This window comes from Rhinopithecus roxellana, chromosome 15 (assembly GCF_007565055.1).
Source record: "Rhinopithecus roxellana isolate Shanxi Qingling chromosome 15, ASM756505v1, whole genome shotgun sequence".
In the NCBI taxonomy this organism is placed as follows: Eukaryota; Metazoa; Chordata; class Mammalia; order Primates; family Cercopithecidae; genus Rhinopithecus; species Rhinopithecus roxellana.
The window spans coordinates 76,332,420-76,404,508 of record NC_044563.1 but is presented as its reverse complement, the minus strand read 5'-3'; the positions used below and the strand labels follow the sequence as shown (position 1 = coordinate 76,404,508).

General features: G+C 37.5%; 1 protein-coding gene across 1 annotated transcript; it reads left to right on the top strand.

Moving 5' to 3' along the window:
- The first annotated feature begins 23,844 nt into the window (after window positions 1-23,844).
- Window positions 23,845-50,470, top strand: NXPE2 (neurexophilin and PC-esterase domain family member 2). Its single transcript, XM_010372355.2, has 6 exons — window positions 23,845-23,920; window positions 25,014-25,119; window positions 41,283-42,016; window positions 47,403-47,464; window positions 49,194-49,409; window positions 49,796-50,470. Exons 1-6 carry the CDS (start codon window positions 23,895-23,897, stop codon window positions 50,329-50,331), a joined length of 1,680 nt encoding a protein of 559 aa, XP_010370657.2. The 5' UTR covers window positions 23,845-23,894; the 3' UTR covers window positions 50,332-50,470.
- Window positions 50,471-72,089: the final 21,619 nt, after the last annotated feature.

Sequence of the window (72,089 nt, the reverse complement as noted above, 5' to 3'; positions counted from 1 at the left end):
AGAATGGTGGCACCTATGGGGCACTGAAATGCCTGTGTCTAGTTTATAAAAGGCAACGCATTCAGCTAGAGCATTTTCCATTTGGTACTACAAGCCTAGTGGTGCCAGTCACTTTTTCAAGCCAAGCCAGAAATCCAGATAATTATGTAAAATCTGAAGTTTTAGTACTCTTAAAAATCTGGAGCAAACAAAAGATGACCCCACCTTTTGATGGGGTTGTTTTTTTCTTGTAAATTTGTTTAAGGTCTTTGTAGAGTCTGGATATTAAACCTTTGTCAGATGGGTAGATTGCAAAAATTGTCTCCCATTCCGTAGGTTGCCTGTTCACTCTGATGATAGTTTCTTTTGCTGTGCAGAAGCTCTTTAGTTTAATTAGATCCCATTTGTCAATTTTGGCTTTTTTTGGCATTGCTTTTGGTGTTTTAGTCATGAAGTCTTTGACCATGCGTATGTCTTGAAGGGTATTGCCCAGATTTTCTTCTAGGATATTTATGGTTTGAGGTTTTACATTTAAGTCTTTAATCCATCTTGAGTCAATTTTTGTACAAGGTGTAAGGAAAGGGTCCAGTTTTAGTTTTCTGCATATGGCTAGCCAGTTTTCCCAGCACCACTTACTGAATAGGAGATCCTTTCCCCATTGCTTGTTTTTGTTAGGTTTGAGGAAGATCAGATGGTTGTAGATGTGTGGTAGTATTTCTGAGGCTTCTGTTCTGCTCCATTGGTCTATATATCTGTTTTGGTGGCAGTACCATGCTGTTTTGGTTACTGTAGCTTTGTAAAATTCAACATCCCTTCATGTTAAGAAAAACCTCTTAACAAACTAGGTATTGATGGAACACATCTCAAAATAATAAGAGCAATTTATGACAAATCCACAACCAATATTGAATGGGCAAAAGCTGTAAGCATTCCCTTTGAAAACTAGTATAAGATAAGGATGCCCTCTCTCACCACTTCTATTCTACATAGTTTTGGAAATTCTGGCCAGGGCAATCAGGCAAGACAAAGAAATAAAGGGTATTCAAATAGGAAGAGAGGAAGTCAAATTGTCTCTCTTTGCAGACGACATGGTTTTATATTTAGGAAATCCCATCATCTCAACCCAAAAACTCCTTGAACTGATAAACTTCAGCAAAGTCTCAGTATACAAAATCAATGTGCAAAAATCATAAGTATTCCTTTTCGCCAACAAAAGGCAAGCAGAGAGCCAAATCATGAATGAACTCCCATTCACAATTACGACAAAGAGAATAAAATACCTAGGAATACAGTTAACAAAGGATGCAAAGGACCTCTTCAAGGAGAACTACAAACCACTACTCAAGGAAATAAGAGAGGATACAAACAAATGGAAAAGCATTCCATTCTCATGGATAGGAAGAATCAATATCAAGAAAATGGCCATACTGCCCAATGTAATTTATAGATCCAATGCCATTCCCATAAAATTACCATTGAAATTCTTCGCAGAATTAGGAAAAACTATTTTAAATTTCATATGGAATCAAAGAAGACCCTGTATAACCAAGACAATTCTAAGCAAAAAGAACAAAGCTGGAGGCTTCATACTCCCTAGATCCCAAGTTTTTCATCTCTAAAATGGGGATCAAATATGTTGCCTCAAAGGGATGTTGTGATGAGTTAATTGCATGAGAAATATTTATAATATACTTAATACAGTACTAATAATCAACTTCAGCAAAGTCTCAAGACCCAAAATCAATGTGTAAAAATCACAAGCACTCCTTTACAACAAAAATAGGCAAGCAGAGAGCCAAATCATGAAATTAATTGTATGAAAAATATTTATAATATACTTTATACAGTACTTGATATTATTATAATATACCCTTAAAATGGTAACTAGTAGTAGTACTGTTTAAAAATACCAAATTATTGCCTGTAATCCCAGCACTTTGGGAGGCCGAGACGGGCGGATCACGAGGTCAGGAGATCGAGACCATCCTGGCTAACACAGTGAAACCCCATCTCTACTAAAAATACAAAAAATTAGCCGGGCATGGTGGCAGGCGCCTGTAGTCCCAGCTACTCGGGAGGCTGAGGCAGGAGAATGGCGTGAACCCAGGAAGCAGGGCTTGCAGTGAGCTGAGATCATGCCACTGCACTCCAGCCTGAGTGACAGAGCAAGACAATGTCTCAAAAAAAAATTATTTTCAGTTCTCGGATTGTATTATACTCATCCTCAGTTGTATAATTTTTCAGATGCTGGGACATCCATGTGGAATTTCCCTGATGCCTTCTCTGTTTTTCCTACTTCTATCTCTGATTGCTGTTGATGGTTCTCTGTTTTTAGCACAGAGGTTCTTAGTCAGGGGTCCCCTTGGGAGATCTCAATATAGAATTTAGAGAAGTCTGTGAACTTAGATGGGAAAAAGATTACATCTTTATTTTTCACTAACATCTAATTGAAGTTCAGCATTTTCTCTAATTTGAATGTAGGCAGTAAAGCTCAGCAGTGTTAGTGATATCCAAGATTTTTATCAATGGAAATTATAATATTTCGTATCATGCTACAATTGTTGCAGGTATCACAAAGTGCCATTTACTCTTAGCACTACTTTGAAATTATAGCAATTAGGCCCACACTAGATATTGCTATTTAATGTTGCATAATAGGAAGGAGGTATATTTATATATCATAATAAAACACTTAGAAAACTGTAATTTAATATGATTGGTTTTCTTTATAATCTTTTATATTTAAATTCATGCATTTAATAACACTGTTTTGAGAAAAAGTACATAGATCATAAAAGGCTTCCATGAACAAAGAAAAAAAGATATACGAACCCCTGTTTTAGCACTTACCATTATATTTTTCATTAATTTATTTAAGTATACTCTTTTCACTTACAAATCAGCTTCCATCCCCAATTTTACAGACTGAGCAAAATCTCTCATAGATTCATTTAACACCATCATCTTCTCAATCAAAAGAGGAATAGAATACAGTTATTTACCATTAGTCATAGACTATTAATGCCCAGTTAGCTTACTGAACAAACTAACTTATTGCTTTCTTTAAGTTATATTTCCTGGTCTAAGGACCTTGTCTTCCTGACATAATTTTGTTTCCTTTAAAATAAACCTTGGAGGACTTAGCTGCAAGAGGCATCATCACTCCCGTCATAAAAAAGAAAAATCCGGATAATCTACAAAATAACTTTCACTTAATTCAGAAATTAAGGTCACAGGCCAACTATCTAACTTAAAATCTAATGAAAGGCAGAGCAGAAAGAACACAAATACTGACTCACTTTTGAAAAGAGAGCAGGGGAAGAGGATGAACTGCCATATAAATGAGTAAGAAGAATTCAGCTAAATTTTAAAAATGAATTTCTAAAGGCTGAATGTGGGCTAGTATGAGAGTATTGAACTTTTGGGAGCACAGATATAAAGGGACTTTGCACATAAAGAGAATTTGTTCCGCCGGGCACGGTGGCTCAAGCCTGTAATTCCAGCACTTTGGGAGGCCGAGACGGGCGGATCACGAGGTCAGGAGATCAAGACCATCCTGGCTAACCCGGTGAAACCCCGTCTCTACTAAAAATACAAAAAAAAAAAACTAGCCAGGCGAGGTGGCGGGCGCCTGTAGTCCCAGCTACTCCGGAGGCTGAGGCAGGAGAATGGCGTGAACCCGGGAGGCGGAGCTTGCAGTGAGCTGAGATCCGGCCACTGCACTCCAGCCCGGGCGACAGAGCAAGACTCCATCTCAAAAAAAAAAAAAAAAAAAAAAAGAGAGACTTTGTTCCTACCTCGTACCTCTGTGTTTTGGACCTCCACTGGGCACTCATGAGAAAGATGGGTCAGGGCAGGAGACCGGACCTCACTAATGCAGGCCTGGAGGGGGAGGGTAACTGCCTCAAAGGAAAAGACATACAGCTCCCTCATGCCCTTCCCCTAAGAACACTAAAATGTTATGCTGCTGGCAGAAGGGCAGCAAACTCTGTGATTTCAAGACACATATGAAGACCCCTGTGGCTGGGAAAATGGAAAAATAATAAACTGTGAACTTTTTGAGGAAGGGCAGAAAACCATCCTGGGGAGAGACAGGAAACTGTCCTCGGCCCAGACCATTAGAGATTTTTCTAATACTGTGAAGAAGAGGACAGGATCACTGAGATGGCCTTTCCCTAACCCTACAAAATAACATGAACACAAGACCCTACCTAGGATTGAGCTGATCCCCAACAAAAGAGAATCTCACTTGTTCCCCCAGTAGGCTAGGCAGCACCAGGTAGAAAGCAACAGCAATCTACCATGGAAGAAGGGACAAGAGCATGAAGAGAAGCTCTTTCTGGGACATTGACACACAAGGAAGGACTAAGCTAAGGGTGAAATAGGAACACTGAGAAAAGCTCTTTGTCAAAACAATAATGACCTTAAGCACCAAGTAACCAGAAAAATTTGCAACAAAAACCTCAAACACAGCTGGACTGACTAGATTGAGTCAATGCTCCTCTCTACCTCATGGCTCAGGAGAAGATGTGTATCCATTTCTTTGCACGGATACTGTTTATGTTAATCTACATTGTTTTAAACATTATGCCTTTCAATAATAAACAAAGTATGAGATGTACAGAAAAAGAAGAAAAATAATCCACAGTAAAGAGCTAGGCAATCAATAGACTCAGAGATGACCAAATTGTTGGTATTATCAGCAGAAGCAGTCATCAAGATGAAGTATGCTTTTGATGGCCTTATCAGTAGAGTTGACAAGCATGAGGAAAGAATCAGTGAATATGAAGATAGGTCAATGAAAATTATTCTACTGAAAAAAAAAGAGTGAAGAAAAAAACCAGTATAGATTACCCTAGAGATGAGAAATAATATCAAATGGTCTAACAAAAAATGTTTGGAAAACCCCAAAATATTTTGAAAGAAACAATATACTTCTACATAACTCAAGGGACAAATAAGAAGTCATAAGAATACTAGAAAAATATTTTTAATGAAATGAATATGAAAACAATATGTCAAAATATGGGGATGCAGGTAAAGCAGTGTTTGAAGGATAAGTTGTAACATTAAATACATGTATTAGAAAAGAACAAAGGTCTAAAATCAATAAACTAATCTTTTGTCTTAAGAAACTGGAAAAAGAAAAACAAATTAAACCCAAAGTAAGCAGAGGAAGATAATAATGTAGATAAGAGCAAATAATCAATGAAATTAAAAAATCGAAACAAAGTAAATGAGTGAAACAAAGCTAATTCTTTGTAAAGATCAATGTTACTGCTCAGGATGACTAAAAAGAGAGAAGGCACAAAGTTTCAATGTTAGAAATGACAGAGGGAATATTATTACAGATATAACAGATATTAAAAGACTGATAAGGGAATACTAAATAATCTTATATCTATAAATTCTGCAACTCTAAGGAAATGAGAAAATTCCTTGAGAGACACAAACTACCAACATTCACTTAAGAAAAATAGATAACCTGAAAATTCTATAGCTTTGGGAGAAACTACATTCCTAATGAAAAATCTGCATCAGGATTTTTCATAATTCCTAATGAAAAATCAGGCCTAAATGGTTTTATTTGCAAATCTGACCAAATATAAGAAATAAATAATAACAATTCTACTGATTTTTTTTTCAGAAAATAGAAGCACTGATGACACTTTGCAATTCATTTTATGAGAAAAAGAGATTCCAAAACCCTAATTTCAAAACTAGAATTAACACAGAGGCAAACATCCTCAACAAAGTATTAGCAAATTGAATTTAGCAATTTATAAGATGGATAATATATCCTGACAAAGTGAGGCTTATCTTGGTAATAAAAGCCTTGTTCAACATTTGAAGATCAATCAATCAAAGTAATCACCATATCATTAGGCTAGAGAAGAAAAACTCTATGATAATCTCAGTATAAACAGGAAAATTATGTAACATAATTCAGCATTCTTCACAACGAAAAGTTATGGTAAACTAAAAATGGAAAGGCGTTTTCTTAACTCAAAGGCATTTACGAAAACCTATATTGATATCACACTCAATGGTGAAAGACTTCTTTGCCCCAAGATAAGGAAAAAAAGTCAATAATGTTCACGCCTGCTGTTCTTATTCAGCATTATACTGAAGGTGTTAGAAAGACATAAAATAAAAGGCATACAATTTGGATAAAGGAAAATACAACTATGTATCTTCACAGCCAATATGATTATCTAAATAGAAAATTCCAAAGAATCTACATAAAATCTACCAGAACTATTTAGTGTCAGCAAGACTATAAGGTTCAAGGCTAATATAAAGTTTTTTTCTTCAGGCCAGCTCCTTAATATAAAGTTTTATTGTTATTCTATCAATCATCAGTTTAAAATTGAAATTAAAAACACAGCATGATTAAGAATAGTACAGAAAACAGGAAATAGGTATAAATCTAATGAAACACACAAGATCTGTATACTGCAAACCATAAACCATGATGAAAGAAATCAAAGAAGACATAAATAAATGGGCCATGTTTGTGGATGGGCAAGTTCCATATGATTAGGATATTAGTTCTCCCAAAATTGATCTATAGATTCAATAAAATTCAAATACAAATCCAGTGGGGTACTTTTTGTATAAATCAACAATTTGATTTTAAAATTTATGTTGAAAGGTAAGGGAAATAGAATAATCAATTGGTTTTGAAAAAGAAGAGCACTATTGGAGGTAAACAGAAGCCCAGGATCCATGGTGAGCAAGCTCAGGAACACCTGTTTTGTCTGCACTGTCATCATACTGCAACTTCAAAAGTACTCTCCTCCAAGTTTTACCTTCTGCGTACCACTTGGGTTGCTGCGTACAAGCATTGTAGAACATCCCATTCTGGGTGGAACAAGGACAAAACCTTGATTGTTACAGACATTTCCTCTTTATCTCATGATTTTGCATTATCGATACATTCTTCCCAAGAAATGCAAGCAAGAGGGAGAAGAACTGCGTTGGCCAAGGCCACTGGTGACTTGTCCTCTTACAAACACATAGTAGTTCAATTCAAGACTTGCTAGGAAGCTGTAGTAATTAAGACAGTATGGTGTCAGTGAAAAGACAGACACATAGGTTGACAGAAAAAAAATAAAGATTCTCTGTGTATACCCACATGTATATGGTCAATGGGTTTTTGATGAAGGTGCAAAGGCAATTCAATGAAGAAATTTTGTCTTTTCAAGAAATTATGCTGGTAAAAGGACCTGTGGGAGGTGGAGCAAGATGGCAGAATAGAAGGTTCCACCAATCACCACCCTCTCCACCCACCCCCTGCAAGGACACCAATTTAACAACTATCAACACAAAAAAAGCACCTTTATAAGAACCAAAAATCAGTACCTCGTTTTAAGTCCATATCACTGAAAAGAGGCACTGAAGAGGTACGAAAAACCCCACCCTCAAATCTCGGCAGTGGTGACGTTGTGTGGAGAGTGTTTCTGTGCACTAGGCGGAGACAGAGAGAGTGCACAGCAACTGTGAGGCATTGAACTCAGTGCTGCCCTGTTATAGCAGAAAGCAAAACTGGGCCAAACTCAGCTGATGCCCCCCTACAGAGAGAGTATTTAAACCAGCCCTAGCCAGAGCAGAATTTCCCATCCGGGTTATTGGAACTTGAGTTCCCACAAGCCTCGCCGCTGCAGGCTAAAGTGCTCTGGGGCTCTAAGTAAACTCGAAAGACAGTCTAGGCCACAAGGACTGCAACTTTTAGATGAGCTGCTACTAGTGCTGAACTTGGCCCAGAGTCAGTGGACTGGGGAGCACACAACTTTCTGAGACACCAGCTGGGATGGCTAAGGGAGTGCTGGCATCACCCCTCCCCTAATTCCAGGCTGCACAGCTCACAGCTCCAAAAGAAACCCCTTCCTTTGCTTGAGGGGAGGAGAGGGAAGAGTGGTGAGGACTTTGTCTTGCATTTAGGATAGCAGCTCAGCCACAGCAGGATAGGGTATGGGTCAGAGCTGTGAGGCTGCTGCTCCAGGCCCTAGCTCCCGAATGACATTTCTAGACATATCTTGGGTCAGAAGGGAACCTGCTACCTGAAGGACAGAACCCAGTCCTGGCAGCAGTTATCACCTGCTAACTGCAGAGCACTTGGGCCTTGAATAACCAGCAGCAATATCCGGGAACTATATTGAGGGCCTTGGGTGAGCCTGAGACTTGCTGTCTATAAGTACCAGCTCGGCCACAATGGAGGAGAGCAACAAGCAGCCTCTTGAGGTCCCTGATTCCAGCACTTGTCTCTTATATGGCATTTCTGGACCTGCTCTGCACCAGACGGGAGCCCATTGCCCCGAAGCATCAGTACCAGGCCAGGCATCATTCACCAAAGGCTGACTGAAGAACCCTTGGGCCATAAGGGAACATTGGTGGTAGTCTGGCAGTGCTCCCTGTGGGCCTGTGATGGTAGCCACAGGTGGAAGTGCCTCTTACTTTGGAAAGGGGAAGGGAAAAGAGGGGAGGACTGTCTCTTGTGGTTTCAGTGCCAACTTAGCTGCAGTACAATAGAACCATTAATATCCATTGTAGCCTCAATGCTCTGCCTAGGCTGCTCTTGTAGCCTGCCAATCTCTGGATTGGCGGTCCTTCTTCCTGTTCATGAGTTAGGACTCAATGGTTGCAGGTAACAAAAAACGGATGTGGGTTTATGTAAAATGAAATGGCGGTTGCCTTAGATGGACAGTTGGTGTCTTATGGAAGCCAAGAGCATGAGTGTCCCAACCCTCAGTAGGGCTGTAAACTGGGAGCTGTAAGGTCACCAGGCCCCTTCACCATCTCCTGTCTATCTCTATCTATCATCTCTATCATCTATCTATCTATCTATCTATCTATCTATCTATCTATCTATCTATCTAATCTACCTACCTACCTATTGCCAAATTCAATAATAATAAGCAACCAAAGTAAAAAATGGCCAAAATTTAAACATTTCATCCAAAAAAGATATAGAGATGGTAAATGAGCATATAAAAAGATGCTCAACATCATCTGTCATTAGGGAAATAAAAATAAAATCACAGTGAGATTGTACTACACACCTATTAGAAGGTCAACTTTGGCACATTGCTGATGGAGCGCAAAAATGGTGCAGACACTTCAAAACAGTTTGACAGTTTCTTATAATGTTAAAACAGACTTACCACACAGCAACGCCACACCAGAGAAATGAAAACTTATGTTCACACACAAGTTTATATGTGATTATTTATAGAGAGATTTTATTCACAATTGCCAAAAACTGGAAAATACGTCAAATGTCCTTCGACTAATTAAACAAGCTGGGATACATCCATACTGCTGAATGCTATAATTCAGTGGCAACGAGATACACAAGTACTATAATATGCATCTCAAATTCAGTATGCGAAGTAAAAAGAACACAGACTAAAAAGGCTTATATAACATTCTGGAAAAGGCAAAACCATAATGGCAGAAAATAAATTAAGGGCGGGTTTGTAAAGGTCTGGGATTAGGGACAAAGGCTGAACACAAAGGTGTATGAGTAAAAGTTTTGGGTAGTGGGGAATTATTCTCTATCTTGATTGTGGTGGTAGTTACATTATCATCGAAGCTTACACCTGTAAACAAAAAAATAGTGAATTTTACTGAACGTAAATTGTACCGCAATAAATTGACTTTACAAAAACCTGGACAGAGTGTCATTTCCCACATTTGCTCGCTGTCAGACTGTTCTGCACACACAGAAGAAAAGGAGCTCCTTGAAAGTACAAATTCCTTAAAGTGACATATATATATAATTTTGTGTGCACTTAATGACACAGTCCCCAACTTGTGAGGGTTTGACTTATGAGTTTTTGACTCATAAAATGGTGCAAAAGTGAAAAACATTCAATAGAAACCGTACTTCCAATTTTGAATTTTGATCTTTTTCCCTAGCAATATGCTGTAGGATACTCTCTTGGGAGGCAGCGCAGCAGCAGGGAGCCTCAGCTCCCAGTCCACCACACAATCACAAGGGTAAACAACCAATATTCTACAGTGTACTACTGGGTTGCCAGATGATTTTGCCCAATTGTAGGCTAATGTAAGTGTTCAGAGCACATTTAAAGTGGGCTAGGCTAAACTATGATATTTAGTAGGTTAGATGTATTAAATGCATCTTCAACTTATGATATTTTCAACTTATGATGGGTTTAATGGAACATAACCCCATGTAAGCTGGGGCGCATCTGTACACAGCATCACTATTATCTTATATTCCCATTTATCAAACAAAACGTAGATTAGGGTTTCATTATAGATATATAAAGTAGCCTTGCCACATCTTTCCCATTTTCTTTATGATGATGCCATTATCTTAGCAAAATACAGAAAGTAATATCTATTTAAGATAAATTCAAAAAATGCTTTCTAGTCTCTAAAATATTCTCTCATCCAGCTTTAAGTCATTTGAAATGCTAATTTCTCCCCCACAATCTCTCTAATTAGAATGTCGTGGTTATAAGCCCATCACATCTTGATGATCTATTAACAATGATGTTCTGAACTTGTCCAAAGTTTTAAAATTCTATGAACATAGCAAACCTGATTTCAATCCCATTTTCAGTCATACTTCGTGAAAACCATCCATATGCCAGTCCTTAATATATCATTTCTAAAAAGGAAGGAGTTTGAAAAGCCTGAGGTTCTCAAAGCATGCAAAGAGATATGTACCTTTTAAAGTATTTCAACAACTTCTTTGAAGCCCACGTAGTTAACATCAAATATTAGTAGGACAGGACAGCAAGAACTAGAACAGACTGCTAAGAGTCAATGTAGGTGGAAGATAGTTCAGCAGGTTAAATAATTTGTAATCTGGAGTCAGAAAGACAGTGCATAGGTGGCAAACATCCACAGATAAAGTCAAAGTCAGATTCCAGGGACTTGGAGAAGGGCTAAGACTGTTCAAGTTAAAAGTTTCTCCTTGGAACTGTCCCTTCCTATCACATTACTGTCACTACTTCAAACTAATTAAAGGTGCCATTTATTGACCACCTACAATGCACTAGGACCTTTGCTTGCACTGAAACAGTTGTCTCCATGACGAATCTGTGTGCAATTATCTTGTTTTACAAGTGAGGAGACTGAGGTAGGGGACAGGGTTAGGAGTTGAATCTACAGGTTTCTGATTCCAGTGCCCTTACTTCCAACTATCCTGCATCTTATGAGAATCCTTCCAGTATTCAGGTTCATTTGGCCCTAACCCACATTTTCCCAGACTTCTGATGACTCTCCACATCTTTAGACAGCCATGTCATCCTTTCCACTGACCCTCTCCTCTCTCTAAGGCTCTCACATTTTTCTCCGTTTTGCTTTTTTGAAAGCTATATACCTTTGCTACCCTATAGCAGATTCATTCCTCTTTAAACCATCATCTTCCTGGACACACAGCAGCATCTCCATTTTTACAACATTTCTTGCTAGCCTGAGGCCACTTCCAGAGCCTCCTTTAAAGTAAAGTAAAAAGCCCCACACATCCAGAATTACCCCAATTCAGGGGTGAAAGTTTTTTTCCCCTAAAGGTAATTCAATTTGATTATTACTATCAAAGTATAAAATGTGTATCCTCACATCAGTATTGATTTGTCTTAAAATATTATATATGAACTTTCAAACAAAAGGTAATTCTCTTTTTTTCAGAAATGGTAAAATGGCATAACAAATTAACTGGATTGATAGTCAAGAGACAAGTTCTATCTTAAATCTGTTGTTTAATAGGATATATGGCCTTAAATCATATAAGCACTTAGTACTTTGGTTTTTTGATCTGAAATATTATTCATGGCTTCACAAAATAATTTTTAAAGAGGTATTAGGGTGTCAAATTGCTAGCGTATGCATGTGAGAAGCTTTTATAAGCTAGAATATCAGGTTGTCTTGGAATGCTGTCTTAGAGTATTAGTCTTTTCCTTGTATTTGCAACATTTGAACTGAATTCTTATTTCAGTCATAATGGACAGAACTACCAAAGGTAAACAAATATTACCCTTCAGTCACAATATACACACTTCTCTATAGCATATATACAAAAAAAAAAGAAAACCCCTGCACACACCCACACACATATATCCACACCCATAGCCCTCAGAAACACAAACACAGGTTTGAACATTAATGAACATCTAACCTTCTCACTTTTAAAGTATGTTTCTATTTTTCTTTCATTCATGCAACAAAATTTTACATGTGCCAGGTGTTGTTTGACCTGTGCTATGATGGTCATGTGGTCCAGTGAGTTATCTGTATACGTGAAGATATTTACATGAAGATCCAGGTCCTGATTGACAGAGAGTGATAAAACTGGTTTTGTTCTTTTAGAACATATCTTTCTGAACTTTTTAAATTTATTCTTTTCACATTGCAAATAGGAAGTTGAGAAAGAGTAGCAGAGTGAATTTAAAAAGGTGTTTTTAATAAACGTAATTGTATTTAATAACTAGACAAATTTCTCTTAAAATGTCCATTTGAAGCTTAATTCTGAAGTAAAAGACTTCTAAATGTTAATTCAGTTGGAGGTTACCATTAATTAAACATGCAACACCAAAGAGGTCCATAAATTCTTGGGTACTCTACCCTCTAAGAAGTGGAACCCAGTTGCCCTCCTCTGAGTAATAATGGATTTGTCTTGCTTCTAACAAATATAATTTGGTAGAAGTTATGACATGTGACAGTAGGTCATAGATGGCATTGTGATTTCCTCCTTGCTTTCTCTCTTGGATTACTTGCTTTGGGGAAAATCAGCTGCCACATCATGAGTACACTCAACAGTCCATGGGAAGTGGCGAAGAACTGAGACCTTGCTCACAGACAGCAAAGAACGGAGGCCTCCTGACAACAGCCCTCTGAGTCAGCCATCTTGGAAGTAAATCTTCCAGCCTACGCCAGGCCTTCAGATGATGAGTGTATCTCCAGCTGCCATATGGACAGAGACCTCATTAGAGGTCTTGAGCCAGAACCACCCAAATAAGCCACTCCTAAGTTCTCAACTACACAAACCATGAGATAATAAATGTTTGTCGTTTTAAATTACTAAGTTACATAGCAGTAGATAACTAATACACAGAGGATACAGAAACAAGCAAACAAAAAATTGTGATAAGCACTATTTATTTGTGACAGTGAGGTTGAGGTTCTACAGGCACACACAGAAGGAACCTCAGCATTTCTTAGGGAGAAGGATGTTCAGGAAGTGTTCTTGGAAAAGACTGAGTACCTCTAGATAGATGGATAGTGTGCCTACTCTTAAGCTATTGGCCCTCAACTCCAAACTACTTTTCTGTTCTCTGTTTTGTGATTCTGTGGCTGGGACTCTGCAAACTTTAGCTGCTTTCCTATTAGGGTCTATGTTAATTAAGGGACACTAGAGGGAGACTTCTGGAGGAAGATAAGGGACAGGCTCCTGCTTGTCTGTTTCCTATTTCTGCTAGTGAATAGGCTAATGTACCAGTTAGAGTTCTCCAGCTAAACACAGCCATAAGGTATATAAGGGCACATGGTATTCTAGGATCTGCCCAGAGCAAGTGGGGAAAAGGAACAAACTAGAAAGATAAATGGGAGTGGGCAGAGACCATGACTTATCTTTATATTTTCTTTATAAAATATTAATAAGTTGCTTGTTAATCTTTAGTGAATATTGTAAATATAGAAGCCGAGTATTAGGACAGCATTTTTGGACTGGTGAAATAAGAAGCTTGGCAAATCCTCTCCCTGAAATAACTGGACAAAATCATCAAAAACACTCATTGCAAAACTCTGAAAAGTAACCAAAGGTATCCAATAAATCAGACAACACTTATTTAAGAATGACTGAACTTTGATGAGAAGAATGGAATCTCTGTGATTTTATCTTGGGGCTGCTCCCATTCCACTCCAAGCTCTATAGAGTGGTTTCCGTGAGGAATGGTAGCCTGCTGCACGTGGAGGAGACTGATCAGATTTAGAGCTCCACAGAAAATTCCCATGCTCTGGAATGGTTTCAAAAACAACAGAAATCAAGAGATGACTTCCAGCCAAAATGTGAGAAGCTCTGTGGACCCTCTCCCCAGTGGAACAATCAAAATTGATACACATTATAAAACAAACAATGATTTAAAGTCTTTGGAAATTATCCCAAGGGCATACAGCAAATTAATAAACATTTTTTAAAGAAAATTTTCTATATCTCAGTAAGAATAGAAAAAGACTGGAAACTGAGCCACAAAAACCTTCCATTCTCTCCCTCCAAGCCCACAAGTTAGCATGACAAAGCTCTACTCTGGCGGATGCAATCAAGAAGACTTCATCTTCCCTGACCTGTCAGTCAAGAATATCTTACCTGAAGGGATAGTCCACTAGCATTTCTCATTCCTTCCAATTCTGTGTTGCAGAGGTTCTATTCTACCCAAGAATGACTGAGAAGTCCTGGACCCTCTTTCTCTACCCAGCCCCTACTTATAGAACAGAAGCACTTTTCTAGGTTTGAGAGACTGAGAACACGAAGCTCCAGTCATTCTCACTTCAGCTCACTGACTGGAAGAGAAAGGCCAAGAAGACTTATGTGTAAAGCTAGAGTGTCACTCTGAGAAATGGGCCACTGTCACTGACTTCAGTTCTGGAGCAATGGCAGAAGTTTTGCCCAGGAAGAGAGGCAAGTCATAGCAACAGAATGCTCCACAGATTTTTCCAAGGGTACTGACTTTATTTGGAGCAGACTGAAGGGAATTTCAGTCCTAAAGAAACTCTTCCAAAGATAATGGAGATACTGGTTGTAGGCAATTAATTATGCCTAGTGTTCCATTATTGGAACGCTAAGCATGTGGGAGTTATTTATATCCTACTGCTTGAGGTCATCCTCAAGGTCTGATTGCAAAAATTGAAAACATTGCAACTTCAGGCATAAATGGGTTAAGAGCAAGCTGACAGCTCCTTGAGAGCAACAAGCAAAACCATAAACCAACTAATTTACCAGAGGAAACTGCACAAAGACATAGCCAGGTAGAGCCCTATAAAATTAGAACAAACCTCAAAGACTGGTCTCAAAAACTGCCCCTCAAAGGAGCCTATATTTAATTTATTTAGATTATAGAGCAGTTTATGCCCCAGGACCTTGTGGGAAACAATGGAGCAATCAGCCAGGAATTAGTAGAGGCTAACAGCTAGGTATGATACCAACAGATGGAGAGAGCTTAGAGAAATCAAAATAAGACATGGTCAAAGAGAGCCTTGATAAAATCACTGTTATTCCAAGATGATTGTGTGCATGCCCAAGCCTTTACTTTCTGAGGAGCAACATCACAGACTATGCACTTCTGGGGAAATAGACTTTACTAAAATAGTCCAGCCTAATTACTAAAATAGTCCAGCCTAATTACTAAGCGCAGTGGCTCACATTCTGTAATCCTAGCATTAAAGTGGCCCTTGTGGTAGGATTCCTTGAAGCTAGGAGTTTGAAATCAGCCTGGGAAACATAGCAAGACCTCATCTCTACAAAAAATTAAAAAATTAGCCAGGCATGGTGGTGCACACCTAGTCCTAGCTACTTAGGAGGCTGAGGCAGGAGTATCACTTGAACCTAGTAGTTTAAAGTTGCAGTGAGGTATGACTGTACCACTACACTCTAGCCTGGGAAACAGAGTGAGACTCTGTCTCTATAAATGAATAAATAAATAAATGTAAAACAAGCAAACAACACAATATCAAGTTCCATAGAGTGGAGATCAATATATAAATTTGCTATAATATTTTATCTGAAATATTCAGTTTTCAACAAAAATTATAAGACATGCAAAGAAACAGGAGAGAATGACCCACAAACAGGAGAAAAAGCAGGCAACAGAAACTGCCTCTGAGAGGGTCAAGCTGTCAAACCAAGTCAGACAAAGACTGCAAAATAGTCAATGTAAATATGTTCAAGGAATTAAAGGAAGGCCTGCTTAAAAAAAGAAAGGAAATTATTATGACAATATCTCATCAAGGAGAGATTGTCAGTAAGGACAAATATATATATATATAGACACATATATAATATAATATAATTATATATAATTTATATCTATTTATATATAATTTATATATGATATAATTATATATAAATTATATATGTGTAAACATAATCATCAAATTGAAATTCTGGAGTTGAAAAGTACAATAACTGATATGAAAAGTTAACTAGTGATACTTAGCAGTAGATTTGAACTGTCAGAAGAAGAAATCAGCAAACTTGAAGGTAGATCAGTAGAGATTATGCAGTCTAGAGAGAAAAATAATTTTAAAAAAATAGATCCTTAGAGAAACATGGTAGAAATTTAAGTACAGCAGTAGAAACGTAATGGAGGAATCAGAAGGAGAGGATAGGGAGAAAGGAGCAGAAAAACTGAAGAAATAATGGCTGAAAATTCCTCCAATTTAATGAAGAACGTTAATCTATATATCCAAGATACTTAATAAAGTACAAGTATGATAGTGTAAAGAAACCCACACCCAGACACATCATAGTAAAAATGAAAGCCAAAGTCAAAGTGGAAATTTGGAAAGCAGCAAGAGGAAAATAATTTATCACATACCAGGTAACCACAGTAAGATTAACAACTGACTTTTCTTTAGAAACAGTGGAACCAGAAGGCAGTAGGATGGCATATTCAAAGTGCTGAGAGAAAAAAATAAAATGAACCTGTCAACAGAATATTTTATCTAGCAAAACTGTCTTTAAAAGTGAAGGGGAAAAAGAGAAATTCTCAGATAAACAAAATTGAGAGCATCCATAACCAACAGATCTGTTTTACAGGAAATAGCAAGGAGAATTCCTCAGTTTGAAAGCAAGTGACCACAGACAGTAATTTGAATACACAAACAGACACACCCACTGTATTAGTCTGTTCTCACACTGCTATAAAGACATACCTGAGACTGGATAATTTATAAATAAAATAGGTTTAATCAGCTTATGTTTCTGCAGGCTGTATGGGCTTCTACTTCTGAGGAGGTCTCAGAAAACTTACAATCATGGTGAAGGCAAAGGCGAAGCAAGCACATCTTCACATGGCTGGTGGGAAAGACATAGAGAGAAGGAGGAGGTGCTACATACTTTGAAACAACCAGATCTCATGAGAACTCTATTATGAGAACAGCAAGGGGGACGTCCACCCCCATGATTCAATCACTTCCCACCAGATTCTTCCCCCAACACTGGGAATTACAATTCAACATGAGATTCGGGTGGGGACACAGAACCAAACCATATCATACACAAAAAGCAACTATAGACCATAAAAACCATGAATAATAAGAATCTACTGTACAAGTTCATTGCTAGAACAATCCCTAAATTTTTTCAAAAAATACAGCAATAATTAAAGGAAATAAGATGTTAACACTAGAAAATATTCACTTAATGCAAAAGAAATCAGTAAAGGAAGAACAGAGAAAAAAGATACTAGATGCATATTAAAAACAAAAGGTAAAATAACTATTTTAATGATAATACTTAATGTGAATAAATGGATTAAACAATCCAATCAAAAGGCAGAAATTGCCAGACTGGTTAATGTGACAAGATCCAACTAGCATATGCTGCCTACAAGACACATACTTTACATTTAATGATACAAGCAGTTTGAAACTAAAAGGATGGAAAAAAGATACCATTCAAACAGTAATAATAAGAAAGATGAAGTGGACAAAATAGACTTTAAAACCCATAATGTCACCACAGATAATGAGGAACATTTTCTAATGATAAAAGTGTCAATACAGCAGGAAGATATAACACCTAGAAAAATATAAGCATTTAACAATATAGACCTAACATATATAAACCAAAACCTACAGAAATGAAAAAAGGAATAGACAATTCAACAATAATAGTTAGAGACTTCAGTATCATACTTTCAATAATGGTTAGAACGACTAGACAGAATAATAATAAGAAAACAGAAGACTCCAAAAGTATAAGCTAACTAGACCACACAGGTATCTATATAACATTCTACCCAACAACAACAGAAAACATATTCTTCTCAAGTATACATGGAATATTCTCTAGGATAGACCATATACTATGCCATAAAACAGCCTCTCTCTCTCTCTCTCTCTCTCTCTCTCTCTCTCTCTCTCTCTCTCTCTCTCTCTCTATATATATATATATATAAAATATATAAAATAATTGAAATCATGCAAAATATGCTCTGTGACTATATGAAATGAAATTAGAAATCGGTAATGAAAATAAATTTGGAAAATTCACAAATATATAAAATTAAACAACACACTACTAAATAATCAAGGTGTCAAAGAAGAAATCACAAGGGAAATCAGAATACACTTTCAGATGAATGAAAATGAAGGTATAAACAAACCAAAACTTATGGGATAAAGATAAACTAGTGATTAGATGGAAATTTGTGGCTGTTCACACCCATATTAAACAAGAAGAAAGATCTCAAATCAATAGCCTGACATTTCACCTAAGAACACTGGAAAATGTAGAGCAAACTAAGCATAAAGCAAGCAAAATAAACAAAATATAAAAATCAGAGCAGAAATTAATAAAATAGAGAATAGAAAAACAGGACAGAAAAATCGTTGAAACCAAAGGAAGCCCTTTCAAAAGACCGATAAAATTGATAAACCTTTAGCTAGAATAACTCAGAATAAAAGAGAAGACTCAAATTACTAAGATCAGGAATAAAAGAGAAAAAATTCCTATTGTGAAAGAAAATAGAATCTTGGGACCCCTAACTCTCTATGCCAAAGAGAAAGTTAAGCTTGGGAACTGAGTCATGCAATACTGCCTTCCTTTTGTTCCCAAAGAACTATAATTTCATAACTCTATGTGAGAGCCTCATCCATAAACCAGGTTCCCACAATGATAGGAAGCCACATATCTCCCTAGATAGCCTCCCTCAAATTGCTCATGAGGAAATTCTTTGTGAATTCCTAAATCCTTCAGGATATATATCCCTCCTATAAACTAGCCCAAAACCAGAATTCTGTTAAATCTCACCCTGACAATGTCATTTATCAGCTTATCTTCACAAGTGCAGGATAAAGACAAGACTAGAAATCATCCCCAAAACGATGATGGGATTAGATGATATTAAAAATTTCAAAGGGAGAGAAGGGGCCTCCAGGGGCTGGTGGACATTGCTTAAAAACAAACAAACAAACAAACAAACAAGCAAGTGAACAAAACCTGCTAAGGGATTAAAATACCTTGGTAGTCTTTTATTTTAAAAATTCATGCATATATTGCATTTCCTAGAATGGTATGCTGAAGTTTAGACTAACAAAAATGTTTAAAATTATTTGCCAACCAAATAACCTTAATTTTCCCTCGAAAAATCATTAAATAAAAATAACACAATGGGAAAAATGTGCTTCAGTAATTATGATGTGGCTCAGACACACATTTATCATCAAGTGTTTATGGAGTTGAATAATTTCACTTAGCTACCTAAAGACTAGATTCCACATTAGGAGAGAATCCTATTGTATGTGGCCAAAGTTGTTATCACTTTAAAATGGATTTTAGAGCCATAGAATGTTTTATGCAAACCTTGTGGCAACCACAAAGAAAAAACTTGTAGTAGATAACATGAAAGATAAAGAGGAATCAAAACATACCACCCCCCCAAAAAAAAATCAAATCACAAAGGAAGACAACAAGAGAGAAAGAATGGCACAAAGTAACTATAAAGCAGTTAGAAAACAATGAACAAAACTGTTCAACAAAGAAAAGCCAGCACCTGATGGCTTCTCTCGTGAATTCTAGCAAACATTAAAGAAGAAATATTGCCAACTCTTCCAAACAATTGAAGTAAAGGGAATACTTTCAAATTCATTTTAGATGACCAGCATTGCTCCAATATCAAAGCCAGATAAGGACACTAGGAGAAAAGATAATTATAGACTATCGTCCCTAATGAACATAGATGCAAAAATCCACAAGAAAATACTAGCAAACTGAATTCAATAGCACATTGAAAGAATGAATCACCATAATCAAGTGAGATTTATCCCTAGGATGCAAGGATTGTTCAACATACACAAATCTATACATGTAATCCATCACATTAACAGAATGCAGGACAAAAATCATATCATCTCAAGAGATAAAGAAAAAGCATTTGATAATCTTCAATGTCTTTTCATGAAGAAAAAAATCTCTAAAAAATTGAGTATAGAAGGATTATTAGAAGGATTATACTCCAACACAATAAAGACTATATATGACAAACCCACAACTAACATCATACTCAATGGTGAAAATCTAAAGGCTTTTCCTTTAAGATGAGGAATAAGAGGATACCCACTCTTGCTATTGCATTCAACATAGTACTGGAAGTCCTAGTCAGAATGGTTGGGCAAGAGAAGGAAATAAAAGGCATCCAAATCAAAAATGAAGACGTAAAATGGTTTCTGTTTGCCAGCAACAGGAGCTTATATGTAGAAAACTCTAAAGACTCCACCAAAAAACTGTTAGAACTGTTGAACAAATTCAGTAAAGTTGCAGGATACAAAATTAACCACAGAAATACATAGATTTTCCAAATGCTAACAATAAACTATCTGAAAAAGAAATCAAGAAAACAATCCAATTTACTATAACATAAAAAACACTTAGGAATTAATTTCATGAAGTAGGGAAAAGATCTGTTTGTAGAATAATATCCTGTGTTCATGGATTAGAAAAATTAATATTGTTAAAATGTCCATACTGCCCAAAACATTCTACAGATTTAATGTCATCTTTATCAAAATTCCAATGGACTTTCTAACAGAAATAAAAGTAATAATTCTGAAACTTACATGGAATCACAAAAGCCAAATAGCCAAACCAATCTTGACCAATAATATCGAAGCTGGAAATATTAAACTACCTGATTTCAAAATCTACTACAAGCTCTAGTAATCAAAACAGCATGGTAAGGACATAAAAACAGACACATAGAAGAATGGAACCAAATAGAGACCCCAGAAATAAATCCACTTATTTACAGTCAACTGATTTTTCAACAAAGGTGCCAAGAACACACAATGGAGAAAAGACAGGCTTTTCAATAAATGGTGCTGAAAGAACTGCATATCCACATGTGGAAGAATGAAACTAGACTCTTACCTCACAACATATTTAAAAAATCCAACTGAAAATGGGTTAAAGACTTAAACATAGGACCTGAAATTGTAAAACTGCTAGAAGAAAACATAGGGAAAGATCTCTTTGATATTGGTATGATCACTGAGGTTTTTCTTGATATGACCCCAAAAGCACAGGCAACAAAACAAAAAATAGACAAAATGGGATTACACCAAACTTAAAAACTTCTGTACTGAAAGGGAGACAACAGAATAAAGAGACAATCTATGAAATGGGAAAAAAATTTGCGAACCATACATCTGATAAGGAATTCATATTTAAATTAAATTTAAAAGAACTCAAATAAGTTAATAGTAAGAAAACGAATAATCCAATTAGAAAATGGGAAAAGGGGCCCGGGCGTGGTGGCTCACACCTGTAATCCCAGCACTTTGGGAGGCTGAGGTAGGCAGATCACGAGGTCAGGAGATCGAGACCATCCTGGCTAACACTGTGAAACCCCGTCTCTACTGAAAATACAAAAAATTAGCCGGGCGTGGTGGTGGGCGCGTGTAGACCCAGCTACTCAGGAACCTGAGGCAGGAGAATGGGGTGAACCCGAGAGGCAGAGCTTGCAGCGAGCCGAGTTCCCACCACTGCACTCCAGCCTGGGTGACAGAGTGAGACTCCATCTCAAAAAAAAAGAAAATGGGAAAAGTAGCTGAATAAATATTTCTCAAAGAAGACATTCTAATGGCCAAGAGATATACAAAAAAAATGTCCAGCCTCACTAATCATCACGAAAATGCAAATTAAAACTATAATGAGAGCTTACCTCATACCTGTTAGTATGATTATCATCAAAAAGACGAAAGATAAGTGATGGTGAGGAGGGGGAGAACGGGAATACTTGTACACTGTTAATGGGAATGTAAATTAGTACAGCCATTTTGGATAACAGTATGGAGATTCCTCAAAAAATTTAAAATGGAAATACTGTATGATCCAGCAATCCCACTAATGGGTATATATCCAAAGGAAAGGAAGTCAGTATTGAAGAAGATATCTGCACTCCCATGTTAATTGCAGCAATATTCACAGTAGCCAAGACATGGAAACAATGTTAAATATGCATCAACAGATGAATTGATAGAGAAATTGTGTCATATATACACATAAACAATTGGGTGTTGTTCAGCCTTAGAAAGTAAGGAAATCTTGTCATTTGCAACAACATGGGTGAACCTGGAGGACATTACGCTGGGTGAAATGGGCCAATCACAGAACACGGAAAGAAAAATACTGCATTATCTCATTCACATGTGAAATCAAAAATGTCAAATTCATACAAATAGAGTAGAATCATGGTTGCTGAGGGGCTGGTCAGGGAGAGGGGCAAATAGGGGATGTTGGTCAGAAGACTCAAAGTTCCACTTTACACGGGATGAATAAGTTCTAGAGATTTATTGTACAGCATTGTGTCTATAGTTAATACTTTTTTGTTGCATACTTGAAAATTGCAAACAGAGTAGATCTCAAGCGTTCTCACCACACAAATAAAAATAAGTATGTGAGGTGATGGATATGTTAATTAGCTTGATTGTAGTAATCACTTCACAATGTCTGCATGTATCAAAACGTCACATTATACACTGTAAACATATACATTTTTTCTTTGTAACTGTACCTCAATAAAGTTGAAAAAAATTGTGGATGCACTATTATAACTGTCGTAGCACAGCGGCACAAGGCAGAGGAGAAGAACATGCCTTATAAGGAGTGGGGAATAATTGGCAGGATCTATATCTTTTTTCTTTCAATAAATTTCTTTAAAAATTATCTACTGAATCTCTGAGCCAATCTCCAATATGCTGTGATTACAGTTCTGATATCCATGCTGTTATATAGACATGGAGGGATATGTGGTGGCTAGAGGTACTGGCTTAGATGCAAACAAACAAATGCTATGTGTATATAAATATATACATATCTATGAAATATATGCATGTATATATCCATATTTATATCTAGATAGCTATCATCTCTCTATATCTGTATATAGAGATCTATATCTAGACACTCTCATGCAGAACAATGCATACTGAGTATGGCTCGTGTGATATGGTGGTACCAGGGCCACCTGGCCGGTAGTTGCACTGTGACCACTGAAGATCAGTGTCATACCCACATCCGCAGAATTTGCTCTTTTGGATTCTCTTACCTTGTTACATATTCAAGTTGCAGTGAGATTTAGACCTGTGGCTGTTCCTCTTATGGCCTGAGATTTAATTTAAATCGTCACTGTTGGACTGCTTGATGTATGCAATGGTTTAGAGCAAGAGAAAGTTTACAAAGAAAGCACTCCAAAAATTGAGAGGACCCAGCTGAATCAATTCTCAGGCCTTCAAGAACTGTGGACTCGGGGCTTCTGTTTTTCTTCTTTCTGATTTTTCAGTTACATTTCCTGCTACCATGGAGGTGACTAATCCCACGTGAAAACCAGGCAAAGGCATGAGCAAGGGAAGTGCACTCTGTCTATAAATAAGTAAAACCTCAACCGAAGGTGACACAGTGCTGCAATTAGACGTCCAGTCTCTAAAAACAAACTTCAGAGCTTCCTCGTGGCGTTTTTCTTCTGGCTCTGTGGTGTGGGTTGGGCAGGAACAGATCATGAAAAGGGAGGTTTATGATTCCAGCTGGCACGCTGTGGCCACAAATAGCATTTCAGCTTTTGATCAATGAAGCTCATAGGGAAACTCCAACCCTAAAATAAATGCAAAGACTGCTTTAATCAAGGAGAGTCTCTGGACAACTGTAATTCCTGTGAGAACATGAGAAGATGATGGAGAAAATATTCATCCATAGGTGTGGTACTTTCCAACTCTTACTGGCAAGCTAACGTCAGGGAAGGGAGGGGAGAACTATAGACCATTTGGTGTTTTTCAGATGGTGTGATGCAACCCTTTAGAGGATAGTAAAATCATTTTACTTGGACATAAAAATACTTTTAAAATGGAATACAATTAAATGGAATAAAACAGTAACTAGAAAAAAAATCATAGTGTGTTGTGTGCAGTGTAGATAAGTATTGTTTTATGAGTTTTTTGCAGTGTGTGTGTGTGTGTGTGTGTGTGTGTGTGTGTTTGTGTGTATGCATTCATGTGTCCTAAATTGGGATTTGGTATGATGTGTTTTTTTTTTTTTTTTTTTTGGCGAGGGAGTTGTTTGTTTTTGTTTTTTTACTGTGGGTCCTGGTCAAAAACGTTTAGTAAAGATTGCCATAATTTAGCTCTTTGCCACGTACTTTTGGGATTCTGGGTTTTAAAAACTAACACTAAAATTCTAACCACTCAACACTGAGCTTTTTTAAAGACTGTAACTTTTACTCTTTTTGGCAGTGTTAATCAACTGCATTGGCTTGAGGAGATAACTGAGGTGGCAACAAGCTGCCTAAAAAAGTAAATGGGAGGTTTATAATGAAGCTCTTGGAAGCAGATAAGACCAGGGAGAGAGGGCACCAGACAACACGTGTGTGCTTTTGTGTGTGTGCGTGTGTGTGTGTGTGAGTATCAGAGAGAGAGATTTAGAGACCAGGATTCACTGGAGGACACGGCGGGGGTAGGGTGGGGGTGGGGGTACTGTTTTTCTGGTAAATAATCTAAAATCTTGTTGTCCATGCTGAGACCTGGACAAGAAAACAGGTTCCAGTATGTGATGTGACTCCAAACCCAAAGAATTAGCCTGAGCATCAGAAACCAGGAGTCCTTCTGGGAGTTTTGTTCCCTGCCTCAGGGAAGCACTTTGTTTCTGATTGACAATAGAAGATATAAAGGAACTTTTGGAAAATCCAGGATAACATCACCTTGTTCTGGAAATTACTGAAGAGGAACCAAAGTATATGGAGCCATGTCGTGCTTATTTGATTTAATGTGATTATTTCTCCTGTCCTCTCTTATAGGATACTTACTTTGTTTCCAAATGCCATAGCTCGAAAATTACTGCTGATGTTGATATTTATCTTAATTTTCTGGGTCATTTACTTGGCTTCAAAAGACCACACAAAGGTAGGAAGTTTCCTTTTTAAAAATTTCACAGAAGGTCACAGTGACTTCATTTGAATGACCCCCTTTATCATGGCAAGAAATAAAAGTTAAAGGCATATCATCTTAGCAGGAGAACGTGGATCGGGGGTTCACTGTTCAGCATAAATCTCTTTGGCAATGCATACTTTATGATGGCAAGAAATAAAAGTTAAAGGCATATCATCTTAGCAGGAGAACGTGGATCGGGGGTTCACTGTTCAGCATAAATCCCTTCAGCAATGCATACTTTATCATGGCAAGAAATAAAAGTTAAAGGCATGTCATCTTAGCAGGAGAATGTGGATCGGGGTTCACTGTTCTGCATAAATCCCTTTGGCAGTGCATATATTATTATTACTATTTTAAATGGCAATGTATACATTATTATTGTTTTTCTTTAGAAAATGGCAGATGGATTTGTGCCATCTCTGTACTACTTGACACTGTAAGCATCCAGCCTCAAAATTCTCTCCTCCTCCCTTGGCCTCTGAGATTTCAAACTAATTAAGTTTCTGTTTCAGTTCTCTGCCTTTTTCACAGGGGTTTTCTTATTCTTTAAGTAGTTTAGTGTCTTTTGACTCTTCCCTTTGTAAGTTTTTCTTAACTCACCTTGCTTCCAGTTTCTTTTCTTCCCGACCATTTAGTACAAACATAATCTTTCAGAAATTCTGCTTTCATCATCTTCTGGTCCTGATCAAACGCTTTCACCAATGACAATATAAAGAACAAACTCCTTTGTTTAGCCATTTGAGGCCCGTTTACATTTGACCCCAACTACCTTTAAAAGTGTCTCTCTAACCTTTGTCTAATGCAGATTTACCTCCAAGCTTCAAACAAGAAGCACCACAGTCTAGAGCATTCAGCCAGTAATATGAACTGGTAAAAAAAAAAAAAGCCTTCAGAGCACAGCACAGGAGGTTTCTTTTCCTGGGCCCTCTCTATAAATGTATGTTCTCTAGATTTCTTCCTCTGATCCTCTTCTCTTCTATGCTTGTACCTTTAATTCATTTGCCCAGGTCCTATCCACTACCAATATTATAGTGTTTCACAAAGTGAGGTCTGGAAGCCTTCTGCCCAGAATACCTGTGTTTATTCCTGTGTGTAAAATGCAGATTCCTGAGCCATACTCCAGAACTGCTGTAATCTCAGTTTGAGCCTAAGATTACAAAGTATTAGCAAGCTCCTCAGCTTATTCTTAAGCATGCTAACATTTGAGAATCTCTGCTATGTCCTTCCAAGACTGAAACCTCTTCCCAGCCCCACTCTTGAATATGTACTATTCATTGGATATCTCCACCTAAGTCTTCCACTAGCACTGCCAACACAAAAAACACACACACCAAATTTATAATCTGTCTCACCATCATCCCCTAATAAAAACAAAACAAAACAAGCATACAAAATCAAATAGAAACAAATTCTCTACTTTTATCTCTCCAGTCTTAATAATTGTTGTCATAGCTTGTGTAGTCAATCAAACTAAAACTCCTTCCACAAGCTATCAGCCACTAAGTCTTATCAATCCTACCTCCAAAATGTCTCTAAAGTCTGTCCTTTTTTTCTCCATCCACATTGTCTTTCTTTAGACCAATACTTTGTCATTGCTCATCTAGATTGTTGAAATAGTTTTCCAATTAATTTCCCTGCCTCCAGTCTCAGCCTACTCTAAGCATTCATTCAACAAACATTTGTTAAGTGTATATTGTGTGTCAGGCACTGGTCTAGGAATTAAAGATACAGAAATATAGGACATCATCTTTGTGTTCAAGAATCTGAAATTTTATTTCTAAAATGAAAATTTGAATATGGTACTCTACCTTCAGCGGCTCTTCATGCAGCATGTGTATGGCCCAAACTCCTTGGCACAGTGTTTTACTGGACTCATTTAAATAAAGGGCACAGAAACTCACTAGGCCTGGTCCAAGACATTCTTGCACTGGCTGTTTTCTTTTCTTCCCTTTCTCCAGGTTTCCATGTAACTTCCACGTAGTTCTTACTTCCTTCAAGTTTTTTTCATCGTCTTGATTTAACACCAGACACATCTCCACTCCCACCTCTTAGCATTCCCCTTACTCTGAATGTTTTTTAACATAGCAATTATAATTATTACTGATAACATACATTAAGTGATATCAGAATTATAGGAGTTTCCCATAATTTTGGAATACATACTAATAACATATTTACACAAATACAGTGCAAAGAAAACTAAATACCATTTTATATTTGACAATGCTTCCTGTATAATTTTTATACCAAGTAAGACAAGCATGTCATTTTTGAACTTTAGGGGACCTATTAGTAATATCTTAAAGGATAAATAAGGTCAGAAAAAGACATAATTTATAATTTGAATTTGGAAAGTTTATCAAATATCAAACGTTTAAAACACTTGATATTACAAAGTAGGATCACAGGTCATTGTAAAATAAATCATTCATTTACCAAAGTGATAACTCAAGGATTTTTTTAAAAAGGCAAAACCTTCATTCTTTGAGAGAGGAGACTTAATTTTCCAAACAATACGCCCTAATAAAAACAGCAGGAAGCCAATTAAATTTATTTTCCAAAATTTTATAAACAATCTATAAAATTGTCATCCTGATCATAAGATATAACTTCCATAAGTCTTTATAACCTTTATTAAGGAGTAGGTTAATGCTTCAAGAAGACCTTGTTAATCTGACATAGGGGCCCACATGCTGGTCTTGCATCAGTGTGCCTTTGACATTAATGATTATAGAGAAACTGAACTTATTTTATCTTTTAAAATTGGCTGTTACAATCTCATATGCCCACCTCTTCCAAGATAGTCCTTGAGCCTTGAGGAGTTGAATAGCTTTAATTTCTAGCCCTGTGTCTCAGGAATGCAGTTAATTTTGATTGGCATCTTCTACCAGGCCTGAACATGAGGTTTTAATTGCTGTCAGAGCTTAAATTTAGTGTTCTTTTTAGACCTAGAAGTCAAAGCCCTGTAACTCAATGTCACAAGGACTTTAAAAGCACATACAGGAAGATACAAGGATGTAATAACATTAATTAAAATTTTTCTAATCTCAATTTTTTCCTGAGCAAACCAAACTTAATAGTGGCATAGGAATTATTTTGATAAAACTTAAAATCTGTTAGTCCAGTTACCAAAGGCAAAAGAAAAGACCTTTTGTAGTGCATAGAATGTTATGTTGGAAGAAGACATTTCCTTTAAACTTTAAGAAAACATTGCTAGCATCAGGCCGCAAGAAACAGAGCCTGAGGAGGAAAAAATAAAAAATAAAAAAATAAAACCTTATATGAACCGAAAATGAGTTGAAGGGTAGTGTTACTATTTCATGTCTTTTAAAAGGGGGGAGAAAACCAAAACCTGTGAGATGCAATAAAAGTTGAACTTTGGGTTAAAATTTAAAAATTAAAATATCTTATAATTTATTAAGAGTGAATAAACCCTTAAGAAAGTTTCATTGTTCTAACCAATTCTATTCTTTAGTGTATAAGTGGGTTATTTTTTTACATCAAACCTGATCTATAGAAAGACCGTTATATCTTCCCTTTAATCATAGAGAACTAGACCATTTAAAAGTTTTTGAGTTTTTAAAAATAAATCCTCTTATTGTCACTTACACAGGCTGTTCATGACATGCTTGGACTTTCTGGTTTGTCCTGAACATCCCTTTTCCTTTAACAACCAGTCATTTTACTCTAGGACTAAATTTACCATACAATTCTTTCTTGTTTGAATTATTTTTTGTAATAGTACATTTCACTTTCTAAAATAATATATGATTTACTCATTTATTATGTTCATTGATTGTTATCTATCTTTACCTAGTATATAGTAACATTTGTAGAGTCAGTTTTTTTTTTTTTTTTTTTTTTGAGATGCAGTCTTACTCTGTCACCAGGCTGGAGTGCAGTGATGTGACCTCGGCTCACTGCAACCTCCACCTCCCGGGTTCAAGTGATTCTCCTGCTTCAGCCTCCTGAGTAGCTGGGATTACAGGCACATGCCACCATGCCCAGCTAATTTTTGCATTTTTAGTACAGATGGGGTTTCACCATGTTGGCCAGGATGGTCTCAATCTCTTGACCTCGTGATCCACCCACCCTGGCCTCCCAAGAGTTAAAGATTTTTGTAAGTGTTCATTGGTATTACAAGTGCCTAGAACAGTCTCTGGTACATAGTAGATACTTAATAAATAACTAGTAAATAACAAAATAAAGAAAGACTGTTCAGTTATCTGGGTGAGAGGTAATGGTGGCCTGAAATAAGCTATTAACAATAAGGATGGAGAAAAGTCAATGAATTTGGTCTATAATTGACAGTAATAGTGATTGACTATGGGAGGCAAAGAGGCAGGTTTAACCAGGAGTTACATTCCAAGCTTGTACAACTGCATGGCTGGTGATACCATTCACTGAAGTATTGACCAGAGTAGGAGAAATAGTTGGAAGACAAAAGATGGGTTTAGATATGAACAGTCTAGGTTTGGGTCATTTTAGGTCAATCAAGTGGAGATGTTGAATATATAGATCTGAAGCTGGGGAAGACCTGGCTTAGAAAAATAGATTTAGGAAACATCAGAATACAAATGGCAGCTGAAGTCATTGTAGTCTGTGACATTTCCTTGGATGAGCTATAAAGTGAGAAGAAAAAGTTGCTAGTGATATAATCCTGAGAAACAAAATAAGCACTGGGCTGAGGAGTTAGTGGTGGTGGAGAAGGTACACATGGGATGGAAGAGGACCCTTGAGAAACTTAATTGGTAGAGGTGAGGAACTGATGAAGGTTAGAATAGCAATTAAAGGGGGAATCAGAGGCTCAAAAAATTTCCTTTTTGTAATGTGGAAGATACTTGAATACATTTTAATTCATATGGAAAAAGGCTAATAGAAGAAAGTAGGAAGTAGAAAAGACAAAGTGTGATTAGGCCGGGTGTGGTGGCTCAAGCCTGTAATCCCAGCACTTTGGGAGGCCAAGAGGGGCGAATCACAAGGTCAGGAGATCAAGACCATTCTGGCTAACACGGTGAAACCCTGTCTCTACTAAAAAATACAAAAAATTAGCCGGGCGTGGTGGCGGGCACCTGTGGTCCCAGCTACTCAGGAGGCTGAGGCAGGAGAATGGCGTAAACCCGGGAGGTGGAGCTTGCAGTGAGCTGAGATCTGGCCACTGCACTCCAGCCTGGCGACAGAGCAAGACTCCACCTCAAAGAAAAAGAAAAAGAAAAAAGAAAAAGTGTGATTACACATGTTTGGCAGTGTGACAGGAAGTTGAGTTGCTAAGTGATTACTCTTACAGTTCTCTAAAGCCAAGAAGCTTCAAGAGCAAAGAAATTTAGGTATTAGAGGAACTGCCTCCATGGATATTGAAGTCTACCTGGAGGATGTCAAGACTTCTAGTGATTAAGACTAGGAGTCAAGTTCTTCATGATCTTCTGTAAATGAGTAAAAGAATCCAGTTGGTCAAAAAATGACAGAGAAGAGGAGGATTATGTAGTAATTGGTGACAGTTGGTCAGATATATCATGGAGAACAAGATATCTTAGGGTCTTCTGAAAAAATGTATATCCCTTAATGTATATAAATCTTTGAAATATCTATATATTTGAAATGTGTGTGCATATGTGTGTGAAACCCTGGTTTTAGTCCATTCAAGCTGTTCTAAAAGAATACCACTGACGGAATGGCTTACAAGCAATATAAATTTACTGCTCACAGTTCTGGAAGCTGCAAAGTCCAAGATCAAGGCACTAACATATTTGGTGTCTGATAAGGGCCTGCTTCCTTGTTCATAGATAGGTATCTTTTCATGTGTACTCAAATGGTGGAATGGGCAAAGGAATTCTCTGGGGTCCTTTTTGTAAAGTCACTAACTTTATTAATGAGGGCTCCATCCTCATGATCTAATCACCTCTCCAGAAGTCCCATCTCTTAATACCATCACATTGAAAGTTCAGTTGTAACATACAAATTTGGGGGAACCACAAATATTCTATCTATAGCAACATTGGAGATTAGGTTACAACATGAATTTTGGGGAGATGCAAGCATTTTGTCTTTGGCAATTCTAGTGTGTGCATATGTGTGTGTGTGTTTAACAGGTTATTAAATAATGAAACAACTGGGCCTCACGTGAAATTGAGCATTAAATGCTGATCCTGGCCCTGCTACTACTATTTTAAAGAGACTTTCCTCCTTTTGTGCCTAATTTTAAGGGTCTAGCACAAAACTTTTTGTTTTTCCTTGCTCATATTTGTGGCTCATATGTTGCATAATTCTACTATATAATATTTATGACATGATAAAAATCATAGAAATAAATAACAGATATGTGGTTGCCAGAAATTAATTAAGGAATGGGAGAGGGTGAGGGAAAAGTAATCATGGTAAAAAAAACAGCAACATGAAGGAAAGGAAATGTTCTGTATCTTGACTATATCAGTTTCAATATGCTGGTAGCAATATTTTACTAGTTTTGCAAGATGTTACCATTGAAAAAACCTCAGTAAAGGGCACATGAGATTTCTCTATAATTTATTTTTTTCTAAATACTTTTATAATTTTTAAAATTTTAGATTCAGGGAGTACATGTGCAGGTTTCTTATATGGGTATATTGCATGATGATGTGGTTTGGGCTTCTAATGCTCCCATTGCCCAGTAGCAAACATAGTACTCAATAGGTGATTTTTCAATCCTCACCATCCTTCCTCCCTGCTTTTGGAATCCCCAGTGTTTATTGTTCTCATCTTGGGTCCATATATACCCAACGTTTAGCTCTCACTCATAAGTGAGAACATGTGGTATTTGGTTTTCTGTTTCTGTGTTAATTCATTTAGGATAATGGCCCCCAACTGCATCCATATTGCTACAAAGGACGTGATTTTGTGCTTTGTTTTGGCTTTGTAGTATTCCATGGTGTATATGTACCACATTTTAAAATTCAGTCCACCATTGATGGGCACCTGGGTTGATTCTATGTCTTTGCTATTGTGAATAGCACTACAATAAACATACAAGTACAAATGTCTTTTTGGTAGAACAATTTATTTTCCATTGGGTACATACCCAGTAATGGGATTGCTGGGTTGAATGGCAATTATATTTCTAGTTATTTGAGAAATCTTCAAACTGCTTTTCACAATGCCTGAACTAATTTACAGTCCCACCAACATTGTGTAAGCAATTATTTTTCTCCACAACACTGCCAACATCTGTTATTTTTTGACTGTTTAATAGTAGCCATTCTGACTGGTGTAAGATGGTATCTCTCTGGAGTTTTGATTTGCATATCTTTGATGATTAGTGATACTGAGCATTTTTTATATTTGTTGGCCACCTGTATGTCTTCTTTTGAGAAATATCTGTTTGTGTCCTTTTTACTGGGACTATTTGTGTTTTTCCTGTTGATTTAAGCTCCTTATAGATTCTTGACAGTAGTCCTTTGTTGAATACATTGTTTGTAAATATCTTCTACCATTCTGTAGCTTGTCTGCTCTGTTGATAGTTTGTTTTGCTGTGGAGAAGTTCTTTAGTTTAATTCTGTCCCAATTATCAATTTTTGTTTTTGTTACATTTGCTTTTGAGGGCTTAGCTATAAATTCTTTGCCTAGGCCAGTGTCTAGAAGAGCATTTCCCAAGTTTTCTTCTAGGATTTTTATAGTTTGAGGTCTTATATTTAAGTCTTTAACCCATTTTGAGTTAATTTTTCTATGTGGTAAGAGGTGGAGGTCCAGTTTTATTCTTCTGCACATGATTAACCAGTTTTCCCACACCGTTTATTGAATTCCCCAGTGTTTATTTTTGTTGACTATATTGAATATTAGTTGCTTATAGGTGTGTGGCTTTATTCCAGGGGTATCAATTCTGTTCCATTAGTCTATGTGCCTGTTTTTGTACCAGTACCATGGTGTTTTGTTTACTGTAGCCTTGTAGTGAAGTATAAAGTTGAACAATGTGATGCCACTAGCTGCATTCTTTTTCGTTTAGGATTGCCTTGACTATTTGGGCTCTCTTTTGGTTCCATATGAATTTTAGAATAGTTTTTTCTAATTTGGTGAATACTGATGTTGGAATAGCATTGAACCTGTACATTGCTTTGGGCAGTATGGACATTTAAATGATATAGATTCTTCTAATCCATGAGCATGGGATGTTTTTCCATTTGTGTTGTCTACGATTTTTCTCATCAATGTTTTGTAGTTCTCCTTGTAGAGATCTTTCACCTCCTTGGTTAGATGTATTCCTAGGTATTTTTTGTAGCTATTGTACATAGGATTGGATTCTTGATATTTTCTTATCTTGAACATTATTGGTTTATAAAAATGCTACTAATTTTTGTACATAAGTTTTGTATTCTGAGACTTTGTTAAAGACCTGTTTATCAAGTCTAGGAGTCTTTTGGCATAATCTTAAGGTTTTCTAGGTGTAGAATAATATCATCAATGAAGAGAGATAATCTGACTTCCTGTTTTCCTATTTTGATGCTTTTTATTTTTTTCTCGTGCCTGATTACTCTGGTTAGGACTTCCAGTGTGTTGAATAGGAGTGGTGAGAATGGACATCCTTGTTCCAGCTCTTAAGGACAATGCTTTCATTTTTTGCCTGTTCATTATGATATTGGCTATGAGTTTGTCACAGATAGTCATGATTATTCTGAAGTGTGTTCCTTTGATGCCTAGTTTATTGAAGGTTTTTATCATAAAGGGATGTTGGATTTTTATTGAATGCCTTTTCTACATCTATTGAAATGATGATATAGTTTTTGTTTTTAATTCTGTTTACATGGTGAATCACATTTATTGATTTGCATATGTTAAACCATCCTTGCATCACTGGAATAAAGCCCACTTAATTGTGGTAAATCAACTTTTGATGTGCTGCTGAATTCAGTTTGCTAGTGTTTTATCAAGGAGTTTTGCATCTATATTCACCAGAAATATTGGCCTGTAAGTTTGTTGTTGGTGTTGTATCTTTGCCAGATTTTGGTATCAGAATGATACTGGCTTTGTAGAATGAGTTAGAGAAGAGTTCTTTCTCCTCGATTTTTTGGAATAGTTTCAGTAGGATTGGTACCACTCTTCTTTGTACATCTGGTAGAATTCAGCTGTGAATCCATGTAGTCCAGGCCTTTTTCTGTTTTTAAACAGTTATTATTATGATTCAACTTCTTTAGTCATTTTTGGTCTGTTCAGGATTTCTGTTCTTCCTGGTTTAATCTTGAGAGATTGTGTGTTTCTAGGAATGTATCCATTTTTTGTAGATTTTCTAGTTTATTTGCATAGAAATGTTCATAGCAGTCTCTGAAGGTCTTTGTATTTCTGTGGGATTGATTGTGATGTCAACTTTGTCATTTCTGATTGTGCTTATTTGGACATTCTTTTCTCCATTGTTAATCTAGCTGGTGGTCTATTGATCTTGTTTATATTTTCAAATAACCAACTTTTTGTTTTGTGGATTCTTTGTATGTTTTATGGGGTCTGAATTTCATTTAGCTCTGCTTTGATTTTAGTTATTTCTTTTCTTCTGCTAGCTTTGAGACTAGTTCTTGTTTTTTTTATTTCCGTTAGGTGTGAAGTTAGGTTATTAATTTGAGGTCTCTCTATCTTCTTGACACAGGGATTTAGCACTATAAACTTTCTTAGTAACACTACCTTTGTCACATCTTAGAAATTTTGGTATGTTTTGTCTCTATTTTCATTTGTTTCAATTTTTAAAAATTTCTGCCTTAGTTTTGTTCTTTACTCAAAAGTTATTCAGGAGAAAGTTGTTTAGTTTTCATATATTTGTGTGATTTTGAGAGTTCATCTTGGTGTTGCTTTCTATTTTATTTTTATTCCATTGTGGTCTGAGTAGATGCTTGGTGTGATTTCAATATTTTTTAATTTATTGAGACTTGCTTTATAACCAAGCATGTGGTCAATGTTACAATATGTTTCATGTGCAGATGAGAAGAATGTATGTTCTGTGGTTGTTGGGTGGAGTATTTTGTAGATGTCTATTAGGTCTAATCAGTCAAGTGTCAAATTTAAGTCCAGAATTGCTTTGTTTCTTTGTTAGTTTTCTGCCACAGTGGTATATCTAATGCTGTCAGTGGGTGTCGAAGTCCCTCAGTATTATCATGTGGCTGTCAAGGTCTTTTCTTAGATCTAGAAGTAACTGGTTTATAAATCTTGGTGCTCCAATGGTGGGTGCATATATATTTAGGATAGTTACACCTTCTTGTTAAATTGAACACTTTATCATTATGTAATGTCCTTATTTGTCCTTTTAAAACTTTTTTTGGTTTAAAATCTATTTTGGCTGGGCGCGGTGGCTCAAGCCTGTAATCCCAGCACTTTGGGAGGCTGAGATGGGCGGATCACGAGGTCAGGAGATCGAGACCATCCTGGCTAACCTGGTGAAACCCCGTCTCTACTAAAAAATACAAAAAACTAGCCAGGGCGAGGTGGCGGGCACCTGTAGTCCCAGCTACTTGGGAGGCTGAGGCAGGAGAATGGCGTAAACCCGGGAGGCGGAGCTTGCAGTGAGCTGAGATCCGGCCACTGCACTCCAGCCTGGGCGACAGAGCGAGACTCTGTCTCAAAAAAAAAAAAAAAAAAAATATCTATTTTATCTGATACAAGAATAACAAACTCTGCTCTTTTTCATTTTCCATTTGTGTTATAGATCTTTCTCCATCCCTTTACTATGAGCCTACGGGTATTGCTATATGTGAGATAAATCTCCTGAAGACAGCAGAAAGATGAATCTTGTTTTTCAATCCAGTTTGCCACTCTATGTCTTTTAAGTGGGACATTTAGGCCATTTATGTTCAAGGTTAATATTGATATGTAAGGTTTTGTTCCTGCCACAGTGTTTTTAGCTAGTTGCTTTGTAGTTTCAATTGAGGGGTTACTTTATGGAATCTGTGGGTTATGTACTTGTGTGTGCTTTTGTGGTAGCCAGTAACATTCTTTTCTTTCCATATTTAGGACTCTTGAAGGAGATACTCCTCTGTAGGGCTGGTCTGGTGGTGATGAATTCCCTTAACAAATACTTGTCTGGAAAATACTTCATTTCTCCTTCATTTATGAAGCTTAGTTTGGTGAGATATGAAATTCTTGGCTTGCATTTATTTTCTTTAAGAATGCTAAAAATGGAACCTCTATCTCTTCTGGCTTATAAGGTTTCAGCTGAGAAGTCTGCTGTTAGTCTGATGGGCTTCCCTTTATAGATAATATGACCTTTTTCTCTAGCTGCCTTTAAGATTTTTACTTTTGTGTTAGCCTTGGATAGCCTGATGACTATGTACCTTAGGGATGGGTTGCCTTGTATAGTATCTCATCGAAGTTCTCTGGATATTGTATCTGCATGTCAAGCTCTCTAGCAAGATTGGCGACATTTTCCTATATTCAAATATGTTTTCCAAGTTGCTTACTCTCTCTTCTCTCTCAAAAATGCCAGTGAGTCATAGATTTGATCACTTTACATAATCCCTTATTTCTCAAAGGCTTTGTTCATTTTTTAAAATTATTTTCATTTTTATTTTTATCTGAGTGGTTCATTCAAAAAACTGGTCTTTGATCTCTAAAATTCCTTCTGCTTAGTCTTTTGTTAAGGTTTCCAACTGTATTTTAAAATTCCTTTAGTAAATTTTTTAACTTCAGAAGTTCTGTTTGGTTCTTTCTTAGTACAGCTATGTCATCTTCCAAATCTTGGATCACTTTTTCTGGTGCCTTGTGTTGAATTTCAAATTTCTCTTGAATCTTATTAGTTTCCTTGCCGTGCACATGCTGAATTCTACACCTGTCATTTTAGATATTTCATTCTAGTTAATATACATTGTTTGTGAGTGAATGGCATCCTTTGGAGGTGATGAAACCCTCTGGTGTTTTGTATTGCCAGAGTTCTTACACTGATTCCTTCTCATCTGAGAAAGTCGACACTTCTTTTCTTTCCTTTGAATTTGCCATCATTTGGATAGGGATTCTTGATTTTTTCTTTTTTTTTTTCTTGGGGGTATGGCTATGGTGTATGTTGTGTATGATCAAATGGCTTTGTTTCTTGGTGTTTTCAGGGTGCCTAAGCTCTTTATAGGCTCATTGGTTACAGATAGGTTGCAGTGGCTTTCTCGGATATTGCTTTTTGTAGCAATGTAATTTTGTTTGGTGGTGTAATTCAAGCGGCAGTTTAGTGTGTGGCATTTAAGAGTAATAGCTGGAAGCTAGGGGCAGGGACAGAGACAAATTGGGAAGTGTGAAACATACCCTCTCCTAGAACACATTCACCTTCAGTGGTGGTGGAGACACTGGGGAAGCAAGCTCTTTCCATGGTCCCCATGCCCTGATAGGAAGAGCTGCTGCTAAGTCTGCAGCAGTACACTGAGAAGAAAGGTGGGGGTGAGCGATGACCTCCTCTCCACATGCACTCCTGGGCTTTGGTGATGCCACTTTCAGCAGCTGGTACCATGCTTGCATTTTCTTTGGCCCAAGGGGGGCTTTGATGAGCTGTGCTCCCCCTTCCCTTAGGGGCAGATAGTGCTGAAGGTTAGATCTCCAGGGAAAGTGAGGTCTGCCTCCCTTCTACTTCTTGGAGCTGATGGGGCACTATCCCCCAAATGGCCAAGGGAGCACGCTGGAACACCAGGATTGACACACACAGACTGGTTCCAGATTGCAAAGCTGTCCCTGGCTACAAGCCTCACCACCCAGGAGAAACCCCGGTTTCAGAAACTCTCCTCCTGCTCCAGGCCTGTGACAGGAAGAAGACTAATTCCAGTGCCTACTGCTGGGGAACTCTCCGCATTCACCACTCAATTCCGACTGTGGGTACCCTTCTGCCTTTCCAGAGCAAATGCTGCAAACTCCGGCCTGAGCCCAAAATGCCTGCTGTAGTCACCACTGCCAAGTGGCCAAACAATGTCTTTAAATGCTCAAAATGGATCTATGGCTTGGTTTCTGTTATTAGTTTTGGAAAAATTTTCAGTCATTATTTCTTCAAATGTTTCTTCTGTTCCTTTCTCTTTATTTCTCTTTATTCTCCTTTTGGTATTCCCATTATGTGTATTTATGCCTATTGTGTTTGTCCCATGGTTCTTGGATATTCTGTACTTTCTTCATGCTTTTTCTCTTGTTTTTAGTTTGAGAAGTTTCTGTTGACATACCTTCAAGCTCTCTTATTTTTCACATGACTATATTCAGTCTGTTCATGAGTTCATCAAAGATGTTCTTTATTCTGATGCAGTGTTTTTTTTATTTCTAGCATTTCCTTTTGATTGTTTCTTAGAGTTGCCACATCTTTACCTGCATTACCCATCTGTTTCCTCTTGTTGTGTATTTTTTTTTTATTAGAGCCCTAAGTATTAATACCTCAATCATAGTTATTTTAAATTTCCGGTCTGATAATTTCAAAATCTCTATTATAACTAAGTTTGGTTCTGATGCTTGCATTGTCCCTTTAGACTGTATTTTTTTCTTCTTGTGTGCCTTGTAATTTTTATCGAAATCTGGATATGATATAGTTGGTCAACTGAAACTGAGATAGGCCTTTAGTGTGAGCTTTTATGTTTATGTGGTTAGGAGTTAGACTGTGTTTACTGTTTACTGTAGATATTGTGTCAGAGGCTACAATTTCCTCCAGTTTCCATCTTTATGTCTTTCCTAGAGACTTCATCTTTGGGTGTTTCTAGGGACCCCTTTTTAAATAGGGTCTGAGGCTTGCAGTGCTTTTCGCTATAATCTTCTGTTTCTATACAGAATTCCTATTGAGTTGGTTGTAAGATGTGCAGGAGGGGAAGCATTCTGTAGTACTGTGATGTATTCTCAGTATTTTAGTGAGCTTATGCCCTTAAATCGTGACCTTCACAAGTGCTTGTCAGCTTCCCATTTTCCTATACCCACGTCAATCCTTAGGCGAAATAAGAAGGCCAGATGGAGGCTGGGTTTGGATATTTTCCTTACCCCAGGTTGATCAGGTTTTGGCAAAACCCAACTTGGTTAGGCTGTAGTAACTTAGTTCCCCTTGTTCAACTTGTTAAGGAGAACAGAGAGTTCTGGTACATTTAAAAGTAGTGGCATTGGAATTAGAAAAAGAGAGAACAAAGAGAAAACAATTATTAAAATTATAGACTTAAATCAAAGCATATCAATAAGAACACTAAATATAAATAGTCCAAACACATCAGTGAAAAAATAGTGACTGTCAGAATGTGTAAAAAGAAGAAATCAGCCAGGCATGGTGTCTCATGCCTGTAATCCCAGCAGTTTGGGAGGCCAAGGCAGGCGGATCATGAGGTCAGAAGTTCAAGACCAGCCTGACTAACATGGTGAAAGAACATCTCTACTAAAATACAAAAAAAAAAAAAAAAAAAAATTGCCAGGTGTGGTGGGGCACACCTGTAATCCCAGCTACTCAGGAGGCTGAGGCAAGAGAATTGCTTGAACCCAGGAGGTGGAGGTTGCAGTGAGCCGAGATTCCACCACTGCACTCCAACCTGGGCGACAGAGTGAGACTCCATCTCAATTTAAAAGAAGAAGAAAAAGAAGAGGAAGAAGAGGAAGAAGAAGAAGAAGAAGAAGAAGAGGAGGAAGAAGAAGAAGAAAGAGAAGAAGGAGAAGAAGAAGAAGAAAAGAAGAAGAAGAAGGAGGAGGAGGAGGAAGGAGGAGGAGGAGGAGGAAGAAGAAGAAAAAGAAAAAATCAGGCTGGGCTCAGTGGCTCAGGTCTATAATTCTAGCACTTTGGGAGACTGAGACTGGCAGATTCCTTGAGCCCAAGAGTTTAAGATCAGCCTGGGCAACATGGTAAAAATACAAAATTTACAAAAAATTTTGTACAAAAAATACAAAATTTACAAAAAATTTTGTACAAAAAATACAAAATTTAGCAATGTGCTGGTGGCTTACACTACCTGGGAAGCTGAGGTGGGAGGATCACCTAAGCCTGGTAGATCAAGGATCCAGTGAGCTGTGATCGTGCCACTGCAATCCAGCCTAGGTGACAGAGTGAGACTCCATATCCAAAAAAAAAGCAAAAAGAAAAGAAAAGAAACCAACCATAAGCTAACATCCATTTTAAATATAAAGCTATAGGTAGGCTAAAAGTAAAATGACAAAAATAGATATACCATGCAAAACCTAACCAAAATAATGCTTGCATGAGTTTATTAATGTCAGACAAAGTAGATTTCAGAACCAGGAAAATTACTAAGAATAAATAAGATCACTATATAATGATAAAAGTGACAATTCACCCCAAATATATAACAAGCAATACATGTGTGTACATCTAATAGCAAAGCTACAAAATATTTGTAAGTAAGTGAAAAGGCTCAAGATGAGATCATCCTGGATTAAGGGGGACCCTAAATCCAGTGACAAATGTCCTTTTAAGAGGAGAAAAGGGGAAAACACACACAGAGGGGAAGGTTACATAAAAATGGAGGCAGAGATTGAAGTAAACTATCTACAAGCCAAGGAACACCAAGGATTACTGGAAACCACCAGGGCTTAGGAGAGATACATGGAATATATTCCTCCGCGAAGCCTCCATAAGGAACCAACCTTGTTGACACCTTGATCTCAGACTTCTGGCCTCCAGAACTATGAGCGAATAAATTTATGTTGTTTTAAGTCACTAAATTTGTGATGTTTTGTGATGTCAGCCCAATGAAACTAATATAGTCAGTAAAAATGTAGAAGAACTAGAGAACACAATCCTTCAACTAAATCTGATTGACCTTCATAAAACACTTCCTCCAACAGCAGTGGAATATACATTCTTTCCCAGTGTACATGAAACATGTACCACATTGTGCTCTGTTGTCTGCATTGTCGACATAGAAAATGATAATATGATTTTTAAAAAGAAAAGTCAAGTGAGGGGATAGCAAAAGGAAAAACTCCAAAATTGAATTATGAAATAATCTGTATTGATTGTATCTAGTTAATTTTTAAACCTGTGACTCCTAAAGAAAACCATCTGCTGGCAGCAGAGGAAGTCATACTACATGGAAACCAATTCTGATGATTCCATAACTGAAAATCAGTTAGTATTGATTTTTGATATTTAATTTATCACACTGAAAGGTATAAAATAAGCCATAATAATTTATATAGAAAAGCAAGCACTATTATTTGCTGATGATATTTTCTTTTCCCTTTCAATATTTCAGTTGTTGTTCAGCTTGGAAAACCATATTACCCTGAACCAAGGGAACATCTTCAAAAAATCTTCACACTCTGAAGCACCACTGTGTCCAGCAGTTTCACCAAAAGAGACTGAACTTAGAATAAAGGACATTATGGAGAAACTAGACCAGCAGATCCCACCCAGACCATTCACCCATGTGAATACCACCACCAGTGCCACACACAGCACAGCCACCATCCTTAACCCTCAAGATACGTACTGCAGAGGGGATCAGCTGGACATCCTTCTGGAAGCGAGGGACCACTTGGGACGCAGGAAGCAATATGGTGGGGATTTCCTGAGGGCCAGGATGTCCTCCCCAGCCCTAATGGCAGGTGCTTCGGGAAAGGTGACTGACTTCAACAACGGCACCTACCTGGTCAGCTTCACTTTGTTCTGGGACGGCCAGGTCTCCCTGTCTCTGCTACTCATCCACCCCAGTGAAGGGGTGTCAGCTCTCTGGAGGGCAAGGAACCAAGGATGTGATAAGATCATCTTCACTGGCCTGTTTGCCAACAGAACCTCCAATGTCTTCACTGAATATGGCTTGACCCTAAACACAAATGCTGAACTGTGCCAGTACATGGATGACAGAGATCATGAAGCCTTCTACTGTGTGAGGCCTCAACATATGCCCTGTGAGGCCTTGACCCACATGACCACTAGGACAAGAAATATTTCCTATCTTAGTAAGGAAGAATGGAGCCTTTTCCACAGGTAAAGAGGCTTCCAAATACAATAATAGACAAAATGAGGTATTTGACTAAACTCTGCCTAGTAGTTTTGCCTAATCAAACTTTTGTATCATGTCAATTATGTTGACTAAATTATAATTAGGTCCTCAGAGTCCGTTCAGCTTGGAGTGTGTTCACAGGGATCCATACAAGTCACCTCTAGAACTATTTGCTGACAGGAGTATAACCAGTGAAGCACTTAATATAGACCTATAGTTCTCCATGGTTTGCAGTACTTCCAGGTTCAGTAATTTTTTATAGACCAGTACTTTCTATAATGTGTTCCATGGAATACTAATCCTATAGAGTATTAATAGATGCTGTACAATAAAAAAGTGGTGAATGATATCATTGTTCAGTCAAGCTTTACCCCTTACATCCAGTGAATCATCAAGTTCTATACATCATACCTCCCAACTATCTCCTGAACCCACCCATTTCTGTCTACCACGATTGCCTCTATCCTTGTATAATCTGCCATCATACCTCAGATCATTGCAACAATCCCCAGAGCTGATTTCTCTGCCCTCAGTCTTGTTTCTTCCAGTCTATTCTCCACACTGCACCTAGACTAATGTTTTTGAAATGCAGTTATATCTTTTACTATTTTCTCCTTAAAAGTTTTAAGATGACCCCACGACTGTAAGGGTGAAATTTAAACTCTTTAATATGTTTACAAAGACTTTTCTCCCTTGGCAGCCTCTTGTCTCACCTTTATGCTGCCTTGCTCTCTGTCGGTCAGTGAAACTCCTTTTATTTCGCAAATGGACCATGTCCTCTCACCTCTGGCATTTCACAGGCTTTGGTTTAGACGTCATTTCCTCTAGGAAACTTTCCATCTCCCTGAGTGAAGTTCTAGTCCTATATTCTTCCTTAGCATTTTGTTCTTCCCCAACATAATTCTTATTACATTATTAATTTTCCAATTTATTTTTAATATCCTCTGTTAAGTTGTAAGCTCTGCAGAGCATTAAGTGTTAACTACTTTTCACCATTCATTCATTTTTTTTTTTTTTTTTTGAGACCGAGTCTCGCTCTGTCACCCAGGCTGGAGTGCAGTGGCACGATCTCAACTTACTGCAACCTCCACCTCCTGGGTACAAGCAGTTCTCCTGCCTCAGTCTCCCGAGTAGCTGGGACCACAGGCACCCGTTACCATGCCTGGCTAATTTTTGTATCTTTAGTAGAGACCGGGTTTCACCATGTTGGCCAGGCTGGTCTTGAACTCCCCACCTCAGGAGATCCACCCACTTCATCTTCCCAAAGTGCTGGGATTATAGGCATGAGCCGTCATGCCTAGACCATTCTTTCAGTTTATAAGTAGTCAGCACCTTCTGTATTCCAGACACAGCCCTAGGTGTTGGGAATTACCATTCTAGTGAGATAGAAGGACAAAAAGTAAATAAACAGATTTGTCTTTCACTATTTCCTCCTTAAAACCTTTAAGATGACCCCACGGCTCTGAGGGTAAAATTTAAACTCTTTTAATATTAAAACTCTTTAATATGAAGGTCATAAGAGTAAGGGTTTCAAACGTGATGGTTGATGCTATTTTAAAATAGTGTCAGGTAAGGCTTGTCTTGAGCAGCAACCTGAGTGAAGTGAGGGAATAAGCCATGTCAATTTTCGGGAAATAGCATTTTCAAGAGAATGAATAGTACCTGAGGCAAGAGCATGTTGGAATGTTCCAGGAATCATGGTGGGGGTGGAGTGCAGTGAGGCTGGAAGGCAGGAAGTGAGGGAGAGACAAGATGAGACAGGTAGGCAGGGCCTTAGAAGTCATCAATCTGTGTCTGTCAGGAAGTCATTCAGGGCCAGTATTTTGTCTCATAGGCCCAGCACAATGCCTGAAATAATACAATCTGGAGAAATAATTAAAGTTAAGTTGGTTTCTTTGTAGCAGGACTTCTCAGAAACTTTAATATGTATCCCCTCAAGCAAGAATAGAGCATACAGCATTTCCCAAATTTATTTGGCCACAGACCACTTATTTTATGGATCATTTAAAGAGACTTTGGTTCCCCAGTTTGGCAGCTGCTGCCATAGAAAGGCTTTAGTTTTCTGATATGTGTTCAGAAGGGCAACTTTCCAGGATAGCACAATATCCTGCAAATTCAAGCTTAAATCCAATTTAAGCATTATGATGACACAGAGTTGGGTACAACTGACCCTATATCACTTCAGGCTCTCCCTTTCACCCCTACGTCACCTTCACTTCTTTACATTTTCCTGATCAAGGTATGGAAAAATCTCTTTATCCCCTCTGGCTCAGCTAAAAGAAGCTGGGATTTTTAAAATAAATTTTTATGAAGCAAAGGAAAAATGATCATGGAGACATAAAGTTCTTCCTGTCTTGAAGGTCTCAGAATTATGTCTTAAGTGTAAGGATGGACTTAAGTTTCTATATTCTATATGTTCTATATGTGCCTGATTCTATATTCCCTGTTGGCTACAGTTGGATCCCTCTTGAGTTAGTCCTCATTGAAAGCCCGGGTTGGAGGTACCATCCTTGCACAGTTGCTGGCTGTATCTCAGGAAATCTGAAGTCCCTAGTCTGGCAGACTGGCACACATTTTGGGTCCTAATCAGGCTTCTCAAGGGGGCTGTGCTCATGACAGTAATCATGATAGTAACCTGCTTTATTTCCAAATGGACATAAATCCTTCCCAGATGCCCTGCTCTATTCAAGCTATTAAGTTTTTTTCCTCTACTGCATAGAAATAGAGATTTCAGTCTCCTTACAAGTGATGTAATGCATATGCAAGGAACAGCTGACTACACATCCAAGAAGTCTCATGGACCATTCTATTGCTAAGCTCTAGGGCCCCTTCCTAGACCCAAGCCCAGTTCTTTGACATCTTTCCTTCTCACGAACACAGGGACTAAGCCAGTTTCTGTTTCATTTGTAACATAGTACCATTAATCCTTGAATAACCCAGACTTGGACTGCACAAATGTTTTTGAAATGCAGTTATATCTTTTACTATTTTCTCCTTAAAAGTTTTAAGATGACCCCATGACTCTAAGGGTGAAATTTAAACTCTTTAATATGTTTACAAAGACTTTTCTCCCTTGGCAGCCTCTTGTCTCACCTTTATGCTGCCTTGCTCTCTGTCGGTCAGTGAAACTCCTTTTATTTCGCAAATGGACCATGTCCTCTCACCTCTGGCATTTCACAGGCTTTGGTTTAGACGTCATTTCCTCTAGGAAACTTTCCATCTCCCTGAGTGAAGTTCCAGTCCTATATTCTTCCTTAGCATTTTGTGGAATATTCAAAGAATTTTCAACCAAATGTGGATCAAAAATATAATATTCACAGGATGCAAAACCTACATATAAGGAAAGCTGGCTTTTCGCATGCTTGGGTTCCATGGGGCTGAATGCAGGACTTGAGCGTGTGCTGATTTTTGTAGATGCAGTGGGGGTCCTGGAACCAATCTCCCACATATACTGAGGGATGACTGTAAATATATTTTCCAACTTGGGTTCTCTCCCAACCCCGGCTGAAGAATCAGAAATGTTACTTCCTAGGACATTTATTTCTTCAAATTAAAAAGGTCTTTTTCTTTTTAATTTAAGAGTTTTATGGATAATCGTGATAAAAAAATAAATGAGGGGCTACCACAGGAGAAGACATCATATAGGTAACACAGTTGTTCACTATTCTGTTAGTTTATATTATGGTCTAATTAATTATAGACCCCTTTTTAAAATTTAATGCACATACACAATTACAAAAACAGGAGGCGTTAAAATGAATTCCTTTATAACATTAATACATGGTTTTAATCCTAATTTTAATGTAGCATCAAAGTTTTCTTTGATAACCAAATTTACAAGGTCTTGATCTCTTTTGTTATCTCAGGCTTACCTGAGAAAGGTATGGGAGAATAGAGGTTTGGTCAGGTTCAAATTTCTTAGAGACAAATCTTAATCTTGTGCCAAAAATAGGTCTGATGGGATCCTCAGTAATAATAATTGCAATGATTTATTGAGCACTACTATATGTCAACCTTTATGTTAGATGCCTCCCTTATATTATACCATTAATCCTTAGTAATATACTCTGGAGTGACTATTATTATGCTCATTTTAAAGATGAGGAAATTTAGGCATATTAAATAGGTTGGCCAAAGTCACATATCCAGTTGAATTACAGAGTCAGAACAGGATTCCCAGTTGATCTTATTCTAAAGTCAATGGGCCATAGTGCTGTCTCCCATGACTCCACCACTCCATGCAGCCGTCACCTCTAGCCACTCTGACCTCTCTTCAGTCCTCTGGCCTTCTTGATGAAGGGGATATTATCTTCACTTGACCCAAAAACTCATTTCCTGAGATTCAGGCAATTCTTCTCAATCTTAGAAAGTGCTTTCTCCATCCCTCTTGAAGGTTTCTGTGGCTCTGGCTCTGAAAGGGCCTACCTTCCCCCAGATGGTTTTCATTCTGTTAGAGTGAATTCAGTTTGGCCAGACATAGTCACCATAGTCGTTGGACTGATACATGGTTAATACATTGTTTTAATCCTAATTTTAATGTAGCATCATTAAGATGAAGCTCACTGTGCTGGGCACTGGAAATATTATAGTGAGTAATATTGACTTGATTCCTATCTGAGGGAGATAACAGACTGTGAAAAATAGACTCCTGGGAACTCAAAAAGATGAAGAGTAGATGAAGATGAAGCTGACAATGTAGACACTTATAGGAGATTTTTATACCAGTTAGGGAGCTTTTCCTGTAGGTTGAGGACAGAAAGTCATGGGAACATTTTACATAGGGAAATAAAACAGGTAGCATAGAGGTTATATTTCGGTGGAATAAACCAAAAGGGCAGAAAGATAGTATTATAATAATTTAGGACAGGGTTCTCAAAGTAATGTCACTGGACCATTGGCTTTGGGTTTGTCCAAGAGCTTGTTATTATAGAAATCCAAATTCTTGAAAATTTGCCCCATAACTATTGAAACAGAAATTCTGGGTGTGAGGCTCAGCAATCAGAGTTGTAATAAGTACTGCAGGTAATTCTGATGCAAGTTCAAGTTTGAGAAGCACTGGCCTATGAAAACGTTGATGAAGGCCTGAAATACTACCGGTGGAAAAGGTGGAGAGGGTAGTTTGTGGTAGACAGCCATTTAGAAGGTAAAATTAAAAGAATGATAGACAGATAGATGTTAGATAGATTTGATGGATTGCATATGGAGGGTGAGTGACTTTTCTGGATCTCCAGATTCCCTGCTATTAGCAGAGGAACAGCTTTCCAGAATCCTGACCCATTTACTTCCCCAGGATATCTTAAATATATCAAAATAATGAGGGGAAAGGCATTTGGCAGATATTAAGCTAATTTATTTTCCCATTTCTTGCAGGTCCAACATAGGAGTTGAAATGATGAAGAACTTTACCCCCATTGAGGTCATACCGTGTAACAGTAAGTCTGGAGTGTTGTTGCCTGCCATGATCACAATTTATCCATGGAAAGAACATGCTTACTTAGAGATATTTATTCCACATTAACCATTTGATCTCTCATTTCCTGGGACAAATTACATCAACCACCTTGGGTTTTAGAAGGGATTTTATTCTTGGAAATTATTTTCATATCGATTTAAACCAATTTTCATCCCAAGTCAGATATAAAAGGCTAGGGAAACTATTAACTTCAGTGGCACCATCTCAAAATGTACAGACTATTTGTATTTAAATTCGAGATTCATTCCTCCAGAGCCAATGATCAGGTGCTGGTGCTATGTGAAAAATGAATCAGGTGAGCTGCACAGATTCAGAGTTAGGACATTTCTCTGGTGGTTTCTAATTTCTCATTTAGCCAAGCCATCTTACTTTAAGTTCTATGAACTAGAAATTTCTGTGAATTTTTTCTCAGTTTAATCACATGAACTTTAGTGGTCAACACAAAACCATTTCCCTCATAGAAGTGATGTTTGTGCTATACTGGAAATGAAGTGAATTTCAAAATTAAAGTAAAGCAAAGGACTTCCATTTTAACAATCAACGGGGTATACAGTTACCCCTTTTTCATGCATTTAGCAAATGTTTACTGAGGACCTACTATACACAAAGAACTTTGCTAAACCCTGTAGAGAACATAAATACAAATAAATCATGAACCCAGGTGTAAAGCTTACAATCTACGAAGAAGACAGATCCCTTCTCTGCTAGGGCAACTATCATTCACACCCAACTTTTACACTGAAGAAAGTTCTTAGATTCTTGAGGCAACTTGAGTACTCATAACACCTCTTTTGTTTCCCTCTTGCCTGAACAGTAATTTCTAGTAAAGTCAGTCAGTTTCTGTTTCTTGGAAGATAGTACCAGACTGTAATTTTTGGAGCCACTTAAAAATCTGATGTAATTCAATATGAATAAATATAAGTTCCTAAATATGTACCCCATACCCCAACAATGCAGGTAAATGACAAAGAAGATGTGTATATTAAGTGTTGAATATAAAAGTGACCTCAGACACTTACCTGGGGGAAAACTCAATAGGAGTCAGTAAATACAATTTAGGCTATTTTAATAGAAGAGCGTTCAGGAAAGGGAGGTCATGATCCTACTTTTTTCTATGTTAGATCACACTGAGACTATTGCATTCAGTTCTAGACACAACAATTAAGATTTAAGGATTTTAGAAAAATTATTAGCCAGAGAAGATGATTCTGGGACACACAAAATAAACAATGTGTGACACTCATTTCATAAACACATTCAAGCTTCTTTTCCTGGATAAGTAGTTTGAGGAAGATGAGATTTAAAATTCAGCGAGGCCAATGTCATTGGTGTAATATTTGGCAGGGCCACTGTGCTCTGATATTTCATGGCCCCACATTTCCTCCTAACTCCGGCTGACTGTTCCACATCAGAGTGGCTCTGGGGACAAGGTGGAGCCCAGGGAGACATTGCAAATGCACAAGAGCCAACAGATCCCCACTCCAAGGAAAACTATTCAAGAAAAACTATTTAATTCACCCTTTTAACATGATCTTACTAAATAGATACTTGTGGAAGAAAGGAGGGCAAAAAAGAGCTGAAGAGAAAGGGGGAGGAAAAAGAGGAAAAGGAAGGCAAAAATGAGAAACATTTTTCCAAAATAATTTGTGGTAATAAAAATTACTTAGTCTGGAAATTTGTATTGCCAGAGAGCGAGAACATAAAAAAGAACTGCCAGATTGGAATGAAGACTCCTTTCCCCAGTGGTTATACTTTGAAAAACATGTGGATTACAGCATTTTGTAAACAGATCAAGTTCAATGAAACAAAAAATATAAATGACTGCTTGGAAAGAAAACTTATTTATCTCATGGGAGATTCAACACTGCGTCAGTGGATTTACTACTTACAAAAAGCTGTAAAAAGTATGTATTTAATTTATATTTTGAAATTCGATTTGACTTTTGAGGGTTTTGAAATAATAATTAGAATTATTTGCTTTGCTTTTCTAATATTTATTTCATTATTATTTTTTAATTTGCCTAACTTTTGGCTTTGGGCTTTTAATAAAAAGTTAAATTTTATATTTTCATTCACAAATGTTAATATTTTTCTTCCTCTTCATGTATTCTCATAAAAAGTTCAAGATTTTGTTAAGATTGTAACGCACCTGGTAAAATTATCCACCCTACATAGGCAACAATGCTTAGTTAGAAGTGATCTTGGTTAGAATTTTATACATGTTGTGTGCAGTTTAAAGTTATATCATTTTTCCTTTTGTTAAAAGATTTATTGATTTGTCTTTCATCAGCCCTAAAATATTTTGATCATCATGGAGCTGGGATCTTTAAAACACACGTTCTTCTGGATGTTGAAAGACATATTTTGATTCAGTGGAAAAAACATGGTCATCCATTTGTTACCAAAAAGTTATTCTCAGTGAAAGATGAAAACTATATCCCACGGGAAATTGACCGGGTAGCAGGAGACAAAAACACAGCCATTGTCATTACCCTCGGCCAACACTTCAGACCTTTTCCCATCAACATTTTCATCCGTAGGGCCATCAATATTCAAAAGGCCGTTGAACGTCTATTCTTGAGAAGCCCAGAGACCAAGGTGATACTGAAAACTGAAAACACCAGAGAGATACATCAAAATGCAGAGATGTTTAGTGACTTTCATGGCTATATTCAGAATCTTATCATAAGAGATATTTTTGTGGATCTTAATGTGGGTATTATTGATGCCTGGGACATGACAATTGCATATTGCACCAACAATGCCCATCCACCGGATTATGTGATTCAAAATCAGATTGGCATGTTCTTAAACTACATTTGTTAGAGGAAAAATACAAAAATAGCACTAGCCACTTTCTATAGATGATCTCACACATACAGTGAGGATAGTTTAATGCAATCCAAGTTTTGAGGAAACTAAATTTGAAAAGGTTTTATTATAGTTAAATATATGTAACATAACATTTACTATTTAAGCCATTTTATTATTTTATTTTATTTTTGAGATGGAGTTTTGCTCTTGTTGCCCAGACTGGAGTGCAGTGATGTGATCTCAGCTCACTGCAACCTCCACCTCCAAGGTTCAAGTGATTCTCCTGCCTCAGCCTCCCAAGTAGCTGGGATTACAGGTGCCCACCACCATGCCCAGCTAATTTTTATATTTTTTAGTAGAGATGGGGTTTCACTATGTTGGCCAGGCTGGTCTCAAACTTCTGACCTTAGGTGATCTGCCCACCTCGGCTTCCCAAAGTGCTGGGATTACAGGCATGAGCCACCATGCCCGGGATTATTTTAATTTTTTGAGACAGAGTCTCACTCTGTCACCAAGACTGGATTGCAGTGGCACAATGTCAGCTCACTGCAACCTCTGCCTCCCGGGTTCAAGTGATTCTCCTGACTAAGCCTCCCATGTAGCTGGGATCACCAGCATGCAGCACCACTCCTGGCTATAAACCATTTTTAAGCATACAATTCAGTGGTATTAAGTAATTTACAATGTTGTGAAACCATCATCATGATCCATCTCTGGCACATTTTTAACATTCCAAAAAGAAACTCAGTACCTATTAAACAATAACTCCCCATTCGCTCCTGTCCTTGGCCCATGGCAACTGCCATTGTATTTTCTGTCCTTCTGAATTTGACTATTTTAGGTAGCTCATATAAGTGGGAACATGCAGCATTTGTCCTTTTCTGTCTGACTCATTTCACTTAGCATAATGCCTTTAAGGTTTATCCATGTTGCAGCATTTGTCAGAATTTTCCTTCATTTTTAAGACTGAATAATATTCCATTGTATGTATGTACCACATTTTGTTTATCCATTCATTTGTTGATCGACATTTGGGTTGTTTCCCCTTTTGGTTACTGTAAATAGTGCTTACTAGGAAGAGAAAACCAAATTTAAAGGCATGTCTCCAGTGTTGAGCATGATGATTGAATAGCAAATGATCATCACCCATAATTTGAAGACATGTGCAGCCCAGAAATGCATAGATTAAATGATTCAAATTTAGAGAAAATATGATGTATACAGGAAAACTCAGTGGGATCATAATAGCAGACTTCTTGCTTAGGAAAATTATTTGGAACTTAGTAACCAGTTGTTCTCTAGATTCCAGTAAGAATCGTGGGTCACAATCTAAAACCCACAGGCTCATTAAGAGAAACCAACTTAGTATTATGTTAATGTACAGACCCCAAAACCCTGATTCTTGGATATCCTAAAATATGATTTGGGATCCCCTCCAGAGGGCCTCAAATGACAAATTTTGTCTCTAAATCTTCTTCTCATTAGAAAGATACACTCCCTTACTATTAATATACTTTAGGTCTCAAGAGTGGGAATATTGTTATCAAGGATACTTCCCCTGTTAGGACTGTGTTTCTTAGTAAGAGGAAGTGAAGTTATAATGCTGTAACATCAGTACAAAGTCTGAGTCATTGGGAAGTGGAGGTTGCAGTGAGCCAAGATCACACCACTATACTCCAGCCTGGATGACAGAGCGAGACTCTGTCTCAAAAAAAAAAAAAAAAAAAAAAAGAAAAAAAAAAAGGAAAAGTCTGTTGCATACACCTTAACACTAGACTCCTCTAAATAAGGGAACTCACGTTAGAAGTTCCTTCCTTGTATCAAGCTACTTATCGGTTCTAATTCTTCCTTTAGGAAACTTTGAAAGTAAATTTAATTATTCTTCCAACCATTGCACTGTTAATTGCTTAAATGAGTTATCATTTTCCTACCACGACCACCTCAAATTCCTTCAACCTAGTTCTGATATGATAGTTTCTAGTTTTCTTACCTTCTCTTCACATATACTGGTTTGTCTGTATCACTCTACAACTCACTCTATAACGTGCCTTCTCCCCCATCTCTCACTTCAACCAATTGAATGTTTTAATTTAAATGTGATCCATTAACCCTATAAAAGAGGGTCTGTTATTTCTGTTGTTCTGGAATTGCACTGTACAACACAACAGTCATTAGTTGCATAGGGCTATTTAAATTTAAATTAAATTAAGTAAAAAATTAGTTCCTCAGTTGCACTATTCACATTTCAAGTGTTCAGTAGCCACATGGAGGTAGTGGTACTGTACAGATAGCACAATATTTGCTTGCATTCTTCTCTAGAAAGTATTTTTTAATGTTTTGTCGTTGTAACTGGTCATATTTTTAAAAGCAAATTCCATCATGCCTTATAATTTTTCATGGTGAGTAAAAAACAAACAAACAAAAAATCACCAAATGTTGGTAAGTGTCAAGTCTCTGATTTTTAAGCCATTTACTTCTTGTTTATTTTTTAAAGAAATTGTGGTATCTAAGTATTTCATAATGTTTTGCCTTAAAGCGAGAGCTTCAGGTTATTGCAGATATTGACTATATTGCTAATATACAAGACTTGGAAAGCCATTTGAAATAATCGAAATGTTCTCTATTGTTATTATCAAACCTCTTTCAAAAACCCATTTCTGCACAATGGAATGAAACAAAACTAGAAATCAATATCAGAGGCCAGGCGCGGTGGCTCACACCTGTAATTCCAGCACTTTGGGAGCCAAGATGGGCGGATCATGAGGTCAAGAGTTTGAGACCAGCTTGGCCAACATGGTGAAACCCTGTCTCTACTAATAATACAAAATAGCTGGGCATAGTGGCACATGCCTGTAGTCCCAGCTACTAGGGAGGCTGAGGCAGGAGAATTGCTTGAACCCAGGAGGCAGAGGTTGCAGTGAGCCAAGATCACACCACTTCACTCCAGCCTGGGTGACAGACAGAGACTCTGTCTCAAAAAAGAAAAAGAAAGAAAGAAAGAAATCAATAGCAGAAAGAAAGTAGGAAAACCCATAAATATTTAGAAATTAAACATTGCACTGTTAAACAGCCTATGGGTCAAAGAACACACAAGGGGATTTAGGAAATACCTGGAGACAAGTGAAAACAAAGATACAACACATTATAACATACGGAATGCAGTAAAAGTGACACTAACAGGGAAGTTCATAGCAGCAAATGCTTACATGAAAAAAGAAAAATGTTTGCAAATCAACAACCTAACTTTGCCCTTCAAGGAACTAGATAAAGAGAAACAAACCAAGCCCAAAGTCAGCAGAAGGCAGGGAATAATAAATATTAGAACAGAGATAAAGGAAATAAAGTAAAGCATAAACCATAGAAAAGATCAACAAAACTAAGAGTTGGTTTTTCAAAAAGATCAAAAATTTAACAAACTCATAGCTAGACTAACAAAAAATACAGAAGAATAAATAGTTAAAATTATAAATGGGCAATAAGACATTACAATGGATGTCACAGAAATAAAAAATATTTCGAGAGACTGCTATGAGCAATTGTATGCTACCAAATTGTATAACCTAGAAGAAATTGATAAATTCATAGAAGCATACAACCTACAATGACTGAATTACAAAGAAATAAGAAATTTGAACAGACCTATAACTGAGAGGACATTGAAACAGTAATCAAAAACCTTTCAATAATAACAACAGCAATACAAAGCCTAGGCCCAGATGGCTTCAGTGGAGAATTCTACTAAACATTTAAAGAAGAATTAACACCAATCCTCAAACTCTTCCAAATAATAAGAGAAAGGAATTCCCCAAACTCATTCCGTGAGGCAAGCATTACCCTGACACCAAGACAAAGACAAGAAAAGAAAACTACAGGCTAATATCCCTGATAAGCATAGATGCAAAAACCCTAAAAAGAAGGAATACTAGCAAACCAAATTCAATAGCACATTAAAAGCATCATATACCATGATCAAATGACAATTATACCTAGAATACAAGGATGGCTCAACATATGAAAATCAGTCAATATAATATGCCACATTCACAAAATGAGGAACAAAAACCACATGATCATCTCAAGTGATGCAGAAAAAGCATTTGACAAAAGTCAACATCCTTTCATGATAAAAACATTCAATAAACTATGAATAGAGGGAAACTATCTCAATAATAAAAGTCACATATGAAAAGCCCAGTGTTAATACCATATGCAACTAGGAACAACTGTTTTTCCTCTGTGATCTATGATCAGGAACAAAGTAAAGGTGCCCATCCTTACCACTGCTATTCAACATAGTCCTGAAATTTCCAGCCAGAGCAATTAAGACGAAACAAAACAAAAAAGAAATAAAAGACATACAATTGGAAAAGCAGAAGTAAATTCCCTCTGTTCACAGATGACATGATCTTATATTTAGAAAATCTTAAAGATTCTGCACAGAACCTGTTAGAACTAGGAAATGGATTCACCAAAGTTTCAGCACACAAAATCAACACTTAAAAATCAGTTGCATTTCTATACCAATAACCAATTCAAAAAGGAGATTCAGAAAGCAATCCCATTTCTTATAGCACCAAAAAAGATCAAATAGCTAGCAGTATACTTAATCAAGGAGATGAAAGACCAAAAAATATAAAACATTGCCAAACGAAATAGAATACAAATAAATGGAAAGATATCCCATGCTTGTGGATTGAAAGACCTAATATTTTTAAAATGTCATACTATCCAAAGCAATCTACAGCTTCAGTGCAATCTCTGTCAAAACCCAATGGCATTTTTTGTAGAATTAGAAAATCGTAAAATTCATGTGGAATCTCAAGGGATGTTGAGTAGCCTAAATAACATTGAAAAAGAAGAACAAAGTTGTAGGCCTCACACTCCTTGATTTTAAAACATACTTCAAAGCAACAATGATTAAGATGGTGTGGTACCAATATAAAGATAGCTATGTAGACCAATGGAACAGAACAAAAAACCCAGAAATAAACCCTGGCATATCTGGCTACATGATTTTCAGGAAGTGTGCCAAAACTACACAGTCAGGAATAAAAAGAACAGTCTCTTTAACAAATAGTATTGGGAAAACTGAATATTCACATGCAAAAGAATGAAGCTGGACTCTTACTTTATAGCATATACAAAAATTAACTCAAAATGGATTAAAAGCCTAAATGTATCACTTCTCGGCCTTTTGTCTAAGATAAAGTGAAGACCTAAATGTAAGATCCAAAACTATTAAACTTCTAGAAGAAAATAGAAGGGAAAAGCTTTAGGACAGTAATTTTTTGGCTATGACACCAAATACACAGGCAAAAAATTTAAAAAAAGCAAACAAATGGGACTACATCAAACTTAAAAACTTCTGCATAGCCATAGAAACAATCAACAGAATGAAAAGGCAACCTACAGTATGGGAAGAAATAATTGCAAATATTATATCTGATAAGGTGTTAATATCCAGAATGTAAAAAACAAACAGTTTTAAAAATGGGCAAAGAAGTTGAATAGATATTGCTTCACAAAAGATATACAAATGGCCAATAAACACACAAAAAGATGCTCAATGTCACTAATCATTAGGGAACTGCAAATCAAAATCACAATGAGGTATCACCTCACACCCATCAGGATGGCCACTATCAAAAGAACACAAAACAACAAGTGTTGGTGAGGATGTGGAGAAGTTGGAAACTTTGTGCATTGTTAGTGGGAATGTAAAATAGTGCAACCATTCTGGAAAACAGTATGGAGGTTCCTCACAAATTAAAAGTAGAATTGCCATACAATCCAACAATCCTATTGTGGCTAGATATTCACAAAGCAAATTGAATTATTTCCAAATAATTCAAGGAGATACTTGCACACCCATGTTCATCACAGGATTATATCCAATAGCCAAGAGGTGAAGCAATGTCCATCAACAAGTGAATAGATAATGAAAACGTGGCATATACATACAGTGAAAAACCATGCAACCTTAGGAAAGGAAGGAAATCCTGTCACATGTACACACGGATGAACCTTGAGGACATTATGCTAAATGGAAGAAGCCAGTGACAAAAGGAAAAATACTGTAGGATTCCACTCCTTTGATGTATTCATAGCAGTCAAAATCAGAAACAGAAAGTAGAAAGGTGGTTATCAAGGGCTGCTAGGAGAGGGAGTTAGTGTTTAGTGGTATAGAGTTTTAGTCTTCCCAGGTAAAGATGTTCTAGAGATCTGTTGCAACCATGTGAATATATTTAACACTACTGTACTGTACACTGAAAAAATGGTTAAGAGGATAAATTTAATGTTGTTTTGTTACCACAATAGTAATTTTTTAAAACCCTCATGTATGTTCTTTTCCTTTCATGGCAAATAAACTTAAATGTGGAAATCAGGAGTATGTCATTTCTTTGTCCAACTTGCTGAAATGAAATACAATTGTCCCTCTATATATGCAGGGAATTGGTTGCAGGACACCTATGTAGATCAAAATTCACTCATGCTCAAGCCCCGAACCTGAGTATATGAAAAGTTGGCCCTCTGTATACATGAGTTTAACATCCTGCAAATACTTATTTCAATATTTTGATCCACATTTGATTGAAAAAAAAAAGTCAGATATAGGTGGACCAGCGCAGTTCAAACCCCTGTTGTTCAAGGGTCAACTGTTGTCTCAGTTGTTCAGCATCCATTAATGACTTGAATTCTCTATTTCCTTTGATACTGAATCAACATTAGGAGGCATATGATTAAAAACAGTTATCTGTTAATAAAGGAGCAGGTAAGTTGGCATTCAGGTACAAATCTTGCTGCACCAATAGCTGCTGCTCTCATAGGAATAATCCCAATGTTCTTTTCCAGTCTACACCATGGATCACAAAATAATTTATATAAAAATTCTTCCTGTACAGCATGAGTTTTCAATGACAACCAGATGCAAAAAGCCATCAAGTGCTTCAGGCTCTTATATATGCTGCACAGATGCCAAGAACGTATTCTTGCTCCGCATATAAATCATTTCCATCTACTATAAAGCAAAATGTGTTCTGGTACCTACTTTTTCATTCACATTATGTGCTATTGACAGTATGTTTGTATAACAGTATCATTTGATGTAGGAATTTTGCTGACTTACTTCTGATTTAGCATCAACTATATGTATCATTAGCTTGTGGTTGGCTTTATAAGCTTCTTGCCAGTGCTTTGCATTGTACCTTTTTTACTATCAGGAGTACAATGACAAATGATACCTTGGTAATTCTAGTCTTTTTTCTTTTTACTTTATTGACAAAACTCATCAAGTTGGTACTGGAAACCAATATCTTGTTCTTGTTCATTCTTGTTCTGGGGAAAAGTAGATTGCCTTAGCAGAGAGGTGAGTGTGCTTTGCCTGACAATTATATAAAAGTCTTTGATGGCTTTTATCCTCTATAGTAGCTAAGACTTATACACAGGTAATAAAAATCTACCTCAAAGTAGCCTAAGGAGGAATGGAAAGCACTGAATTAACTCGTAACTGAGAAGGCAGAAAAAGTGCAAAATAATTGAGGGATGTTGTATCCACATTCTTAAAGGACATGGCCATGCCTCTGTGTCTCCCATGCCACCTCTTGGCTCTGCATTTTTCTGTTGGCTTCATTTTCAGGCAGGTTCTTTACATGTGGCAGCTGAAAAGTTGTATGATCCTTGTGATTTGTGATACCACAGTAATAGAACACTTTCCTAGCACCTGTATATAGATAAAAATAATAGGGAAGGCTGGACGCAGTGGCTCATGCCTATAATCCCAGCACTTTGGGAGGCCAAGGTGGGTGGATCATGAGGTCAGGAGTCTGGGACCAGCCTGGCCAATATGGTGAAACCCCATCTCTACTAAAAATACAAAAAGTAGCTGGACATGGTGGCACACACCTGTAATTCCAGGTACTTGGGAGGCTGAGGCAGAAGAATCTCTTGAACCCAGCAGGTGGAGGTTGTAGTGAACCGAGATCGTGCCACAACACTCCAGCCTGGGCGACTCTGTCTCAATAAATAAATAGATAAATAAATAAATAAATAAATAAATAAACAAACAAATAAATAGGGAAGACACTGGTTGTCCCAGTTTGGAGCACATGTCCATGCTGAAATCAATAACACTGGTTGAGGATGGATTATTTTGATTATCAAGCCTATACAATATGCCCACTCATGTGGACAGATTTTATTGCTAGAAGTGAAGGAAAGAATATACACATAAAGTATGTTTCTTCTGTTACAGACAATACTTAAGAAAGTTTCATCAAAAATAATACCCAAGGGGCAAATAGACTAATGATCCAATAAAATTCAATTTTCAGAGATTCATGCTTATATTTCTTTTTAGCACATTTTGTTTTATGTAATTGTGCAAAATCAACACATTCACAGATAATTTGAAAAGAAGCTCTTCTCTTTATGTTTAAAAAGTTATTTTGAGTTGAAGTATTTCTGTTACTAATGTTTTCCACCTCTTTTACACTCAACAATTCACTCTTAAGCCTTTGCTTTATTTATTTTATGGTGAAGATATAAAATTACATAAGAGAAACCAATAAATTGTAAACAAAAACCCATAGTAATGTAAAATAAAAACATGTTTATGAAGACCAAAGTGCTCCAGGTTAACTGAATATTAGTCAAGGTTAACTGATCAGATAAACTTTATGATTCATGTACTATTTTTAAGAAAGCAATTTTTATGGAAAATATAAACTGTGGAAAAATCATAATTAAATTACAATTTAAATTTATGAAGTATAAATAAACAAAATGTTTAAATACTTTTCTTTGAGAACTACCAAAACACCTCCTGAGCCTTCCATAGATGACCTCAGACCACACTCTGAGAACTGGCTCTTTTGCTTCTCAGAGCATATTCAGAGTCAGCTTTTCCACATGCCTGTGTACCACAACTGCCTAAGTAGCTTTTTAAAAACATGCATTTCCACATCTAGCTTCTAACCGATCAAATCAGACTTTTCTTGGGTGGTGCCCAGGAATCTGTGTATTTTAGTCTTTTAATGTAATTCTAATACATCTATGTTGGCACCTGCGAATACGACCAATTTAGGAATCACAACCTAGAGTATCCTCTCTCCAGTCTATTTCCCCACTGTCAAACAACTTACACATGCCCATTCACCCTGTCCACATACCCCCTCGGTTTTCATTTAAACCTATCACCTGGCTGGGTTTTTACCAAAGGGTGCTATTGAAAGAGCAGGGAAGCAGCTACCAAGATAGGCAACTCATAATCCTTATGGAAGTTTTATCAGCAGCCTGATTACCTGGCAGCTTGTTTCTCCCTTCACCTACTCTGGATCCAAAGAAACTAGGTCTTTCTGCCTCTTCTACATTTCATGATAAAGGGGATTCTGGTGCTCAGTGGAGATCACTCCACTTCCTGCACATTGATTACCCCAGGAAGAGGGGAGGAGGGATGAGGCATGAAATAAAAATGCTCTGGAATAGAGGTGGGTATGTTTTCTGTATCCTCCTTTACTCACCTCTGTCTTAATTATCTGGATCTCAGAGATATTTATATGTCCTTCTTGCATGGTGGGACCTGGGCAGAGAAATTATTGTGTGCCAGTTTTCAAATATTTGGTCAGTGTGTATGGAGAGGGCAAGATGAAGACTGTATGGTGGTACAGCAGAGAAAGCTCAGCAATGCCCCTAATGTCTCGAGCAATCTACCCCTAATGTCTTGAGCAATCTAGCTGTGACCTCAACGTTGCACATTCCACTAAACCAAATAAAAGCTCTGCGATCAGGAGACCTGCCCTACGCAGAAGGCAGTTTGGTATCAGTCCATTGCCACTTGATTGTTTTTTAAGGGGCAGGCAGGTGCTGTTTTAATGTCCCATACTCTAAGCAGTTTATCAATTATTTTTTTTCCAGTGACAAAGAACACTGTCTCTGAGAACAATTGTAATGAGTAGTTTCTGTCTTTCTATATATTTGGTGCTAGTTTACAGCAGGGGTCAGCAAACTAACAGCTGCCAGCCAAATCCAGCCTGCAGCCTGTGAGCTAAGAATAATTTTTTAAAAATCTTTTTACAGATTTGTAAAAATAAAACAAAGATTAATATGTGGCCTGCAATGCCTAAATTATTTACTATCTGACCCTTTACAGGAAAATTTGCTGATCCCTGAGTTAGAGCCCTTTTAGACTGATGTACCTGGTTACTACCTGGCTGACCCTCTTAATTTAACTCTTCTTGGCTCCACCATGAAGACCAGCTAAGAGTCATTTCTGACCTACTTCTAATATTTGTCTTCCAGTTTACCAGATCCCAGTGGTGTGCAGATAAACAGTGGTGTGCAGAACCTGCTCTCTGGACATAAAAGTCCTGATTTGTAGCATCTGCCAATTTCTGTTGTGTAAATACTCCCTTCCATGGCTGATTTTAAGCTGCCAAAATTATCTCCCCGAACATGGAATTGGGAATAGATGCATACATTCAGATCTTGCTAGATGATACAACTCGTCTCCAGCACACCATAGCCTGATCCCAAATGTTTTGAAGTATCTGACATGTGGAAAGAACATCATCTGCAACTGGTTAAATACTCCTAAATTCAAACCCAATCTTCACCACTTAATGAACTGCATGATCTTTGATAAGTCATTTAACTTCCATGAATTTGTTTTACATTTGCAAACCTAAGATAATGCCACATACCTTTCAAGGAAAAGAGTTTGGGAACAGTAAGAGCACGTACTGACGTACTGTTGAATACACTACACAGTTCTTGGTACGCACCTTCCCACTTCCCCCCACCAAGAGGAGGTTTCTCATTCCCTCCTCCCTCATCTTCTCGACAGCTCTCTGTGTAAGCCACGACTGGATGTGAGCCCAGTAAATCTTCCTTCTAGGTCTGTTGTGGGAGAGTGAGGGTTACCAGAAGTGTTTGGGCCCTAGGAATGTCTGAGGTCTGAGAGAGTTACCTGGGGCCTGCTACTAAGCAGGACAAACTTGGAAGAATAAATTAGATAGCATGTCCTGAGGAAGTTTGTCAAGGGAGAATGTCCATTTGATTCCATTTTAAGGGCTGAGTTCTGCTGTTATTTTTCTCTGTGTCTACAATGCCAGGCTCAGTTGTGTAGTCTATAGAGCAACTCAATATATAATTGCTGAATGAATGAATGAATGAATGAATGAATAATAAATATATCAGCAATAATTTAATGGAATCATGATCATCCCAGCGATTAGGAAACTGAGCTCTGAACAGCCTGGATTCAAATCCCAACATGTGCCCTTACTATCAGATCTGTATCTTTGGACAAGTTATTTAACTTCTCTGTATTTTGATTTCATAACTTGTAAAATAAATACTATTAACAACTACCTCATAGAGTGGAGTTAAAGTACTTAGTAAAATCAGCCTGGCACATTGCAGGTACCCAATAATATAAGCTATTATTATCATTATCATCAAAGTCAACATTAACAACAAACACACATTGATATATACTATACATCATGCTCTTAGTTTAATCTATTCATCCAATCATTTCAAGGAGAGAAAACATGCAACAACATGAGTACCACTCTAATGTGTCACAATGCCTAATTTTAATTAACCAAATTCATTGCAACTAAATATTTACATTCTTTTGATCTCTCATGCTCATCAAACCTAAAGAGCAAAGGTTACAATAACTGTGGGATAAAAGCTGATGTTCTCTTATACGTGAGGGGTCTGAAAAGAAACTCCAGGAGGCTCCCAGGGTTAAACTAGGGGACAATTTGAGCACCAAAAAGGAAAGAATGATTGTAAATGTTTAAAACACATTGAATTATACTTGATGTGTGTATGTTTGAGGCAGAGAGAGGGAGGAGACCTTATTTATCATCATTGGAGGTAGCTAGTGTAGACATACTGCTATGGTCTGGATGTTGGTGTCCCCCTAAAATTCATATGGTAAAACTGAACCCCCAAAGTAATTGTATTAAGTAGTGGGGCTCACTCTATTCTCTCCTTGCAAAGAGTTAATCATTTCTGTTTTAGTCCATCATAAACTTAAGTTTATACTCCTACTTAATGATTATACTAACAGAAGAAATCTACTGAGTCATTGGGAAGGATGAGGAATTTAGATCACTTCCAGCTTCTCTCCTCCACTGTAAGGTCTGTTCCTTGTATTATTAGTTTCAGTTCTTCTGTTTTTTTTTTTTATTATTAGTTTCAGTTATATCCTCAAACCTCTACTTCATGTTAGATGTCCTGTCGTCAGTAGATCTTTACTGCCAACATGTGAGATAAATAATAGTGCCCCTCCTCTACTTCCTCCTTCCTTTTACCTCCCTCCTAATCCAAACCCAGGAAATGACAGAAATAATATGTTTAAAGAACAAATTAATAACCATTCTAGGAAACAAGAGAAAGTAACAACACCAGATGAGAAATATGAGCAATCTGAAAGTCAGAAAACAGTGTTCGTCCTGGGGGATATGAGGAGGCAGCAGCCTAATGTGGCAGAGGACTGGGTGCCACAGGCTCAGGAGGGCAGGGGAGCTGGTTGGTTGTGCCTTGGCTTCTCGTCCTCTTGTCCTTGGTGGATGTTTGCTTGTTCTGTTGTCATTGTGGGCACCTGATATGAATCAGAGGTGACCATTAGAGTCATTGAATGCATATGGGTAGAGAAAGAGTTTATAACAGTCACAGACTTTGCTCCTCTAGGCCTGATGGACAGTCTGCAGAAGCAGCTGTTGCCAGCCTCGTGCGCTCGCCTGGACCAGGCACTCAGCCTGCTTCTAGAGGCTGCGGTGATGAGGGTCAGGCCACAGGGTGAGTGTCGTGTGGCTCCTCTGAAGTAGTTTCCTGGTCATGCTCCGGGGCTGGGAGCCTTGAGAGGTGAGTGGGGCCTGAACGGGTATGGTACTTTGGCTAGTATACAGGGCCGCGAAGACCCTGTCCTGATTCTCCTCCATCAGCCTTTCTTAGACCTGCTGCCTCCTAACATTTGCTTGTTTTCCATTCTCATGCTATCATGCTTCTTTCAAACCCAGCTCAAGTGCCTAGACATTTCTCCCTCAGTCTACAGCTGAATATGGACAGTGTTTGCTGCACTGGCTGGGGCACAGTTGGGGTTGTCTGTGACCTCCACAATAATCAAGTTTCGGTTCTTTTCTTACCTATCAGCAACATTTAATGATTTAATGCGACCTCCTCCTTGAAACCGTTTCACTTGTTTCTAGAGAGGCTGCTTCTGTAGTGTTCTGTTTTTAAGAACCTCTTCAGGAAAATGAAGCCAGAGCAGTGCCAGTAGAATGAATGATTTCTTACGAATATTCTTACCAGTTGGCATGGAGGGCACTGAGCTGTTGGATCTGAGCAGCACACTCCATATTAACAGAGGGACAACTCAGCTAGGGGAAGACCCACTACAGGGGAGAGAGTCTCATCTGAGTCCAGCCCCAGCCTTCTGCATCCCTTGATGTATCTGAAGACCTGCTTCTTTGTAAAGCAAGTGTTTCCTCTGAAATTAACAACAGACATTTTGCTGTTTCTGCTGTTCATATGGGTCGGGGTAGCACAGGCCATATGTTCAGGTTCATACCTTAGAAAGCTTCTGGGTCAAAAGCTGCACTGTCCAATTCAGTAGCCACTTACCATGTGTGGCTGCTAAACACTTGAAATGTAGCTGGTGCAAATGCAGATGTGCTCTAAGTGTAAAGTGATCACATTTCAAAGCAAAAAACACCAGAATATAAAATATCTCATTAATAATCTTTGTGTTGATGATGTATTGAAATGATTATAGGTTGAATATATTAAGTTAAATAAAATATCAAAATTTAATTTATTTCCTTATACTTTTAAAATGGATTCACTAGGAAATTTCAAATTACTTGTTTGGGTTACATTTCTATTTTTAATGCATTCAGGTCCAGACACAGTTGAGCTCATGATTCTGTACTGAGGTCACTCTCAGAGATGGTTTAGGAGAATCTGATAAAGGGCTTCTTATTCTCTAGAGAGCAGATACCCCTTTTTTCCCTTGGGTGATGAGCAGAAGAGACACCTTGACTCAGATGAACTTGATGAGATAGATCCCATTGTTAAGTTGGTTACTTTTACTTAAGCACCTGCCTACAGTCCTAGCCTATAGAAAATCCCCTTCTCCTGCCCCCACATACACCTTTTCCTTTCCCCGAGGAGTTCTCTCATCTTCAGCAGGATGTTGAGATGGCTGAGATGACCCCTCTGAGGACCATCCTGGGGGTTGAGGGTTGTGAGTGTACTGAGATCTGATTGACGGCGATTAGTGTTCATGTGAGATCATCTGGTTTGGCTTATTCAGGTTTTCTTTCTTTATGTTTTTTTTTTTTTAAATATTCAAATCAATCTCTGCTGCTCTGTGGGCCTCAGGGAGCAATACGTGATCCTTTAGAGCGGGACCATAATGGAATGACAAGAAGCATACTTTAGTGATTGAGCAAATCACAAAACCTGTCTCTGCCTGATCATCCCGTATTGGTGGGTTTGTAACTATATGGATATAACCTGCTGCTGTTTCTTGTCAGGACTCTGCCCCATTTCTGGATCCTCTCTGTTAGAGAAAGGGAGCCTGAGCACACCTGCATTGAGATCCAAGGAGTTAGAGGAGGTGAGGTGAATAAAGGCATGTGGAGGATTAGCTGACAAGAGATCAGAGGAATGGAAAATACAGAGGAAAGAGATGGTGATGATTGTAATAGCTTTGGGGAATTGACTCTGGGTCAGGCACTGTGCCTAGTGTGTTAGTATTTGTATTATTTTATCTACTTCTCATAGTAATCCCCAAGGCAGGTAGTAAAATTATCCCATTTTATAGATGAAAAAACTGGAACAGAGAGAGAATAAATAATCTGTCAAAATCATAACAATGGCCAGTGGCAGGAGGAGGATTTGAGCAATCATAATAATGGCCAGTGGCAGGAGGAGGATTTGAGCATGGGTCTCAGTCTGGAGTACGTGTCTTTAGTTACTGTATTCTACTACCCATAGATAGAAATAGAACAGGGGAATGTAAGTGGAAAAGAAAAAGGCACACCAAAAGGAAAAAACAAATAGAAAAAGAGTAAAACAAACGTGCACTAGAAATGTAAGTTGTGATGTTTGACTTGAAGGAGATGAGTTTAAAAAGAGGAGGCAGTAAAAAGGAAATTGGAAAGAAAATGGAGTCTCAACCTTTTCTTCATACATTTGGAAGATTCTTATTCTCACATTTACCAGAAAATTCCTATTTGATAAGGTTTGACTCTGTGTCTCCACCCAAATCTCATCTCAAACTGGAATCCCCACATGTCGAGGGAGGGACCTGATGGGAGGTGATTGGATCATGGGAGCGGTTTCCCCCATGCTGTTCTCATGATAGTGAGGGGATTCTCATGAGATGTAATGGTTTTATAAGCATCTGGCATTTCCCCTGCTCACTCTTTCTTGACTGCTGCCATGTAATACATGCCTGCTTCCCCTTCCACCATGACGGTAAAGATGCTGAGGTCTCCCCAGCCATGTGGAACTGTGAGTCAATTAAACCTCTTTTTCTTTTTTTTAAATACCCAGTCTCAGGGAAGTTATTTATAGCAATGTGAAAATGAACTAATACACTATTTACTTTTAATTTCCTTATATAGTTAGGGAGCTTTGTTTTTGGTACATGTGTACATGGTAACAAAATGTGGGCAGAGACAAAACGTACCTTTGAAGTTAAAGCCAGGACCCTAAGATATCCTGGTTTTCTTGCTAAGGGTTCTTCACAGATCCCTGAAAGAATGCATAGACTCAGAGATGCCACTAAGGAGGTCAGCAGTGCTGCATATGAGCATTGCTATCCTGTACATTGGTTTTGGCTTGAAATGACATTTTCACCAAGTTTAGATAGAATAACAAAACCAAGGCAGTGCCTCCTATAAACATAAATGTGTACAGTTTAACAAACAAAGGATTGTTCTTTGTTGTGAGATGATTTCTACGTTGGGGTATTGAAGTGCCACTTCTTATAAATGATAGGAGCATCTTCTAGCTTTTAAAATGTCCCTTATCAAACAAAAAAATGAAAGCTCTTTCTCAAAAACAAAATGTTGAAGAAAAAGAGGAACTTGCAGGATTTAAATGGTATGAAACTATGCATATAAAGTTTGAAAACCTTCAAACATTACTATATTGTGCATGGTTACATACATATGCGGTAAAATTTTAATTTCATACATAATAATGATTAACATCAAAATGCAGGGTAGTGGATGCCTCTGGTAGGGAGGAGGAGAGGAACTGGATTGGAGACGGTAATCAGGGAGCTTATTTTTGTTTGTAAAATTGTATTTCTGAAACTGAGCAGTCAGCACATGGAAGTTCAATTCATCTTTTCACAAACTATACTGAAAGTTTGCGATACACTGCAAAATTACAAGGAAGGAGTGAAGGAAGTTAGAAGAGAAGGAGGAGGTAAAGAAGGAGAGAGGAAGGAAAGGGTAAAAGGAAGAGAAGGGAAGAAAGATCACATTTTATTAATCCAAGGTGTGGAAAGTAGAGTTAGAAAAGGGGGGGGCAAGGGTTGAAAAATTATTGGATACCATGCTCACTCTGGGTGATGGGATAAATCGTACCCCAAACCTGAGCATCGCTTAGTATACCCATGTAACAAATCTGTACATGTACCCCCTGAATCTAAAAAAATGAAAATATTTTAAGATTATAAAAAATTAAAAAATAAATTAGTTGGGCATATTTGTGTAAACCTCTTTCTGGGTTTTTTATTGTATCTCATTGATCTATATGTGTCTCTTTCCAACCGTCTTTCTCAATTTGCTGGCTTTTATGAGTAAAGTTTTATTGGAATATAACCTGCATATTTATTTACATATTGTCCACGTCTGTTTTTGTGTACAAAGGCAGAGTTGAGTATAAGTGGGAGCTAAACCTTATAAGTGGGAGCTAAACCTTGGGTACTCATGGACATAAAAATGGCAAAAATAGTGGGGACTATTGCCTTCTCACAAGTGTCCCTGAGAGCAATCTCCAGAAAACATCCTACTTGCACATCTCAGATTCTGAATTTGCTGCCTTGGAAACCCAACCTGTGACACTGGTTTTTGACAATTTTATTTTTAGGTACCTAGGCATGGTATCTTTATTTATCTTGATAGTGTTCACTGTGCCTATTCAGTCTGAAAAGACTTGCCGTTGTTCAGTCCTTGGACTTAAAATTTTTTTTTTTAATTCTCTATTTCCTTTAAATTTTTCTTTAAAAATTCTCTCTGTTTTCTCCTATTGAATGGATTTCAAAATATCTGCATTAATTTTCCCTTTCTGTTAATTCTCCTTTCATATTCTCTAATTATACCTTTGCACTGCATTCTGAGAGAAGTCCTCAGCTAGGTCTTCAAATTAATTCATTCACTCTTCCAGTGATTCAAACGGGTGGACTATCTGGCCCATCAATTCGGTCTTTATAGCAGTTGCATAACCTGCTTTCTTAGTTCTTCATTTATAACCTGTTCTTATTTAATTCACATGGTATTCTGTCGTAACACTCTGAGGCTATTAATTTGATTTATTTTAATTAATTGTTCAGTTTGCTCTTTTAACTAGTTTTTTAGTATTCTGTTTGTTGAGTTAGTGCTGTGTTTTGTAATGAATTTCCACAATATTGGGTGTTTCTTGCTTGTGCATTCATTTTTATATAAGACTCTCCTTATTCTATTTTTAGTGGATGTGGTTTTCTTTGGGGAAACAATCCTGCTTCAGGTGATTTGGGGTCCTAAAGCCATAAATCTACTTCAAGAAGGTATAGCTATTTTGGAGGGTGTGGGTTTCCTGCTGCTTCTTGGGTGCTGTAAGTTATCTAATACATGACCCTTCCTTGCTTCCCCCAATACCTATATTCATAATTTTAGCCTGAAGATTGATGTTCTGCTGGCTAGTTCTTGATACAAATGAACATGGGATGTGGTCATCTTATGGGGTCAACCCATGTGGACCGTTAAAATATATTTCTTTAACCACTCACCTAGATGTTTTGCCAGGGGTCTTTCTAACCCCCTATATCCTTACCTTTAATTTTAAGTACCTCCAGAGCCATGGCACCTTTCCTAATAGTCCTCTCACGTGCTTTAGACAGTGGTTTCTTCTGTTAGCCCAATCCCGTGTTGTTTCTTTCATGGGCCTTTTCATGATCACTGGTGTACCTTTTTGCTTTCCAGGTCTTTTATGAAATAATTCCTTAAACAATGTCTTTTCTAAGGGGTTGAGTCAGTAAATGTCAGCAGGAATTTGTATTCAGTTCATTCTCCAACTCTTAAAAAAGTGTTTGGGATAGTTTAAATAGCACCAGAATTATTATTTTAAGTTTCTTTTTTTTTTTTTTTTTTTGAGACGGAGTCTCGCTCTGTCGCCCGGGCTGGAGTGCAGTGGCCAGATCTCAGCTCACTGCAAGCTCCGTCTCCCGGGTTCACGCCATTCTCCTGCCTCAGCCTCCCGAGTAGCTGGGACTACAGGTGCCGCCACCTCGCCTGGCTAGTTTTTTTTTTTTTTTTTTTTTTTTTTTTTGTATTTTTAGTAGAAACGGGGTTTCACCGTGTTAGCCAGGATGGTCTCAATCTCCTGACCTCGTGATCCACCCGTCTCGGCCTCCCAAAGTGCTGGGATTACAGGCTTGAGCCACCGCGCCCGGCCTTAAGTTTCAATAGAACTTATCTTTTAAAAAATCCTCTGGGCTTGAGTTAGGTGTAAATTTTGACTACTGATAGCATTTCTTCCATAAAATATAGTCTTTCTAGGTTTTCTGTATCTTGGTAATTTTGATCAGTTGTATTTTGCTTAAAAAAAATCCATTCCTTTTATTTAGATACTTTAATCTGATATAAATTTGGCATAGTAAATTCTGATAATTTAAAAGCTCTACTATTTTCTGTATGTCTTAGAAAATATATTTTACAAATACTTTTTGAGTGTGTGTGCAATGAACAACTTTTAGGGGAAAGATTATTATTATTATTTTCTCTACAGTGTGTGAGCACAGTGCTTTTTATAATATTGGTTTACTTTTCCTTGTAATCCCTTTGAAAGTATTCATTGTACTGCTGTTGGTTATGGTTCAGAGAACCAAGACTTTTTGCCTACGCCAGGTGTACGGCTAATAATTTGCTTTATTATACACCATTTATCTTGAAAGCTGTGGCTATCAACAGAAAGTAATGGAAATTAGCATGACTTCTAATTTACTTAGTTTCACAATTACATATCTCCTGGATATGTTATTTGTATTGTTGTGAATTAGCAGGTTTGGTAATCTTGGTAGACTCTCCAGCTTCTCTTAGATACATGCTCAAGGAAAAATAAGCACATGTCCCCAGGCGACTCCATGGCCATTTCTGTGAGTCTAGTAGGGAGATATTAATAACCATTGGACATCTCTTATTCCTGTGGTGTTTGGGATTTTTCTTAGCATTTCTAAAGGCAGGGAATAGTTTTCTTTTCTCGGCATGTTCAAAATAATCTACAAAAGTGCTTCAAATCAATCTGTAATTCTGAGTATAAAGCTTTCTCTCTTTTTCTCTGTTGTTGAGACCTTTCAAAATCCACTTCTTATTAGTGGTTTCCTTCTACCACTGTATTTTTACAGAATAATCTCTTATATCTTATCTAAGAATTTTTCTCCCTCTCCAATAAACCAAGCTGAGAGCGCAAATCTGGAAGTCACTAGCTATAAGAATGTGGCAAGTCACTTAACCTCTCTGAGTATAGTTGTCTGAATTGCAAAACAGGGGAGTTAAGATTGTATCCATGTCATAAGATTGTTATGAAGAAAAAACAAGATAAGGAATGTGTGTTGTTTAGCTTAGTACATAGGAATCAATAAATATGAGTTGGTATCGTCAGATATTATAATCATCGTCATCATTTACGTGTGCTAACTGCTTTTCCTCAACTTCATGTAAAAAACTTCTAGCTTAACTTTGCAGGAAATATTTGGGGTGATCATCTATAATAGGAAAGTAGCCATGGCACCCTATCCAACAGGTCTTTGTTACAAATATCTGTCTCCATCTACTAGATCTGTAGTCTAGCGTTCCTACATGCGCACCATCTGTGCCTGTTTGTGGTGTTCCTGGAAAGCACACTTCTAAAGCCTGCGTATTCTCTCCTCTCTCTCTGGAAGTGATAACCTGCCAACCTCTGAGTGCTGGCAATTTGCAAGGTATTGATTTACCTGACTCTTGCACTCCCTCCTAGAACACACACACACATTGTAAAACTTGTTTCTTCCTTTATACAATTGGATTTCTCTTATTTTCTATGTTCTGACAATAGTCCAATTTCGATCTTTGCCCTAGAATTTTAGTGCTGTGTTTTCCTTTTAAACCAGTTCTTTCAGCGCTGATATCAGCTAATGCCCCTAACTCATCTCTACTGATATCAGTAATACCCCAATCCCATTTCTACTGACATCAGCTAATACCCAAACCCATCTTCACCAATATCAGCTAATGCCTCAAATCCCTTTCCACAGAGATTGGGGTAGAGATGGGTTTGGGGCATTAGCCGATGTCAGTGCTGAAAGAATGGGTTTACAAAAGAAACAGAGCAATCAATTTTTGCAGCAAAGATTAAAATTATAACAATAAAGTATAAAAATGAATTTAAAATATTTAGTTATAAATATAATAAGCAACATTTCTTGAGTACTTACAGTGTGCCAGTCACTCAGCAAGAACATTCCTTAGGCTATAACATGTCTTCCTGCCAAACAATTCTAGAGGTAGTTTGTGCTATTATCCTCATTTTGTGGATGAGAAAACAGACACTTGAATTGAATCACTGACTCATGGTCACAGACATCTATTGAGCAGTGAACCGGGACACAAGTCTAGGGTTTGAGGGGGTTCTCCTCTTGAATCTAAACCAACTGAGAGAAACAAAATAGAAGGTTCAGGATCAAAAGACTGGCTCTTTTGCTGACTTAAGTTAGAATGAAGAGGCCGGGCGCAGTGGCTCACACCTGTAATCCCAGCACTTTGGGAGGCCGAGGCGGGCGGATCCCCTGATCTCAGGAGTTTGACACCACTTTGGGCAACATGGTGAAACCCCGTCTCCACTAAAAAATTAAAATGTTTCATAAAGGTGTGAAGCGAGCCCTCAGCCTGCAGTGATGCTGCCACACCAGCAGATGGCACTGAATAGCTTCTCAGGTGCCGCAGGAAAACCATTTACCATGGTGGTTGCAACCTGTTAATTAGCTTGGACTGAGGAATTCATATTAGAATTTGTTTTATTAATTATTTTTACTGCTTATTGCCATTATTTTCCCTCCTTCCTTCCTTCCTTTCCTTTTTTCCTTCCTTCCTCCCTCCCTCCTTTCCTCCCTCCCTCCCTCCCTTATTCTTTTCTTCCTGCCTTCCCCCTTCCCTTCCTCCTTCTTCAGTAAAATTGACTAATCAAATTTGTATATATTTAAGGTATACAATGCAATGTTTTAATATATGTACACATTGTGAAATGATTACCCCAATCAAGCTAATTAACACAACCATTACCTCACCTAGGTATCATTGTGTGTATGTGTGTGTGGTGAGAATACTTAAGATTTACTCTATTAGCAAATTTAGTATTTAATAAAATTATTATTAACTGTAATCACAATCCTGTACATTAGGTCTCCAGAACTGACTCATCTCATAACTGGAGGTTTGTACCCTTTGACCAGCAGCTCCTTATTTCCTCTACTCCTTGACCACTGGTAGGTAACCATTCTTCTACTC

Excerpts from the sequence above, each read along its gene's own strand:
- NXPE2 (XM_010372355.2), top strand. The coding sequence starts at position 23,895 with ATGATGGAGAAAATATTCATCCATAG. Across the intron at positions 42,017-47,402 it reads GAATGGAGCCTTTTCCACAG|GTCCAACATAGGAGTTGAAA; the intron begins GTAAAGAGGCTT and ends CATTTCTTGCAG. Across the intron at positions 47,465-49,193 it reads TGAGGTCATACCGTGTAACA|AGAGCGAGAACATAAAAAAG; the intron begins GTAAGTCTGGAG and ends TTGTATTGCCAG.